General features: G+C 40.2%; 5 protein-coding genes and 1 pseudogene across 8 annotated transcripts; 4 read left to right on the top strand and 2 right to left on the bottom strand.

Annotated features, from left to right (window-relative positions):
* The first annotated feature begins 4,429 nt into the window (after positions 1–4,429).
* LOC143880622 (uncharacterized) lies at positions 4,430–6,737 on the top strand. The gene is made up of 4 exons (XM_077383607.1): positions 4,430–4,620; positions 4,726–4,789; positions 4,877–6,217; positions 6,717–6,737. The coding sequence occupies exons 1-4, from the start codon at positions 4,430–4,432 to the stop codon at positions 6,735–6,737; spliced, it is 1,617 nt and encodes a 538-aa protein (XP_077239722.1).
* Positions 6,738–28,266: 21,529 nt separating this feature from the next.
* On the top strand, positions 28,267–30,085 carry LOC143882076 (putative glutathione S-transferase). The gene is made up of 2 exons (XM_077385480.1): positions 28,267–28,824; positions 29,550–30,085. Exons 1-2 carry the CDS (start codon positions 28,516–28,518, stop codon positions 29,910–29,912), a joined length of 672 nt encoding a protein of 223 aa, XP_077241595.1. The 5' UTR covers positions 28,267–28,515; the 3' UTR covers positions 29,913–30,085.
* A 147-nt stretch (positions 30,086–30,232) lies between these two features.
* LOC143882077 (glutathione transferase GST 23-like) lies at positions 30,233–39,548 on the top strand (annotated as a pseudogene). Its single transcript, XR_013252093.1, has 2 exons — positions 30,233–37,998; positions 39,079–39,548. The product of XR_013252093.1 is annotated as a glutathione transferase GST 23-like (transcript).
* A 5,909-nt stretch (positions 39,549–45,457) lies between these two features.
* On the bottom strand, positions 45,458–48,640 carry LOC143881041 (G2/mitotic-specific cyclin S13-7-like). Of its 2 annotated transcripts, none has more exons than XM_077384033.1 (9): positions 48,312–48,640; positions 47,730–47,835; positions 47,572–47,637; positions 47,413–47,467; positions 46,784–47,107; positions 46,433–46,684; positions 46,128–46,286; positions 45,836–46,014; positions 45,458–45,742 (listed from the first exon to the last, which is right to left on the bottom strand). In XM_077384033.1, exons 1-9 carry the CDS (start codon positions 48,349–48,351, stop codon positions 45,589–45,591), a joined length of 1,335 nt encoding a protein of 444 aa, XP_077240148.1. In that variant the 5' UTR covers positions 48,352–48,640; the 3' UTR covers positions 45,458–45,588. The 2 variants fall into 2 exon arrangements, with proteins under 2 accessions (XP_077240148.1, XP_077240149.1); XM_077384034.1 differs by having other exon boundaries at positions 47,599–47,637; positions 48,312–48,638.
* Positions 48,641–55,010: 6,370 nt separating this feature from the next.
* On the bottom strand, positions 55,011–59,822 carry LOC143882075 (G2/mitotic-specific cyclin S13-7-like). 2 transcript variants are annotated; one of them, XM_077385479.1, is made up of 9 exons: positions 59,554–59,822; positions 57,882–57,987; positions 57,724–57,762; positions 57,542–57,596; positions 56,921–57,256; positions 56,589–56,840; positions 55,962–56,120; positions 55,697–55,875; positions 55,011–55,587 (listed from the first exon to the last, which is right to left on the bottom strand). In XM_077385479.1, exons 1-9 carry the CDS (start codon positions 59,591–59,593, stop codon positions 55,437–55,439), a joined length of 1,317 nt encoding a protein of 438 aa, XP_077241594.1. In that variant the 5' UTR covers positions 59,594–59,822; the 3' UTR covers positions 55,011–55,436. The 2 variants fall into 2 exon arrangements, 1 of the variants encoding a protein (XP_077241594.1); XR_013252092.1 differs by having other exon boundaries at positions 55,449–55,587; positions 55,697–55,793.
* A 3,742-nt stretch (positions 59,823–63,564) lies between these two features.
* LOC143882074 (putative glutathione S-transferase) lies at positions 63,565–65,640 on the top strand. Its single transcript, XM_077385478.1, has 2 exons — positions 63,565–64,061; positions 65,169–65,640. The coding sequence occupies exons 1-2, from the start codon at positions 63,753–63,755 to the stop codon at positions 65,526–65,528; spliced, it is 669 nt and encodes a 222-aa protein (XP_077241593.1). The 5' UTR covers positions 63,565–63,752; the 3' UTR covers positions 65,529–65,640.
* Positions 65,641–70,533: the final 4,893 nt, after the last annotated feature.

Raw genomic sequence — 70,533 nt, 5'->3', positions numbered from 1 at the left:
AGTTGGCGATCCACATCGCCAATTGATGACTAGGTCTAAGATGCGATAGATCCTACTGTTTTCCTTAGGATATACAGCCTAGCTACACATAGATTATAGGAACCACCTGCATTAGCTTAGGGCTAACCTGCATTTAGTTAGGGCATATAGGGTGTCCTAAAATCTGCAATTCATTGGAATTTAAATAATCACACAAGAAGCTTTAAGAGCTAGTCCGGTCTTTTAGATCGAGTCTAGGATAGAGGTCTAGATGTCTTAGGCATCATAGCTTAGAATAGGTGCGAAGAACTACGTTGCCTTGATTCTCGTGGAGGCGGGGATACGTAGGCTTCTTTGGATGAACATCAGATCATCTAAAGACTCGGGCCTAGGTATAGATTAGAGTCTTAGGGTTGTATAGTATCGAGTCATTTTTCTATGTTTTGCAGTGTTTTCTTACTTTATTGCGCAGACCTTATACTTTTTGGTGTGTCGTGCATGTGTTTGTTCATCAGAACTTAGACACCCATTAGGCATGTCACTTATAACCTAGCTATGCTTAGGTGACACATGTTTCTTTTATTTTATCTTGTGTGCCTTTGATTTCATCTCCGAGACATGCATGATTAGATAGACGTCTTCTCGGAGATATTCATTCCCATTCCATATGATTTTCGCCCAAAGCTCTTCAAAATTATTAAGTAAATGGCATAAGAGACCAGGTGTTTGCACTTGGGCGGATGAGGTGCTCTTTAGACCTTCCGAATTCGTAACCAGGCACGAACCTTATTTTATATCTCTGGTTATCCGTTGCAACAGAGCATAGTATGGGATCCAGGGCCCATTTGCCTTTTCCTTGGATGGCGACTCTTCTTTGTTTAAGGTACGCCTCGAATCTGGGCTAGTCCCCAAATCGAGAGGTATCTCACCTTTCATATCGCCACTCATGCTGTGAGAGGCACTTCTTTCGAGAGTTCCTTGGTAGAGCTCTCCATTCACGTGGATGATCCTGAGACTTAGTGTGGGGCCCGTTCCCCGCCTCTCTCTCGGATCGGGGTCCACAGGCTGGCGACTCTGCTGGGGAATTCTTGGAACATTGCCTAACTCTGTTAAAATGCCATTTGTTATTAATTTTGAAGAATTTTGAGCTAAAATCATTATAAATGGGAATTTAATCGCTTAGAATCCAGGGGCACCAGATAGGTGTTTAAAACAAGGGATTCACACATTGCACAGCATACATCATTTTGTTCTTCATTTTCTTTTATTGATTTTCTTATTATTGGCTCCACGGGATAGATATAATGCGTGCCTCATGGGATATCACTATCCAGATGGTGCTGTTGTATCTATTACCAAGCTATGCGCCAGTGCTGCAGTCGTAAACACTCGGTGTACTTGTGTTTACAGCAGCCGGTGAGCAATGAAGCATACTGTATATAACACTCGGTGTACTTGTGTTATATACTTAAAGTATGGATCATATGCATAGTACCTGATTGAGTCCGGAGCTCTACTTTCATTTTACATATATTATGTACATGGATATATATGTTGATTTAGTAAAACCCAATTAGGATCTGCATGTGCTTATATATATATTGCATTCATATAAGGACGAACATGTGTTGCTCACACATGTTGGAGCTTAGATTTAGGAGCCATGTCCTATTTCTTAGATTATTGTAGCTCACCTTATGTGACTACATCGCAGTCCTAATACACTCACATGTCTGTCTTGAGTCAAGCTTCTTGACTCTATGGAATCATATTTAGGGCTGGTGCCCCTGGTTAGGATATATATGTATATATCTATATTTTGATTATCAGATTAGAGCCTACTCATTAGTGAGGCTTCCTTATCTAATCAAATTAGTCATATCAGTCCGTTCTTCGGATCTAGACCCGACCAGTGGCTTTTACTTGCCCTCTCATGGTCGTGGCCTATCTTTTGCTCTAGTCATGGAGATTTTGTCCATATATCTTTTGATTATAAGATTAGGACCTACTTTCTAGTAGAGATTCCTAGCTTGAATCAATCAGTCGTGTATATTCATCTCTCAGATCTAAACCTAGCTAGTGACTTCTACCTGTCACACTCATAGCTATGGTTTATTCCTTGACCTAATGATGATAAGTATTACCTGTTTTCATCCTTTAAATTCAAGCCTCATTTATCCATTCTTTTGTTGTATTACTCAGATTATTGTTCGTCCTGTCTTAGATATGGTTGATAGCCTGTCTGCTGTCTCTATGACCATAGTCTATCATTATTGATCTTCTTGATCGTACATTTTTGTCGTCCACCTTTCAGATTTAGATCCGGTCTATGATCTACTTTTGTCATTTTATGACCGTGGTCTCTTCCCTGAGTTTCTGATCATCTTTGATCATCAATGGAACATTTGATGTCGCCAATTATATCCTTCTTGTGATTATTGGTTAAATCCATCTTTATTCTTTGTTTATTCCAAGTTATTCTCCATTCCCTAATTATCCCATCCTATTCTTTGTGTTTAGGTTAAATCATGGCGAATAATTTGTTGAAAGGCTGGATAAGCGAGACTATTGGGGCTCTTCCGCTAGAATCCTCGGATAGGAGTATGGCTGATCGGTTCATCTGTGCCTTCAGTCATTTGAGTGTTTCCGATATAAATTGGAAGTTTCTCCAAGCAGCCGCTAGATCCTGGGATCCTAATCTGCATGTTTTTCGATTTGGATCATTCGAGCTTTGTCCTATATTCGAAGATTGGTGTGCTTTATTAGAGCTCCCAACAGATGGACTTTGGATACAATCTTCGAACATAGATTCCTCTCATTCCATTTTTTGCAAGCTATTCAAAAATCAAACCGTTGATGCACTTTCATGCTTAACGGATACGTGTGTACAAGTTCAAAACCTCATCACCCTTTTTTCTGAAAACGTCGATCCTACCAACTCTCGTTTTCAGAGTTGTCGACGCAATGCTTTGATTTTTAGTGTCTTTGCGCGATATGTCATTCGGAAAAACCCTCGTGTTGCTCCGTTAACCTTGTTAACTGTGGTAGACCAAATTAACAAAGGGAGGAATCCTATCCCTACCATGTTAGCAGAGACCTTCTTGGGACTAGATCTTATTGCTTCCCAAGAGATCAAGGACAATTTCTATGGATGTGTCAAGTTGTTGTATGTCTGGCTTAGTGAAAAACTTCAAATTCTTCAGCGACAAAGCCAAAATCCATATACCCTGAAGAATTTCCATACCTGGAAACCAATAGCCCATCAACCTAAGTCCATTGATGAATGGCACAATTGGTTGCAACATGTAGAGGAGAATCAGTTTCGCTGGGTAAGTCATTCATGTTTCCATGTTTTTACTAGCACTTACCCGCATTCATTTGTTTACCTCATGGGTACCGAGAAATCTTCCTTTTATGCACCCATGCGAATTCTCCACCAGATTACGGGAATTCCGTGTTCTCCCGGAATCATAGTCCCTCCTCTTTGTGAAGATCTCACTCCTGACCTTATCCGATCCATTGTGGCTGCTTGGGGAAACAAAAATATAGAAAGGAGGTTAGGCTTATCTCGCAAATTCCGACGTGGAGAAATATCGGAAGAGCCCGCAAGTCGGAGGGCTCGGATTGAGGAGCCTTGAAGATCCGTATCATGTTTTGTTATTCTGATTTCTGCATTTCCCATTTTTGTCAGTCTGTTTATCCAGTTGTGATTAGAGATTAATTTTTTTTTCATCCTTTGTAATCACAATTCGAATTTTATTAATGAAAGTGTGTTTTTGTCTCTTTTGTCATTATTTGATCAAAATAGTTTATCTCGATTATCAAAATTTTAATCTAGTGTTTATATTTCCATATCAGGATTCTTGATTGAGCAGCCATTGCTCCTAAGAAAATCCTCGTTTCAAAATCAACCTGGTCCCGTCAGTCCGCTGATTCCAGGCTGAGTCGTTTTTCTTCCTCACCAATTTCTTTTACCTCCCCTGCATTACCTTTCTCCAATCTCCAGGAAATCCCTTCGCCTGTCCAATTTCCTATTGCACAGATGGCTGACTCTGGAAACGCTATAGCTGAGATGAGTGAGATGATGAAGGCTATGCTTCAACAGATGAATAATATGAATGAAGAGATAGCCCGTCTGAAAAATGACAGAGAGTCTACTTCCAGAGAGCATGTAGCTCAGCACCCATCAGTTATACCTCCTCCCCCTCCTGCAATGGCCGGGCCTGCGGTTTTGAACGTCGAAGACGATCTTGATAATGAGCAGTATGAAGAAGAGAATCGTCATCCTAATCTGAATAGAGCCAATGAGGACAGAGCGATGGCGGACAGAATGGATAGGCTGGCCCAAGAGATGGAAAACATAAAATTTCAAGGCCCGAAAAAGTTGAACATGGCCGATTTTATGTTGTATCCGGGAGTCACATTGCCTCCTAGATTCAAAGTTCCGGACATGGATAAATACGATGGGACCGGGTGTCCTCGAAGCCATCTAATGTCAGTTCTTCCGCTTTTACAACAGCATGGTCTATCTCCGGAGCAAGTTGCTCTATTATTTCCTAGATCCCTTGTTGGAACAGCTAAGAAGTGGTTCCTGAGTTTGAAAACAGAGGAGATCCGAACTCTAGAGAGTATTGCAAATAGGTTCGTCGAACAATTCTCTATGGAAGAGGGGATCGATGTAACTAAGAGAGATTTGAAGGCTTTGAAGCAGGGCCATAATGAAACCTTCACTTCCTTCATCCGTAGATGGAGAAGGAAAGCTGCCCAAATGACTCATCGGTTGTCAGATGAGGATCAGATCAAGATTGTGGTGAAAAATCTATCACCACAATATTACCACCATATGGCTATCCAATATTTTCTTGATTTTAACCATCTTATTAAGACTGGGACTCAGATAGAAGATGCATTGGCTAAAGGCCTGAGATCTAGAGTACCATCTGATGGCAGAGAAGGGAAGCGACCTGTGATGGCGCCGAAAGAGGTCCATAATGTCAATTATGTCAGGCCGCCCCCACCCAGAGTAGTTACTGAAGTAAGAAGGCCGACAATGGAGCAGAAGCCTCTTCGTCATTTCGATCCCCTTCCGTATTCTTTGTCCGTAGCTTTGAAGAAGCTATTGAAGGACAAGAAGATCAAGTTGCCTGACATTAAACCTCCTCCCAACCCGTTGCCAAGAACCTGGAGAGAAGATCAATTCTGTGATTACCACCGTAACACTGGCCATATCACTGACAGGTGTTTAGCTTTGAAACACCAAATTCAGAACATGATCGATAGGAAGGAACTGTCAATCGAGTTACCAAATGTAACTAGAAACCCCCTTCCTACGCATGCAATGCCGCCTCCATCCTCGGTCAATGTCATTTGCGCCGAGGAGTCTATCATTGATCCGGCTTCCTTCATATGTACTGTGGAATCCGAAGAACCCTATGTCTGGAAATTTGAAGAAGGAGATCAGTTGGCAGAATCCGAAAGGCCGTATGTTTTATCCTGGAACGACCCTGATGTGGCTGGGCCATCAAACCAGTCATATGTTTTCCAGTGTGAGGATGAAGAGAAAGAATCCGAATCTCTGTACGTCTTAAGGGTGAGTGATGATGAGGAAGAAGAGATACAAACCCCATACATCCTTAAGATAGATGATGAAGATCTGTTACTCCTAAACGATCAATGTGATGAGCTCCGCCACGTCACACGGGGTGGACGAGTCTTTAAGCCAGCTGAACTCAGAGTTGATAATCCCGCTGAAGTTGCGAGAGGGGTTGATAGTCAGAGGCAGAAACAGAGGCTTGAGGAAGAAGAAGATAACTTGTTGAATCAGCTTAAGAAGACACAAGCTAATGTGTCCATTTGGGGTTTACTGATGGCATCGCCGAAGCACAGACAGGGTGTACTTCGTGAATTGAACTCGTCCCAGGTATCAGTTGAGATCACTCCTGACGAGCTAGTCGGTTTGGTGGCCATGACCAAGGCTTCAAAAGCCTTATCTTTCTCAGATGAGGACTTGCCTTCAGAAGGAAAGGATCATACTCGTCCTCTCAAAATTACCCTGCTTTGCAACCAGAAGAAAGTATCAGAAGTACTGGTAGACAATGGGTCAGCTTTGAACGTGTGTCCTTTGAGCACTGCCACTACTCTGGGGTTTGGGCCTGAAGACTTCATTCCGTCTGAGCAGGGTATACTGGCATATGATGGAACCCGAAGGGACGTTATTGGAACCTTGGCTACTGAGATTGTCATTGGAGGAGAAACCTTTGACATTGAATTTCAGGTGTTGGATATCAAGACTTCTTTTTGTCTATTGCTTGGTCGACCTTGGCTGCACAAGGTTGGAGTTATCCCTTCCACACTTCATCAAAAACTGAAATTCATTCGAAACAATCGGGTGATCACAGTTAAAGGAGATCCCGAGCCAGAAGTCGGACAAATATCTCAAGAGCTTGTTACTGAAAATACAAGAGATATCAGTCTGACAGGATTTTCAGTGGAGGTTTCAGTTATCACCATGAAAGAAGCTATGAATGAAGAAATTATGTTTCTTTCTAGCACTAATACTCGGGTAGTCAAGATGATGCGCCGATTTGGGTATCTCCCAGGGGCAGGTTTGGGAAAGAATATGCAGGGTCCGATTGAGCGGCCCGAGTTGAAAGCATCTGATGGGTTGTTTGGGTTGGGATACAAGCCGACTCGCAAGGAGATGCAAGAAATGAGAGCCTACATGTTTAAATGGGCAGAATGTCGCCGCAAAGGCTTAGAGTTTCCAATGGGCCCTTTCAGCAAAGTCATGAATGGTAGATTCCGAAAAGAGGGAGCTGATTGCCCTTATTATGGTTTCTCAGAGCCATGGTATGATGAGAATGGGACCAAGCTGCCGGGTCTTGAGATTTTCTTTGCGGATGAGCTGCCAGCGGAATTTTACAGTAAGCAGATTGTGGAGTCAGTTGTAACAGAGGAATCAGACTCAGACTGGGTTGAGAACTTTGAGCCAGATCTCCTGAATTCTTTGTTTCAGACCGAGGCACCAGTCATTGCTATGATTGGAAGAGATGCACCTTTTCTGAACCCAGAGGACTATATCACCCCAGCCGAGGGACCTCTGGATAACTGGACCTCACAGGTTATACCCCAAGTAATCCCTCAGTACATTCCAGTCCCTTCAAAAGAGTCAGTTATTTCAAAGTATGTGTCAATTTCTGAGTCCGTCCCAGAGTCTGTCATTTCTAACTTTTCTTTTGATGCAGGTACTGTAGAAGTCGGGTCTACCTCTGGAGTAGGTGACAAGTCTGTCCTGGGTAGCGTTGAGTCCGAGTCTGAGGGCATATTCATTGATTCTTTGGCTGTACATGTTTCTAGTTGTGTCGATACTGATGTCGACTTATTTTTTCATTCTGTTTCAAAATCTGTAACGCCTGATGTGGGCAAGTCATCTGATGTAATCATTCATTCTGATGAAATAAAAGATTCTTTTGCTTACATTCCTGTACTTGTCTCTTCTACTGATCCTGCTTCTAAACCTGATCAAGTAACAAATAATGATAATCAAGACTCCCCCTCTAATGAGGTAGCTGACGAAACTCCCCTTGAAATCAAGCATATGATTCAACAAGAGGAGAGTCGCCGCGCTAAACCACTTGAAGAGGAAATTGAAACCGTAAATATAGGTGATGAAACCTTAATTCGGGAAATACGAATTGGCAAAATTTTATCTCCTGAGGAGCGTGAAGAATTAATCACCTTGCTAAAAGAGTTTAAGGAGGTTTTTGCTTGGTCTTACGACGACATGCCAGGATTGAGTGAGGACATTGTCCAACACAAATTACCTCTAATCCCTGGCATCAAGCCTAAGAAGCAAAAACTCCGGAAGCTTAAAACAGAATGGGAGTTGAAAGTTCATGACGAGGTTAAGAAACTACTCGAAGTGAAATTCATTGAAGTAGTCGAGTACCCTGAATGGCTTGCAAATATTGTACCTGTGCCCAAGAAAGATGGAAAAGTCAGGATGTGTGTCGATTTCAGAGATTTGAACAAGGCAAGTCCGAAAGATGATTTTCCGCTTCCGAATATTGATCTCCTGGTTGACAATACCGCTGGACATGCACTCTTATCCTTTATGGATGGATTCTCTGGGTATAACCAGATCAAAATGGCACCTGAGGACATGATGAAGACGGCATTTATTACTCAGTGGGGGACATATTGTTACAGAGTGATGCCATTTGGTCTCAAGAATGCTGGTGCCACCTATCAGAGGGCCGCGACTACTCTTCTTCATGACATGATTCATAAGGAAGTCGAGGTCTATGTAGATGACATGATTGTCAAAGGCAGGACTCGGCCAGAGCATACAATCGCTTTGAGAAAGTTTTTTGAGCGAATCCGAAAGTTTCAGCTTCGCTTGAACCCTAATAAATGTGTATTTGGGGTCACGTCGGGGAAGTTGCTTGGATTCATGGTCAGTGAAAGAGGAATCGAAGTAGACCCTCAGAAGATCAAGGCTATCCAAGAAATGCAACCACCAAAGACAGAAAAGCAGATTCGTGGATTCCTTGGCAAAGTGCAATATTTGAGGAGATTCATATCTCATTTAACTATGACGTGTGAACCCATCTTCAAGTTATTAAAAAAGAATTCTTCCAAGAAATGGAATGAAGAATGTCAGGAAGCATTTGAAAAAGTCAAGCAATGTTTGTCTTTGCCCCCTGTCTTATCCCCGGTCATTCCTGGTCAACCGTTGTTGATGTATTTGTCCATCACGGATACAGCAATGGGTTGTATGCTTGCTCAGCAGGAGGCAGGGTCTAAGAAAGAAAAGCCCATTTACTACATCAGTAAGAAAATGTTGGAGTATGAAATCAAGTACACTGTCTTGGAAAAGACGTGTTTAGCATTGGTCTGGGCGACTCAAAGGCTTAGACATTATCTTCTGTCGAACAAGATATTTTTGCTCTCACGGATGGATCCGTTGAAGTATTTGTTCGAAAAACCCGCTCTTACTGGAAGAACAGCCAGATGGTTGCTATTACTGTCTGAGTTTGACATCACTTATGTCACTCAGAAATCAATTAAGGGGCGGGTCATCGCTGAGCAGCTAGCTGATGCTCCTATTGAAGAGAATGCTTTTCTGAAGGCTGATTTTCCTGATGAAGAGATTATGGACATTGAAGAAGAGATTCCGAGTTCCAAATGGCTTATGTACTTTGACGGAGCTGTCAATAATCATGGTCAAGGAATAGGGGCTGTTTTGGTATCTCCAAAGAAGGAGTACATTCCGTTATCCATCAAGTTGCAATTTGAGTGCACCAATAACATGGCTGAATATGAAGCATGCATCGCAGGACTTGAGGCAGCTTTGGCTTTGCGAATTCAAGACATCGACGTATTCGGAGATTCAATCCTGATCATTTGTCAAATAAATGGGGATTGGAAGACAAAGGAGGCGAGGTTGATCTCATATCATACTTATCTCGAATCTCTGGTCAAAAAGTTCAGGAATGTCACCTTCACTCATCTGTCGAGGACGAGAAATCACTTTGCTGATGCTCTGGCTACTCTGGCATCAATGTTGGACATTTCTGCTACAATGGAGGTTCAACCTTTAGCTGTAAGGTTGCAATGGGCTCCAGCACATGTGAATGCCATTGAAATATCTGCCAGGTGTCCAGATGGAAAGCCATGGTATACAGATATCAGAAATTTCATTTCAGGCAAGGGGCATCCGCCTGAAGCTTCCAGCAAAGAGAGGAAAACTCTTCAGAAGTTCGCTGCCAATTTCGTCATTTGTGGTGAAGAGTTGTACAGAAGGTCATTTGACGGTATTCAGCTTCTGTGTGTTGATGAAGATCAGGCTGCAGAGCTCATAGAACAAACACATGAAGGTGTTTGTGGTCCTCACATGAATGGTAAAATGCTATCAAGGAAAATCCTTAGACTTGGTTTCTATTGGCCCTCAATGGAAACAGATTGTTTCGCATTCGTGAAGAAATGTCATAAATGCCAAGTCTATGCGAATCTTATTCATGTGCCTCCGTCAGAGCTGCATTCTATGACCTCGCCATGGCCATTCTCAGTATGGGGAATTGATATCATCGGAAAAGTCTATCCTAAATCGTCAAGTGGACACGAGTACATCTTGGTGGCCATTGACTATTTCACAAAATGGATAGAAGCTGCTTCATATGCTTCCATAACTTCCAATACCGTTGCAAAGTTCATCCGTGCGAACATCATTTGCAGATATGGAGTACCTCATGAACTGATTTCTGATAATGGATCTCATTTCAAGAAAGAGGTAGTGCACCTGTGCGAAGAATTTAAAATCAAGCATCACAAGTCATCTCCTTACAGACCGCAAACAAACGGGGCTGTAGAGGCAGCAAATAAGAATATCAAGGTCATAATCAGTAAGATGACCGAGACTTATAAAGACTGGTCGAACAAGCTCCCTTTTGCTTTATGGGCTTACAGGACATCGATCAGATCTTCTACAGGTGTAACTCCATACTCTCTGGTGTATGGAATGGAAGCAGTACTCCCTGTTGAAGTGAGAATCCCGTCTCTAAGAGTTATGATGGAAGCGAATCTGCCAGAGTCTGAGTGGGCCAAAGCCAGACATCAGGAATTACAGATGATTGATGAAAAGAGGCTGAGAGCCTTGTATCACATCCAAGGGTATCAGAGAAGAATTGAAAGAGCCTTTAACAAGAAAGTCAAGGTCCGGGACCTGAAACCAGGAGATCTCGTCTTGAAGTCTTACAGGGCACCAGTGTTTGATCCCAGAGGGAAGTTCAGGCCAAATTGGTCTGGTCCTTACATTGTTGATGAAGTCCTGCCTGGAAAAGCCGTGAGACTCCTCAATGAAAATGGAGTAAAATTAACAGAACCTACAAACCTGGACCAACTAAAAAAGTACTATGCTTAGATACACCAGGAGGCCGTCTTTGATCGATCAGAGCTCAAAAGCCAACAACCTCAAAGTCAAAAAACCATTTGCAAACACTTTGGGCCTAAATAAAAAAAAAACACTTTCATTCTTTGATAAACTCAAACCAGGGGCATCTTTTATGACTTGCGTCCTAAAAGATAATAACCTGAACTACGTCATGACCTGATCCCTCTCTACAGGGTACGTAGGTAGCCTGATTAATTCGGGTTCGGTCAAATCCTTCAAACCTTTCAAATCCTTAAAAAAAAAAAAAGAAGGAAAGAAAGAACAAAATAAACAATTTTTGAAACCCAAATGGGCGAACTACGCGGACCTGATTCTCATTTCTTTGGGGATACGTAGGCAGTCTGGAGGGCCAGATTCGGTCAAATACATGAAAACTTACCAAATGTTAACCTGTTTGAACCCAAGCCTACCTAAAAGTCCTTCTGGTGTACTTAGGCCCAAGTTTGTAGAGAAACAGAAAGAAAATAAAAAAATATAATGGAGTCTTAGACCCGCTAGACTGAAAACCCGCAAGGGCGGTCTAGGCAAAAGTTAGGGTCATTTGCCCGCTAAGCTGAAAACCTGAAAGGGCGGCTTAGGCAAAAATTAAGGCATGCGGTCCGCCAAATCGAAAACCTGAAAAGGCAATTTGGTCATGGCAGTGACTTCATAAAGGACAGAACCTCTGAAAGCCAGCAAGACTTTCATTTCTTCGGCAGCACTACTTCAAAAGTCTGAGTAAACACCGACAGAAATTCTTCTGACACTCTCAAGGCTAAGGAGGTTAAGACTAAGCAATCCAAGGGAATGATAACCATGATGGAAATACCGGAAAAAAGAATGAAACACCTTTAAATACGGTTTTCAAAAGATTTTAAGAGTGGTAGACTGTACCATTTTAAAAATACTTATCAGACTAAGAAGCAGATTCAGTCTCTCTTAGAGTTTAAGTCATTGTGCCCGTCGAAGTTCTCATTTGCTGGTTGTCCAAGTCTTTTTCTATGTCGAGTCAAGGTCAAATTCCAGAGTCCTGTGTGGTTAATATTCCTCCCAAGGCTGGGGTGATGAAAAAAATGATGAATTTGTATCCCCTCAAGGGTGATGCGCAGCAGAGTGAAGTTCAGAAGATGATTGATTCTCAAGTCCATATGGCAGGCTTTCAAGCCCATATGAAATGGCAGAGATCGTCAGAATTGAAAGGCAATTGTCGGGCAGATACAGCCTGTTGTAAACCTGAAAACTTTGTAACCTCAAGTATTCAATGAAATGAAAATTTTTGACCATTTCCTGTGTTTTGCTCTCTTACGAATCTGTTATGGAAGTATTTCATACTAGGGGCATCTTTTATGACTTACGTCATAAAAGATATCAAGCGTGATGATAACTAGGATAGCTATTCTCAGCAAATGAAAACCAGAGAAGCTTGAACACAATCTTTGAGTCAGTCTCTTCAATCAAATTGTTTTCTTTTGAAGTCCAGTTTTCAGAAAATCTTATCCCTAGCGGAGTTTAGAATTTGCTCCTGCAATTGTCAAACCTTCAGCAAAATGCTTTTCAATCATTTTAAAAGGGTTAATACCTGAAATTTTTTTCAAGTTCCTTGAGTTTTATCTTCAGCAAAGATCATGCATTTTCAATCATTCTTGGCAAAGAATGATTTATTTACCTTGTGAAATCGATCAAAGTTGGTCATTTCTTCATTCGTTTCAATGAATTTTCCTTTCATTTAAAAAAAATATATATATGTCCGCCAGTGGCTCCGCGATTTGGAGTTTGGTCTTTTCTTTCACCATTTGAAAGATTTTAAAAGTTGTTTTCGCCAATGGCTCCGCGATTTGGAGTTTGGTCTTTTCTTTCACCATTTGAAAGATTTTAAAAGTTGTTTTCGCCAATGGCTCCGCGATTTGGAGTTTGGTCTTTTCTTTCACCATTTGAAAGATTTTAAAAGATGTTTTCGCCAATGGCTCCACGATTTGGAGTTTGGTCATTTCTTTCACCATTTGAAAGATTTTAAAAGTTGTTTCCGCCAAGGGCTCCGCGATTTGGAGTTTGGTTTTTTTTCTTTCACCATTTGAAAGATTTTTAAAAGCTGTTTTCGCCAATGGCTCCGTAATTTGGAGTTTGATCATTTCTTTCACCATTTGAAAGATTTTAAAAGATGTTTTTGCCAATGGCTCCGCGATTTGGAGTTTGGTCATTTCTTTCACCATTTGAAAGATTTTAAAAGATGTTTTTGCCAATGGCTCCGCGATTTGGAGTTTGGTCATTTCTCTCACCATTTGAAAAGTTTTAAAAGTTAAAAAAAAAAAATGTTTTCAAAGTATTCAAGTCCATTTTCACATGGCATTCAAAGTCCGTTTTCACACGGCATCCAAAGTCATTCCAAGTCCGTTTTCACACGGCATTCATGGCATTCAAGTCCATTTTCACATGGCATTCAAAGTCCGTTTCCACGCGGCATTCAAGTCCGTTTCTACACGGCATCCAGATTCATTTTCTCTTCAAATTTCAAGATCATTCATAATCAAATCTGTCATTTAATGTTTTGCAAGAGAGGCTATCTCGTCAATATGTACTGAGTTAAGAGTTGGAGAGAGGCTATCTCACCAGCGTTTGTAGAGTCAGAGTCTGGTGAAAGGCTATTTCACCATGTATCTTGTGAATGACATTTTCAAAAATCAAAAATCAAAAATTTTTAAACTCTTTAATCTTGGGCCAGTCAAAATGTGCTGTCAGTTCAGCTTTGACATTCGCGCGACAAGCACGCTCTGCCAAAGAGGGGCATCTGTAGACACCCCATTTTGACCGTGCCCTAATCCCTTCATGTTTGAGCAAAGCCTCATCAAATAAATGAGATAGAACCCCAAACTTCACCCTAAGCTAGCTTATGGTCCCACTAAGGTCCCTGCAAAATTTCGTCGAAATCCGAGCGCGTTTGCCTAGCAAACGAGTCGAGCAATGTCGTAGGTCAAGTTCGCAGAAGGGGGGTGGATTATCCTGGATGAGACGTGCCCAAGTCAAATAAGACAAGAATTACGGGCGCGCTATATCAAGTTTTTCGCGCGCTTTATCCACTTGGAGTGCGGATATCAACCACCAATTTGTCTTTAAATATCGATTTTTCTCTCATTTTTTTTAAAAAAAAAAAAAAGAAGCTTTCGTCTGCAGAGAGAGAAAGAGCGAGAGAAAAGAGAATTTTAGAGAGAGAGAGTGGATCTGATCTCCTCCGGTCGTCTTCTCCGGCAAATCTCCGACCGGTATCCTTTTTCTTTTGTTCTTTTTCATTGATTTTCTTTACCTTCTCTTGAAACCCTAACTTTCCCCATTTTTTTTCTCTTCTCCGGCAACATCGTCGGAGTTCCGGCTGAGAGATTTACTCGTTCTCTTTCTTATCTTCCATAGGATCTATTGATTTCTTTCGTTTATATCTCAGAGATTCTAATCCTCATTTTAGTTCTCCGGTTAAACTCCGGCTAGTTCTGATCTACTCCGGCTGGTATTTTCCTCATTTTTTACTCATAGTTCATATTCTCATTTTCATTTCTCACCTTTGAATCCTAGCTAAGTTTTTTTTTTTTTAAATTCGAGATCTGTTTTTTTTTTTACCTGTTCATACCCTAAAAACATTAGATCTGATATTCTTTAGCCTTTTGTTTTAGGAATCAAGCCATTATACCACTAGAAATCTTAGATCATTGTTTTTTTTTTTTTCTCCAAGATCCCCTCATCTCCTCATCTTATACCTTAGATCTATTTAGATTTGGTCATTTTGTTACAGATCTTGTCAATTCCTTTTCATTTACTCCATTTAAACTTCGGATTTTACAAAATCTTTCCATTTTTACCAAAACCTGATAGTTTTCAATCGAGAATTAAGTAATTGATTGTCAATCGGAGCGGCCATACAATAATTTTTCTTCAAGTATCAAAGAGGAATAGTAAATCAGAGTTCTGATCTATAAAAGGAAAAAGAGATGTGCTTGTCTATACATCCAATATTGTGTAGAAATTCCATAAAAGATTCAATTCTCGAGGAGGAGAAGAGAGGAGTTGATTCGGGCCGCAGGTCAGAAGGATAATTGAGTCATCTCTACAAGCTATTTTGAATTTTCTTCTATACTTCAGGTATGAGGGATTTTTCTTCATTTTATGATTCAAAGTAAGCCTAAGTTTATACATGAAATAAGATATGGTGTAGTAGTCAGTAGATTGTGATTTTTCTTTGTTGATAGAATTTTTTTGTGCTTAAATTTTATTGACATAACATTTCTTGCCTGAATCAGATAAATTGCATATAGTAATTTTCTCTTTGATTTCTAAGGAAGAATGATGTGATTTTTTAAAAGTGATTTCTATTAGAATATTTACTTTTTGAAGCTCAGTATTATTTAGTAGTCATATGTGTTTGGTCATATATTGAACATTGGAACAGATCTTAGTTTTCACACTACTTTCACCTTTAATCTATAGTTTTTGTATTATATCCTTTATTTTTCTTTTTTTTTTTTTTTTTTTTTTTTTTTTTTTTTCATTGCTTAATGAGTTGTCCAACCATGTTTGGGAGTGCTAGCATCACAGCACGGGAATGCTAATATAAGAACTGCTGAGACCTTTTGTTAAGAATCTGATTTTAAGTGATGTTCATTTCAAATCCCAATAGTGAATCATGATCATGTCAGGAAGACCAGTTAAATTCAAATATTAAGTTTGAAATGTCAATATATTTTTGCATTAGTGAATGAATGAACAATGGTTTTCCCATGATTTGATTCCATGAAGATTAACAAATGTTGATAAAAATGTGTCATTTGAATTGTCAGTCAGTGTCCATGCTATTGGTATAAGAAAAAAAGGGACCTATACCTCTAGCTCTTTCGAGAGGTCATAACAGTGCGATAAAGCCTATATAGTGCAATAGCTTATTTTGGAGCATTATCTTCACAATTGGATAATTTTTCTTTAGAAATCATTACAGGAATAATAATGGCATTAATGAAGAGAGACATAAGGAAGAAATATAATAAGCATACATATAATTGTGCTCATGTCACCTCTTGTTAGAAAAGTTATTTTAGTTTCATAAGGAAAGGAGTTTTATGTTTGGCCAATTCATTTGATACGTTTGGAACTACAAAGTTCAAAAGTTTTACTTGATAAGAATCACCCTTGATACTGATAAATATATAGGATTTGCTTGTCCTTTAGTTGATATGCACAGCATTGCCCCACATTGTGTTAATTTTTATCGTAGAATTTGTAGGTTATGATTAATTGTTCTTGGCTTTGGATAGTCATGCTTGCATATTTGATTCTTATGGAATGTATGGTATAACTTCATTTGCTCAATACAGTATAGTGATATTCATTTTTAGAAATATCTAAGCTGAAATATATTGTTCTCTGTAACAGTTTAATACCATGAGTATATCTCATTGAATCTTAGTCATTATAAATTCAATTTAATTGTGCAAATGATATGATTGTGTCCTTATTTTTTTACCTAGCAGGAAGATTTTTAGGTTTGCTCCCAAAATATTTTTTTTTTGTGTAGAACTAAATATTATTTTTATGTGATTGTTTGCACAGTTGCTGTCTCATATTTTCATCATTTTGAATTGTGATTTTATATCGATTAAAGAAGCACAATGTTATTGTCTCACTTTGCATAGCTACTATCATATAGGTTTGTACACTTGCACTTGTATAAAAAGTCAGTCACAAGCACATAACTGTTTGCTGCCCATTTATTGGTAACATTGATTGTTTCACAAACACATAGTTGATATCCACAAGCATATAACTGTTTGCTGTCCATTATTTTCTATAAATTGATGCACACTGTTTATATCCACAAATACATATCCGCTGCCCCTGTTCAATAATCCATTCTAATGATTGATCAATTTTTTTAAGCATGTATAGCTTTGGTTTTATTAATTTGATACTAAAAGATAATAACCCCCATCTTGGTGTAACGAACTAACCCTGTTTTGTGCACGGTTTAATCAGTTTCACCCCAGTTTTGACACAAAATCTATACAGTTTCCACCCCATTGCTGCCTTGTTTCAACACAGTTTTCCCAATTTCAACACTCAAATCTGTCCACAAATTAACCTAGTTTTATGCACAAATCTGTCCATGTCTAGATCCCAGTTTTATTCATAAATCTGTCCACAAATTAACCTAGTTTTATGCACAAATCTGTCCATGTTTAGATCCCAGTTTTATTCATAAATCTGTCCACAAATTAACCCAGTTTTATGCACAAATCTGTCCATGTCTAGATCCCAGTTTTATTCACAAATCTGTCCACAAATTAACCTAGTTTTTGCAGAAAAATCTGTCCATGAATCAGCTCATGTTTCAATCCCTGTTTTACACAAGTAGGAGTCCTTGTTTCAGCCCCTGTTTTGGTACAATACAACCCATGGTTCAATTTCTTTTTAGCACAGGTTCACCCCCTGTTTTACCCAATGATAGCTCATAGTTTAGCTCCTATTTTGTGTATTATAAGTTCTGATTATTTATATATAGTTCAGCTCATGTTTTGTGTGTTGTAAAAAATTAGTTCATACCTTTAAATTTCAATTCATGGTTCTATGTGTTATAAAATCAGCTTGAGTCACATTGACAGAATAATGATTTTCAGTAATATGAAAGTTTAGTTGAATAGTGCAATATAGTAGTGGGATAAATTGCTTGCTTAAGAAATTGTTTCATGGTACTGTCGACATGTTCTTGGGTGTTGTTTAAATTGAGTTGTATTCTTTATCATTGATGCCAAATGACTGGAAACTTTAGTGTTGAATATAACCATGATACACAGATTTTTTGTATTACTAGCTGTGTTTTTTTTTGTTGTTGCTAATTGGTTATGCCGTGTGGATAATTAAGCTCATTCCATATGCATGCACTGAGAGTCTTACATTTGAAAGAATTGGTTATATATTAGTTGATGAGTCATCTTAATGATTATTTTATAGTTTATTTGTCCTTACATGTAAATGTCTATATTTTGAACTCAAATTTACTTAAGGTTCTCAAATTAAATATTATCAAATCTTTTCTAGCTTTTCTTCTTCGTCCTTTGAGATTGATTTAATTTCATTAGTCGCACCGTCCTATGGTTTCCATTTTACTAGAAATTAGAATTCCATTTTCATATGTTTAATAGGAAGAAGGAGATCAGATGACTACTCTATTCGATATTATCGACATGAGTACTGTCTGATTTCAAGGCGGGATGTGGAAATATTATCATGTGTATTATGATATCAGATGATTACTTTAGCATCATCTGATTTCATCCCCATATTGGGGTGGTGTATGTGGTTGGGAATAGAAGTGTTTGCTATTGTTTACTTTTACTTTATTAGGCTATCCAGCGGCTGGTCTGGACTAATTAATGCTGTTTGCCATTTTATGATTGCTATTTTATTGAAAATTCTTCTTTGCTTAGCACTTGATTTATTTTGGAATTTGCGATTATCTGGTAGCTTTTTCTTCTCTCTTTGATAGACTAACACAGTCTTATAAATTTCTGTTAATTTTCTTTAGATACTAGAATCCTCTCTCATTTTAAGAGACTTGCCTAAGTCTTTTAGATGTTTATCCCTTAAGACTTTAGGTTCCCCTTTTTATTGCAAAGACAATGAAAGGGCTATCTTGAGCCCTTCTTAGGAGACAGACCTTGTCTCATTTATCTTAGTGGTTACTTTTTCTTTTAGGAGACAGGCTTTGTCTCTTTTACTTTATTCGTCATACCCTTTAGGGAGACAAGCTATGTCTCATGCAGAAATGTCCTCCCCTTTTAGGTGACAAGCTATGTCTCGTGTAGAGATGTCCTATCCCTTTGTGAGGAGACAGGCTATGTCTCATGTAAGAAAATTCAATCCCTTTGGAGGCAGATTTTGTCTCATTGGTCATAGTTATCCTCCATCTCTTTTTAGGAGACATGCCTGTCTTATTCAGCCTACTGATTATCATCTATTTGGAGAGCCAGGCTTTGCTTCTTTCATTTTACTCGTCAAATCCTTTTAGGAGACAAGCTATGTCTCATGTAGAAAATGTCAAACCTTTTTGAGACAGGCTTTGTCTCATTGGTTATAATATCCTCCGTGTCTAAGAGACTTACCTAGTCTCATTCTCTTGCTAAACCTCCTCTTTGTGCGTCGTTTGGTTTTGGAAGAACACCTTACTCGGCTTGGCAGCATACCCCTATCCTTATGGGTATTGGGTTGCACATTTGTTGCACCCTAGGGCTAGGTAGCTATCCGGCCCGGCTGGGTGTTTTACCTTTGCCAAATAGGCACAGGGTTTCTTTTCCTTAGTACTTTTGAGTTTCATCTTGATTTGATAGTCTACTAGCATAGGAATCCGTCCTTAGTCTAGAGAGTCAGTCCTCTTGTTCAGGAATCAAATTCTATCATCATAGGGGTTAGGATTCCATCCAACCTCATCATATCATGTCTTTCTATCCGCTCTTGCAAGGTATAGGAAGCTATCCAACCCTTGCAGAGTCGTGTTTTCGTCATTTTTCCCCCGTAAAGCATAGGATGCTGTCCAACCTTTACGGAATTCCAGAAGTCTGCCCTACCCTTATGATGATAGGATTTTATTCTCTGATATCAAAACAACAAAAACATTTCAAAAATACTTGAAAACAACAAAAACATTTCAAAAATAATAAAAAAAAAAACAACAAAAACATTTCAAAAACAATTGAAAATTCAAAAACATCTAAAAATCAAAAATCTCAACAATCTTGAGTCTTTCAGAGTAGTTAGGAAAATTTATTTCCGAACTACGTTGGCTTGATCCTCTTCCACGAGGTACGTAGTGCAGCTTGGGATCCACATCCCAAGTCCAGCCAAACCTTTAAAGATAAGCATGTTAAATCTTTCAAAATTATAAAAATCTTTCAAAATATTGTTTTTTTTTTCGAAAGGATCTTCCTTTAGAGTTAGGAGTTTGTTCTAGTTAGAGAGTTTTTGAGTCGGGAGTTGCTCCCTCGTTCGTTGTTTGTTTGTTGTGTGTTTATTTTGCTTGTGTTAGAGTTAGGAGTGAGTCATAGCTAGGAGTTTTACGCCTCCGTCCGGTTAGTTGGCGATCCACATCGCCAATTGATGACTAGGTCTAAGATGCGATAGATCCTACTGTTTTCCTTAGGATATACAGCCTAGCTACACATAGATTATAGGAACCACCTGCATTAGCTTAGGGCTAACCTGCATTTAGTTAGGGCATATAGGGTGTCCTAAAATCTGCAATTCATTGGAATTTAAATAATCACACAAGAAGCTTTAAGAGCTAGTCCGGTCTTTTAGATCGAGTCTAGGATAGAGGTCTAGATGTCTTAGGCATCATAGCTTAGAATAGGTGCGAAGAACTACGTTGCCTTGATTCTCGTGGAGGCGGGGATACGTAGGCTTCTTTGGATGAACATCAGATCATCTAAAGACTCGGGCCTAGGTATAGATTAGAGTCTTAGGGTTGTATAGTATCGAGTCATTTTTCTATGTTTTGCAGTGTTTTCTTACTTTATTGCGCAGACCTTATACTTTTTGGTGTGTCGTGCATGTGTTTGTTCATCAGAACTTAGACACCCATTAGGCATGTCACTTATAACCTAGCTATGCTTAGGTGACACATGTTTCTTTTATTTTATCTTGTGTGCCTTTGATTTCATCTCCGAGACATGCATGATTAGATAGACGTCTTCTCGGAGATATTCATTCCCATTCCATATGATTTTCGCCCAAAGCTCTTCAAAATTATTAAGTAAATGGCATAAGAGACCAGGTGTTTGCACTTGGGCGGATGAGGTGCTCTTTAGACCTTCCGAATTCGTAACCAGGCACGAACCTTATTTTATATCTCTGGTTATCCGTTGCAACAGAGCATAGTATGGGATCCAGGGCCCATTTGCCTTTTCCTTGGATGGCGACTCTTCTTTGTTTAAGGTACGCCTCGAATCTGGGCTAGTCCCCAAATCGAGAGGTATCTCACCTTTCATATCGCCACTCATGCTGTGAGAGGCACTTCTTTCGAGAGTTCCTTGGTAGAGCTCTCCATTCACGTGGATGATCCTGAGACTTAGTGTGGGGCCCGTTCCCCGCCTCTCTCTCGGATCGGGGTCCACAGGTTGCAATGTTTATCTTGACCTCTCTCTATCTCTCTCTATGTATACAATCATGTTTGGCTACATGTTAGAATCTAGTGGTTCCGGGGTATAAAATGTAGTTCCGAAGTGGTTCCGGGGTAGAAAATGTGGTTCCCTAGTGGTTCCGGGGTATAAAATGTGGTTCTGTAGTGGTTCTGGGGTATAAAATGTGGTTCCGGGGTATAAAATGTGGTTCCGTAGTGGTTCCGGGGTATAAAATGTGGTTCCCTAGTGGTTCCGGGGTATAAAATGTGGTTCCCTAATGGTTTCAGGGTATAAAATGTTGTTCCCTAGTGATTCCGGAGTAGAAAATGTGGTTCCGTAGTAGTTCTGACGTATAAAATGTGGTTCCCTAGTGGTTCCGGGGTATAAAATGTGGTTCCTTAGTGGTTCCGAGGTATAAAATGTGGTTCCGTAGTGGTTCCAGGGTAGAAAATCTGGTTCCCTAGTGGTTCCGGGGTATAAAATGTGGTTCCCTAGTGGTTCCGGGGTAGAAATTGTGGGGTTCCGTGGTATAAAATGTGGTTCCCTAGTTGTTCCGAGGTATAAAATGTGGTTCACTAGTGGTTGTTGTGTATAAAATGTGGTCCCCTGGTGATTCCGGGGTATAAAATGTGGTTCTATAATGGTTCCGGGGTATAAAATGTTGTTCCTTAGTGGTTCCGGAGTAGAAAATGTGGTTCCGTAGTAGTTTCGACGTATAAAATGTGGTTCCCTAGTGGTTCTGGGGTATAAAATGTGGTTCCGTAGTGGTTCCAGCGTAAAAATCTGGTTCCGTAGTGGTTCCGGGGTATAAAATGTGGTTCCCTAGTGGTTCCGAGGTATAAAATGTGATTCCCTAGTGGTTCCGGGGTAGAAAATGCGGTTCCGTAGTGGTTGCGGGTTATAAAATGTGGTTTCCTAGTGGTTTCAGAGTAGAAAATGTGGTTCCCTAGTGGTTCTGAGGTATAAAATGTGGTTCCCTAGTGGTTCCGAGGTATAATATGTGGTTCCCTAGTGGTTCCGGGGTATTAAATGTGGTTCCCTAGTGGTTCTGAGGTATAAAATGTGGTTCCCTAGTGGTTCCAGGGTAGAAAATGTGATTTCATAGTGGTTACGAGGCATAAAATGTGGTTCGGTAGTGGTTCCAGCGTAGAAAATGTGGTTCCTTAGTGGTTCCGGGGTATAAAATGTGGTTCCCTAGTGGTTATCAGGTATAAAATGTGGTTCCGTAGTGGTTCCGGAGTATAGAATGTGGTTCTGTAGTGGTTCTGAGGTATAAAATGTGGTTCCCTAGTGGTTCTGAGGTATTAAATGTGGTTCCGTAGTGGTTCCGGGGTAGAAAATGTGGTTCCCTAGTGGTTCCGGAGTAGAAAATGTGGTTCCCTAGTGGTTCCGAGATATAAAATGTGGTTCTGTAGTGGTTCCGGTGTAGAAAATGTGGTTCCCTAGTTGTTCCGGTGTATTAAATGTGGTTCTCTAGTGGTTCCGGGGTATAAATTGTGGTTCCCTAGTAGTTCCGATGTATAAAATGTGGTTCCCTAGTGCTTCTGAGGTATAAAATGTGGTTCCCTAGTGGGTCCGGAGTATAGAATGTGGTTCCCTAGTGGTTCTGAGGTAGAAAATGTGGTTCCCTAGTGGTTCTAAGGTATTAAATGTGGTTCTGTAATGGTTTCGGAGTATAAAATTTGGTTCCGTAGTGGTTCTGAGGTATAAAATGTGGTTCCTTAGTGGTTCCAGCATATAAAATGTGGTTCCGTAGTGGTTCCGGGGTATAAAATGTGGTTCCCTAGTAGTTCTGAGGTATAAAATGTGGCTCCCTAGTGGTTCCGGGGTATAAAATGTGGTTCCCTAGTGGTTCTGGGGTATAAAATGTGGTTCCCACGCCGGGCCCTACGGGCCGGGTCGACCCGCGGGTCACCCGAATTTTTGCAGTATTTTTTAAGATATTTTTGGGAAATGTTATCCGCACTACCGTATTTTGATGATGACACTCCTCACTTTATTAAAAGTACGGTATGGCCATCACCATAGGATGATCTAAACCGTCCATTAGATGGGCCACAGCCTAAATAGGTTGTGCCCCAAAAAGTATTTCCGTAGGTTGATCCTAACCCTTTGATCAGAATGTTAGAGGGTTGGTCCTCACCCTCTATAGATCGGAGGGTTAGGATCAACCTATGGAAATGATTTTTGGGACACAACCTATTTAGGCTGTGGCTCATCTAATGGACGCTTTGGATAATCCTATTGGGGGGCCATACCATACTTTTAATTAAGTGAGGAGTGCCCTCATCAAAATACAGTAGTGTGGATAACATTTCCCTTTTTTGCTTAGGAATTTGCTAGCCACCTTCGCTGAGGCAACTTCTCGGCTTGTGGCCGAAGTCTAAGTTTTAAATGAAAAATTATGAAAAAATGGAAGCAAAGTAGTAAAATTATGAAAAAATACCAAAAGGATGCACTAACATATGACAATTACCGAACTACAAAGTCCGACTGTCTTCCGTCGGAAGTCCGAACGTTTGTTGGGAAGTCCGACTCGGAAGTCCGAACAAACCTTCGGACTTCCGAATGGAACCAGTATTTTGGTTACGTATACTGGCTTCCATTCGGAAGTCCGAAGTTTTGTTCGGACTTCCGACGGAAGCTAGTAGAATATGGATAATTCCAAAGATTTTTATTTTCAATTGAGTACTAATTCCAAGGATAATAGGGATATACATTGTGATCTTAGTGTCATGCAGATAACCATAAATTGAAGCTTGGTTTTGATGTTTTGGAATCCAAAAAATGCAAAGAAAATAGATTTATCTTGAAAATGGGAAAAACAACAAAATTCAGTTTTAGGCTTAAAATTCATTTTCTTTGCATTTTGTAACACTTCTTTAATAAGTTTATCATGAATAAACCCTCATGAATACCAAACATGTTGTAAATGGCAACCTTCAAAACCCTTCCATGGAGTTTTCCACGTTAAAAAAGTCTTGAGGAAGAAGAAGGTGGTATGTGAGAAGGTAATAAGTGCATAGGGATAGATGCAAAAAGGTAAAGAGAAAAAAGAGGTATGAGGGGTATATTTGTCCTAAAAGCCATCTTCTCTCACCTGACAACACTTTTTTTTATAAATTTCAAGTCACTACCCTTTATTCACAATTTAGACAAAACTTTGCATTTTTTTAATAATTTTTCCTAAAAATAAAGTTTCAGATTTAAAATTATTTTAAATCACAAACTTTAGAAAAAACATAAAAGAGGAAAATGATTGTGCTCTCGAGCGCATATAAGCTTATATGCGCTTGAGGGCACAAACACATGGGTCCACATTTTTTGTGGTGATCCAAACCATTCATTTGCAAGTGTGTACAAAAAATCAGCTCCATCGGATCATCCTAACCCATCCAAAAGTGGAGGGTTTGTACACATCCTATCTATGTAAGGGCCTTTCAAATGCTTTGGATAATCTTAACAATGTGAGCCCACATGATTTTTGTGCCCTCAAGCGCATATAAGCTATATGTGCTCGAGCGCACAATCATTTTCCTCAACATACAAATAAAGTTTTTATGTGGCGGAGCGGGTGGTGTAAGAGTGGTGGAAAGGACTCTGTTGGCACTCATAATTGGATGCAAATAATCGTAAATTTCCGGTTGAGTAAAAAATAAGTACATGTTTAGGCGTTTAGCAACCATGAAAATTTATTCCAAGGAATATTCATGTGCCGCATTGTTTGAGAGGAGTAGAGCTGCAGATGGGGAGGAAGAGACTTGAGTTGGTGGGAGTGGAGAGGAAAACTAGTGAAAAAATTATACCTGTTTAAAATTGGTTTTTTATTTTTCCACCTTTTCTCCCCTCACTCCCATCCTCTCAAGTTTCTCCTTTTTCATGGAATATTTCTCCACGTTTAACAGCAGCTTGGTTATGACATCACTGCATACGCAACATGACAGACTTGGTCAAGCAATTATTTGTAACCTTAAAATGATATTTCCACCCCTTTAGCTGAAAATGACAGCACAGGAGAAAGTAGTGTCATTAGACTCGTTACTTATGAGTGAGAGAGAGAGACTAATTTTTTAGGGCAAAGATAAATTCGCACCCCCCTAAGGATCATTCGCACCCCTTAAAGTTAAAAAAAACCTTTAAAGTCTACCACCTACTCTCCTTTACAAGGGTGCGAATTATCCTACAGGGCTGCGAATTTATCATCGCCCTTTACAAAAAATAACTTCTAATTGTTTATAACTTCTAGTATTATTTAGGGGTATTTTAGTAAAAATAAGCCATGTTCATGTTTCAAACTATTTCAATATTGTCATTCATTGGCGACTTGTACTAGTTAATTCCATTTTACCTTGGTCAGAATCTTGTCCAGGTCGACCTTTTGCCTAAATAGTAAATTAAGAGTTTTTACTCTTTCCTATTCACATCCTAACTTATTTTTAAAATTCAATTGTGTACAACTGAATTTGATCCGACCAACAAGGGATTTGAATGTCATATCATAACTAAGACATGGGGATCCATTGACACCCCTACTCTCATGGCGTACATGGCAATAGAAGGAGAACTCTCAAGCATGGGCGATGCCGGAAATTTTGCACAAGGGGGCAAAAATTATAGTAATTTTTTTTCTCCAAACAAATGAAAGCACTATTATAGTTTCCAAAATACACCCTCAAATGTTTATTGTTATATCCTTTTATATCCCTGAAAGGGGGGCATATTTTTTTACAACGAAGGGAAAAACCCTCGCTTGGGAAGAGAAGAAGATATTTTTTTATAAGGAAGGGATATAAAAATGGTAAAATTAAAATTTTAAACTTATTTTGTAATCGGGATTCTATTGGCCATAATACGCTTTGCTGGTTTGCCCTTCTCTAACTACGATTAATACGTCGGCAAAAAAATCGGTCAAAATAGTCGGCCTTGCTCCATTCTTTAATGCGCCTTTCTCGTTATAGCGTTATTCTTGACCGGCATTGACGGAGTAAATATAGTTACTTGAGACTTCTATGTTATCACGTGTCAACTTCTTGGGGTTTATTTGAGTCAACAAAAAAACCCTCTCTCAAATGAGATTATATATGGTGGCCGCCCCGCATCGTTTGGCTGATCCAAACCATTAATTTTTGGGTCTTACGTAGATGTAGATAGGGTGTATCCCAAAAAAATTTCTCCATACTGTTCATCCGAACCCTCACCTTCTGTTATGTGCAGATTTCTATATTGTACCGTCAATTTTAAACCTCCATAAATTGGAGGGTTAGGATCATCCAATGGAGAAGATATTTTGGGGCACATCTTATATACATTAGGGCCCAACAAATGAACGGTTTGGATCACCCAATTGATGTGCGCCTGGGCTGCACCTTCATACATGACCGGCCATCATATAATCTCCCTCTCTGAAAGATGTCTCTCAAGAGATCCGAGACCTTTCAATTAAATGGAGTGCAAATATTAGATTCTGCTTGTATCCTATTAGTACACTTTGATTTAGGAATCACAGGTAAAAAAATCATCTCCATAGGATGATCCTAACCCTCTAATATGTAGATAAATTACATTTAGAAATATCTATAGATTGAAGAGTTAGGATCATCCAATGGAGATGATTTTATGGGCAAGGGCGCAACAAATCAACGGTTTGGATTGTGAGGAAAATGCCGACTATTTAGGATTCTATTGATGGTATTTAAGAGAATGATTTATTTCAAAATCAATGCAAGAGGAGATGGGCGATTTTTTTTGCCGGTGTATTAATTGTAGTTTTAGAAGGGAAAGCCAGCAAGGCACATTATGGCCAATAGAGTCCCGAATAGCTTCATATTGTCCCCCTTCCCTATTGGCCAATAGAGTCCCGAAAGGCTAGACTTCCTCATTTTTTTTCTCCAAAAATTAAGGGGGCCAATTGTCCCCCTTCCCTTTCATGTGCCATCGCCCCTGCTCTCAAGGAGCTCTTTGACACCATATGACAGAAAAAGACAGTCAGAGGTTGTTTCCATTGTTTATAAAAGACTATCAGAACAAAATTGATGAACATCTCCAAACAGGACAACCAATCCCCAAAAACAACTTACTTCCCCAAAAAACAACTTATTCAAGGATTTCTATCTCCCCATTGAACAGCCTCAATTTAGTGGTCTACCATGAGGTTACATTGTCTCACACGATGGAAAAAAAATATCTCATATGTGAGATTTTTAGCCTTTGTTTGTTTTGAATTTTGTGAATTAACACAACATCTCAAAATCCAAAATGAACAAGGTTTAAGGCATGCAAAATTTAATGCTTCAACTTCTCTTGGTAAAACCTCAAATGCCTGTTTGGTTTGCAAGAAAAGGGTGGAAAGAGATGGAAATGAAACTATTTTCCAAGTTTTCACCTCTTTCTCTTGCTTGATAGTAGAAGGAAAAGAAATCAATCACAGATAAAGTCTTTAAATTTTATTATCATCAAGCTCTCTTTGTCGAAACCACTAATTATAACTTATTAGTGAACCCCATTGGCCATTGTTAACCATCACTTAACTGATGTGCTTCTTCTTTTTTCTCATGACATAGGGTTTCCCCATCCCAATTTTTATGGCAGGACTATTCCCTACGGATGCGCGCAATCACTAGTAAACCAAGCACATCGGGTAAGCCCCGGGGATTCGAACTCACGTCATTGGGAAACATACCCAGGACTTTAAGCCAAAGAGCCACACCCGTACGGGTTCGATGTGCTACTATTTATTTTCCTTCTACAACATGCATCCAAATGAGAGGAATATCTTTATAGGAGAAAGCTTTCTCATCCATGTTTGTTATACGAAACAACGAAGAAGTGTATCCTGAAAAGAAAAGGAAAAGAAAAGAAAGCCTTTCCATGATGAAATTGCAAGAAAACATTACCGGTGATTTTTTTTTCTTTCCACAATTTAGAGGAAAATTAAATGATTATGGTTAATTTAGCAGTATATATGATCATAAATTCCAAGTCCTTGAAAGTAAAAAATGAATAGGATTGGTTCAAGTTATCTTTTTTCGTGCCCAAATAAAGTAGAAAATTTTAGAAATATTTTTCCTATCTTTTTTTTTTCCAGAAAAATCTTTGAATTCAAATAAGATACAAACAAAGCTTAATAAAGAAGGCCTTATTGTGTTGTTGGCCATTGGCGGATGCGGTGGTGTTACAATTGGAAAATAATAGATCGCTTCATGGAACTATTGCGTATGCAATGACGTCAAAGTAGGCTAACTTGATCAATAATCTTTAGCAAAGGACAATGTGGGTCAAAACCCCGCGATGATCCACCAGATCAACGGTCCCAATTACACCACATCCTATGGGGGACCCACTTTCATATTCTCCTCTTATTTGAAAATTCATTTCTCAGATAGAGAAACCAGGCACTGCTCCTCACTATAAATTATAGAGCAGGGCATGGGGTCATAGCATCCTAAAAATTTCATTACAATGGGGGAATTGAAGTTAATTGGAAATTCTATAAGCTTTTTCTCCATTAGAGTTGAATGGGCTTTGAAGTTTAAGGGGATTGAATACGAATTCATTGAAGAAGATCTCACTAATAAGAGTCCATTGCTTTTGAAGTACAATCCTGTGCACAAAAAGATCCCGGTGCTTTTGCACAATGGAAAACCAATTGCTGAGTCACTAGTCATACTTGAATACATTGAGGAAACATGGAAAGTAAATCCTTTACTCCCTGAAGATCCTTATGAGAAGGCTAAGGCGCGCTTCTGGGCGAAATTTATCGATGAGAAGGTAATTGTTTTCTACTTTTTCTGTTTTCGGGGTTTTTAGGCCATGTTTGGCTCCATTAATTTTTTTTTCCCATGGAATATTAGTTTATCAAGTGGTTAGACTTTAGAGAAGGCTAGGGACGGTGGGAAATGATATCAGCACAATCCTGTTTTAATAATTGCACAGACCAAGCTTGTCTTTTCTTTTTTAATTGGCTTGTGAGAGATTTTTGGGAACTGTATAACCTTTTGGGCCTTTGGCAGCTCTCTGCTCTTTTTTATTTGGTTGGTAAGTTGGGATTGAACCACCGACCTCAAGGTCAAAGAGTAAAGTCTTCTTAGTTCTTACCATTGAGCTAGAGGCTCAACCCCAGCTCTTTGCTTTTTAGCCATTTCTTACCCTCTCCTCATTAATAATGAGAAATCAAGTCTCTTCATCTCCTACGCTCCTTTGCCCTCTCCTAGGCAAACTAATATACCATTGGAAAAGCAAGCAATTATGATACAAATTTTCTTTTCCAAACTTGTCCAAATAATCCTGAAATCTACACAGCCTAAATAGAAAAACACCTGCACTTGGTTTTTTCTGAATTTTGGCCATTTTTTTCGGAACTTTTCTCGAATCTTTTACAATTTGCCTTGAAGAACAATTATTCTGGAGCCAACATTTTCTAACTATTGCTAAAGCCATTGATCCCAAGTTAAAATATTTAATCATTTTTCTTTGAATTATCTCTCTTGATGTAGTGTTTCTCTAGTGTACGGTCCATTTTCATTTCACAAGGAGAAGAACAAGAAAAGGCTGTGGAATCGGCATTGGAGACACTGAAAATTCTGGATGAAGAGATCAAAGGGAAGAAATTCTTTGGAGGAGAGAGCATTGGATATTTGGATTTGGTTGCTAGTTGGATTTCTCCTTGGCTCCCTGTCTTTGGCGAATGTTCGGGTGTGAACTTACTCAGTGCAGAGAGGTTTCCATATCTCTATGCATGGAGTGAGGATTTTATTAAGGTGGATGCCATTAAAGAGAAGTTACCACCGCGGGAACAACTAGTTGCTAGATACAGTGCACGCCGCAAAAGCCTGCTTGCCGTAGCAGAGAACAAATGACCAGTTCATTGTTGTTCCTACATCAACATTATAGTATATGATTGTTTTTGTTTTTGTTTTATGGCCACTATCTTTATATTGTAAAACTAAGATTGTGCTGCGTGATGGAATCATAAGCATGTGATTGACCAAAATAAATGCGAGTAAAGATCGGGCATAAATACCCTGTTCCATGGTTTTTGATCTTTTGGCAAAGATATTTTTCGATCCTGAGATGATTCCAAGTGTGGTGTGATTATCCCGGGAACTGATTATCCTTTACTGCATCTCCTAATATCTGGAGCAGTTTTCTACTCTCTACATGCTTCCATCCATTTCAGACATCTGTTCCTCAAATAAGCCCACTTACCTTATTGCTCTTACTTCGGGTCTACACTTATCATTAACCAATTTCCATAACCTTCCAACGTGAAAATATGTGGATAAGGTGTTCCCGAGTCAAAACTTTATTGATCACTAACCGTCGATGAGCCAATCTGGATCACTCTTTCCTAATATCGATGAGCGAACCAGTTTGAGGCCTTTTGGTGAATCTGTTATTCGAATTTGGACCTTCTGAATGAATCTAATGATCATATTTGAATCTTATAAGGGAATTGAATAATCGAATCTAGTCGCATCAACAATCTGGTTGTGGTTGTAGTGGTTGTAGTACCTTTGACCAGCAAATGGGATTCTTGGTGCAGCCCCTAATAATCCCAATTCAGATCTCAATCGCCGAGGCCATGAATCTTTTCAGTGCTATCAACACTAAAATCAATTAAACATCTCATCCATGGATCATCGTCAGACCTTTGCTTCCGTGTCTCTTGATAATATTGACCAACAGTGGTTCTCAAATACTGAGGTCACCAATCGCACGACTGTCCATCTTTAGTCTCTCACCTCTCGTTATGATTATTAGGTTAATCATCACTTCTTTGTCGCTAATGGATCTCCACTACTCGTCACTCACATTGGTACTACTACAATCCCACTTCTCATTCTTCTCTTCCTCTATAATGTTTTTCGAGTACTGGCTACAAAAAACGAATCTAATCTTTGTAGCTCAGTTAACTAGAGATTTGAACTGCTTATTGATGTTTTCCTCTCGTGAATCGTGATTTTGTCATTAAGGATCTCAAATCGAGAAAAGTTCTTCAAACCAGACTGAGTGAAGGAGGGTTCAACCTAGTTAGTCTCCTAAAGTCTTTGTTGGTATTCCTGCTAAAGGAGATTTTTAGCACTACCATCTCGACCATCAACATTAGAGGACTCTTCATGCCTTGTAATAGAAGTGTTCTTAGTAGCTATATTTTAAATATATCTATCTGCTCTCATTGTATGGAAGGAAAAATGTCTCGCCTTCCTTTTACTTTATTTGAATGATGTACTTCGGCACCTGTGGAATCAGTACACTCTGATCTATGGGGACCCTCTCCAATCCCCTCCCAAATTGGTCACCATTTTTATTTCTTTTTGGTTAATGACTAATCTTGTTTTTCTTGGTTCTATCATCCTCTTGCATGTTTTATTCATTTTAAGCGTATAGCTAAAATCACTACTTTGCATCCTTACAAACTAATGAGGGTGGAAAATGTAGTAGTCACTCCTTGTAATTCCTTGACAACATTGATGAACATAAACATAGACAGATGAGAAAAGGTTAGCTATGCTTTGCTATACTAATGTCTCCAAAACCTTCTAGGTTTGATGCCTTCCAAATTGTTGTTTTCCTCGTTAATTTAGCTTTCCACTCCCACTCTTGGCTGAAGGTCTCCCTTTGAGGTGCTCTTTGGAATTCCACTGAATTACTCTTTCTTTGCACTTTCCGTTGCTCCTGTTAACCCAAGCTTGGTTTTCTGCATTAAACACAAGCTTGACTATGAAACCCGGAAATGTATCTTTATTGGTTATACTTATAGTCCCAACCATAAGGGATACAAATTTTTGATCCACTGACTAGCACTGTCTTTTTTTTTAATCTCTAGACATGTCATTTTTTTATGAACACTTGCTGCTCCTATCTACAAATCTTCATTGCTCCTATGTGGTCTTCCTGTAGTCTGTCCACTTTCTCCCACTCAATCCAATATTGTTTCTCCTATTATGCCTCCTACAAAGCCTTCAATCCTGTGTCCCTCTCCTCCTCTGGTTACATCCACTGTGGTTTCGCTTCCATCTCCTCATCTGTGGTCTAGTCGAATTCCCTTCTCACGAGCTCTCTCTATCCATTGGGATTGATATCGGCGCAACCATGTTTTAATACCCGCACGGCTAACATCAACACTACCAGGCTTTGATAATTGCACAAACTCAGCTTGTCTTTTCCTCCATTTTCACCCGTTTCCCGTGTAATTTTGTAGGAATATTTTTGATAACGGTAATAACCTTTTGGTAGCCCTTTTATGCGCTAACAGACAAGGCGGGTTAGTGAAAACATCAAATTAAAGTTGTACCGATATCATTTTCTGAAATCATGAGGGGTATTATTGTAAGTTTTCAAATTTCTGGGAAAATGCAAGGGAACCTTAAGACTTTCAAATGAATGGTACAAATGGGTCCGGGGATCATTTGGGCTATCCAAATTTTTCAAAAAGGATTTACTGATGGGAGGATTTCGCCTTGAATTAGTTCTCTTCGCAATTGGAGTTCGGTTCTAGGGTTTTCGGGATTAAGTCTCGGTTTTGAGAATTCAGAAATTGATTTCGGAGTTTGAGAATTTTGTATCAGGCATCTAGAAGTCGGTTTCGGGAATTTGAAGACCGGTTTTTGAAGATTCTGAATTCAGTTTTTGGGATTCGGATTTCGGAAACTTTATTTGATTTTAGGAGTTTTGGGGCCAGGTCAAAATGGTGAAAGAATAGCAAGTAGTCTTGACGTCATTCTTAAAGGTTCTACTACAATTCAAGGAAAGATGTGAAATAGGAATTTTTAGATGGTGATTGCATGTGAAGTCCAAAGTACAGTGGGTCCCACTGTAGAGATGATCCCCTTCATTTATTGGGCTACAACTAATATGTTTTGCCACGTAGAACATCTCCCCAGGATGATCCTAAACCTCCGATCCGTAGAGGAGATTCGGATTATCGTATGGATATTTCATGAAATCGATCATATTTAACAATCCAATAGCAGCCCACTTTTTAATAGGGGTGATGACTTGTGAGTCCTGACATCACTGAATAAGCAACCGAAACAGATATGGCCAAGCAATTATTTGGAACAATAGAATGATATTTCCACCCCTTTTGATGAAAATGACAACATATGAGAAAGAACCGTAAATTTTATTTTTTTTTATTTTTAAATAAAGAGAAAGCCGCCAATAATCAATATGCTCGTACCCGACAATGCATTAATGACTAGTTTTTACTGTAAGAGCATGTTTGGCAGCCATGAGAAAAAATCCATGGAATATCCACTTACAAAATTTAAGAGAAGCGTAGAGAGGGCTGGTTAGAGAGATTTGAGGGCCGTCACTCGTGATTGAGGAGCATGGTTTCAAATTTTGGTTTCTGAATGCGTTTTGGTCCTCACCAAAAGGTCCAAAACTGAAATTTCGGCAGAAATTTTAATCAAAATCCAACGAAATCTATTAAACTAAGAAATCTGACGAAATCTATTAAACTAATTTTTTATCTCATACAAAATTTCGGCCGAAATTTCGGAAAAATATTAAACAAAGAAGAAAATCAAGATTTTAGGGTAAAATTCCTTTCGGGAAAATATTAAACAATGAAGAAAATCAAGATTTCAGGGTAAAATTCCTTAAATTTAGGACGAAATTTGGGCGAAAACAAAATTTCTACCGAAATTTCGAAAGTTCGGTCGTAATTTGGTGACGTTTCGGGTATTCCCGATTTCGATTTCAAATATATGAAAGTGTCTCTAGTAGGGGTGCAAGTTTGGCCCTGTCAGCCCTGACCCACCCTGAGCCCGAACAGGGTCAGGGCTGGATTTTCCAATCCTGAGGGCGGGTCAGGGTTCATTTTTTTAGACCTTGACTCAGGTCGGGTCGGGTTCCGTGTTAATGCCACGGGTACCCTGATCCGGCCCGACCATAAGTTTTCTATTATAGAATTGAACCATCTGTGCATGTTTCTTTTGCTAATGTTTTCTATTATCTTGGATTGATGTTTCTTTAGATTATTATTATTAATTGTCTCTGTTGCCCGTCATGTTGTTGAATTCATATTGTCTAATTTTGTTCCCTTTCTCTGTTTATTGATCATTTTGTTCTATATGATAAGTGGTTGCTTTATTTTTGGCACTCTTAACAGGTATTTGCACTAGGGTCAATTAGGGCCGACTCGGCCCGGCCCTGCCCAATCAGGTCCAATCAGGGTGGGCCAGGGCCAGCATTGAGCCCTGTAGGGCTGGCAATGGGTTGAGGTTTTTCGGCCCTGACTCAGGGTCAGGGCCGAGATAGTGGGATCCAGGGTTGGGCTAGGGTTTTGAGAAACCCGATCCAACCAGACCCTGTTGCAGCCCTAGTCTCTAGTATGCCGACTAGAGATCATTCTCTAGTCCGCTAACCCAAAATACATGGGTTCCACAATTTTTGTGGTGATCTAAAGCATTCATTTGATAGGCCCCATCATAGTTACGGTGTCCACAAAAAATCAGCTTCATAGGATCAGCTTAACCCTTCGATTTGTGGAGCTAAAATATGGACAAATTTTTAGCGGTTTATAGCCGTCCATTTTTAGCTCCACAAATCATAGGATTGGAATGATTCTAAGGAGCTGATTTTTTGTGGACACCCTCTCTATGTCAAGGCCCATCAAATGAATGATTTTCATCACCCAAATAAGGTGGGACCCATGTGTTTTTGGTCGGCGGACTAGAGAATGATCTCTAGTCGGCAGACTAGAGACACTTTCCTCAATGATTTCTATGGCCACGTTGAACAGCCTCAATTTAGTTGTCCATCGTGAGGGTACATTATCTTTTGTTTTTGTTTTTTTCTTGAAATGGTAAAATTCTATTAGAAAGAAAAGAGCATGACGAAGTCGGTCATGGGATCAAAGAATACAAAGAAGAGAGAAAAACTCTACAATAACAATAGATAGGGGGGGGATCGAAAATCTCTAGTGCCATTCTCAAAACTCTAGCTTAGGCTAGCCAATCCCCCTCTCCGTTCGCAGTTCTCCGGATGTGATGGTAATAAACTGAGTGACCCTCACCACAGTTGAAGATCTCATGAAGATCTCATCCATAAATTGAGAAAATCTCCATAGGTGAGAAGACCTCCCATCTAGCCATCTAATAACATTAAGGGAGTCAAGGGCGAAGGCACATAGCATGAGGGGGGCCATGGGCCCAATGACTTACAAAACCCCTTTTATATTGCATTGATATACATGCATGCTTAGCTAGTTTAGTGGCCACGGCCCCCCAATGACCAATGCAGCCAAGCGTAAATTTGTCTGCCCCCCCCACCCTCCAAGTCTAAATTCCTATAAATTAGTCCGGCCTCCCCCAAGTGTAAATTCCTGGCTCCGCCCCTGAAGGGAGTCTCCCTCCACAATAAGACGATCCAGATCTCTACCCTCCATTAATCTAATACCTTGGAGGATCGCTCTGACTTCAGCCACATTTGAATCCTTCACACTTGGTGACACTATTTTCATCTCTAAGAACCCCTCTAATACCCGCCGACCCCTGGTTGCCCAAGCTAGAGCCATCAAAGTTTAAGATTATCCAACAAGGGCCTGTGTTTGTGGCTACATTATCAGTAAGATTGAAGTCCTATTCATTTTGACTTTTATGAATTAATTTTGGGTCCAAAACAAATTATTTCAATGAAAAGTGTATTTAGTTTTGGACTCAAAATCCAAAACGAACGGGTCTTAAAGGATGCAAGTGTTAAGGCAGGCAAAAATTAACGCTTCAACTTCTCTTGGTAAAACCTTTGCCCTGCTTGAAAACCCTAGCTTAGGCTAGCCAATCCCCCTCTCCGTTCGCAGTTCTCCTGACGTGATGGTAATAAACTGAGTGACCCTCACCACGGTTGAAGATCTCATGAAGATTTCATCCATAAATTGAGAAAATCTCCATAGGTGAGAAGACCTCCCATCTAGCCATCTAATAACATTAAGGGAGTCAGGGGCGAAGGCACATAGCATGAGGGGGGCCATGGGCCCCAATGACTTACAAAACCTCTTTTATATTGCATTGATATACATGCATGCTTAGCTAGTTTAGTGGCCACGGCCCCCCAATGACCAATGCAGCCAAGTGTAAATTAGTCTGCCCTCCATTAATCTAATACCTTGGAGGATCGCTCTGACTTCAGCCACATTTGAATCCTTCACACTTGGTGACACTATTTTCATCTCTAAGAACCCCTCTAATACCCGCCGGCCCCTGGTTGCCCAAGCTAGAGCCATCAAAGTTTAACATTATCCAACAAGGACCTGTGTTGTGATTACATTATCGGTAAGATTGAAGTCCTATTCATTTTGAATTTTATGAATTAATTTTGGGTCCAAAACAAATTATTTCAATCAAAAGTGTATTTAGTTTTGGACTCAAAATCCAAAACGAACGGGTCTTAAATGATGCAAGTGTTAAGGCAGGAAAAAATTAACGCTTCAACTTCTCTTGGTAAAACCTTTGCCCTGCTTGTATTGCAAGAAAAACATTTTTGACGGAATTTTTTTTTCTTTCCTCAATTTAGTGGAAAATAATATGATCATGGTTAATTTAGAGGGATATCATTATAAATATAATTGAAGGTCCCTCCAAGTGAAAAATTGAATTGGGTTGGTTCAAGCTATCTTTCCTCACATGACATGTAAATAAAGTAGGAAATTTTGGATATATTTTCCTCCACTAATTTGTGAAGGTTTAAAGACATCCATTTTACCTTCACAAATCGTAGGGTTGGGATGATCCTATGGATCTGATTTTTTTGTAGACACCCTATCTATGTGAGGGCCTTTAAAATGGATGGCTTGGATCACCCAAACAATGTGGGCCCCCACTGTTTTTTAAGCTAGTGTGTAGAGAACTCTCTACACATATGTGTAGGAACCGTTTTCTCATCTTGGAAGAGATATTTTTCCTTCCCAAACTTATCGATAAAATTCCAATAATCCAAAGAGGGCTAAGGGGGGCTTATTGTGTGGTCTGCGTATGCAGTGACGTCAAAAGAAAAAATGAATAGAGAGGACCTCACTTGCATTATTGCACATGCAATGACGTCAAGCACTCTGACTTGAACAATAAGTTGGTGTAACCGTGTAACATTGCCCTCTAATTTAAGATGGTAAATTATATGTTCACCCCCTTTTCTTCCCTACCCACCCTCTTTTAGTGTAAAAAGAGCATTCATAAATATACTAGTTGGGGGTGGACCATGGAAGAAAAGGAAGCGATATATCACATCCCCTTTGTAAAACACTCTTTACTACACATAGGGGTGGCAATGGTTCGGTTTCGGTTCGGTTTGACCCCCAAACCGAAATTTGAATCGGTTTGGTTTTACCAAACCAAAACCGAACCAAAACTGAATTTTCGGTTCGGTTTCGGTTCGGTTCCGCCAATTTTGCCACCCTTTACTCATAACAATTGCAAATATTCGGTTTCGGTTCGATTTGATACCCAAACCGAACCAAACCGAAATTTGAATCGGTTTGGTTTAACCAAACCGAAACCGAATTTTCGGTTCGGTTTCGGCTCGGTTCCGGTTCGGTTCGGCCAATTTTGCCACCCCTAACTACACAAAAGCCTCACTATAAATTGTAGTAGCAAGGCATGGGGCTTATAGCATCTTAAAAATTTCATTACAATGGGGGAATTGAAGTTATTTGGAACTTCTACAAGCCTTTTCTCCATTAGAGTTGAGTGGGCTTTGAAGTTTAAGGGGATTGAATACGAATACATTGAAGAAGATCTCACCAACAAGAGTCCATTGCTTTTGAAGTACAATCCTGTGCACAAAAAGATCCCGGTGCTTTTGCACAATGGAAAACCGATTGCTGAGTCACTGGTCATACTTGAATACATTTAGGAAATATGGAAAGTAAATCCTTTACTGCCTGAAGATCCTTATGAGAAGGCTAAGGCGCGCTTCTGGGCGAAATTTATAGATGAGAAGGTAATTGTTTTCTACCTTTTCTGGTTTCTGTGTTTTTTAGTCCATGTTTGGTTCTATTAAAAGATTTTTCCATGGAATATTAGTTTATCAAGTGGTTAGAGAAGGCTAGGGAGGATGGGAGAGGGAGAGAATGGATAGGGTATATGAGTGAGTAGAGGGTGAAAAAAGGCTGAAAATACAAGGAAAAGAAATACAATAATTCCTCAAAAGGGATTTGCTAGCGTCCATCGCAGAAGGCATTTCGCGGATGGTCTGTTGCATCTGACGCAGCCACCTTGTGAATGAAGACAAAATCTGCTGAAAAGTGACCCTCTGTGGCTGCTGTCACATGCAACAGACAATCCGCGACATGCCTTCTGCAACCCTACAATTTATTTTGGGAAATGATATCAGCACAATCCTGTTTTAATAATTGCACAGACCAAGCTTGTCTTTTCTTTTTTAATTGGGTTGTGAGAGCCTTTTGGGAACTGTATAACCTTTTGACAGCTCTCTGCTCTTTTTTTTTTGGTAAGTTGGGATTGAACCACCGACCTCAAGGTCAAAGAGTAAAGCCTTAACACCCCAGCTCTTTGCTTCTTAGCCACTTCTTACCCTCTCCTCATTAATAATGAGATATCAAGTCTCTTCATCTCCTACCCTCCTTTGCCCTCTCCTTGATAAACTAATATACCATTGGAAAAACAATTCATGGTTGCCAAAAATTGGCCTAGAGTGAAACTTTTTGTGCATTTTTTTGTGTGCCAACAGAGAAATTGGAACCCATATCCGAGTGGGTTGTAACAAAATTTCCAAAAAAATATATAGCTATTTATTGGAAAAGCAAGCAATTATGATACAAATTTTATTTTCCAAACTTTTCAAAGTAATCCTGAAATCCAAACAGGGCTGAAAAACACTTTAACATTTTGTTTTTTTTCTGAATTTTGGCCCTTTTTTCTGGAACTTTTCTTGAATCTTTTAGTATTTGCCTTGCAGAACAATTATTCTGGAGTCAAGATTTTCTAACTATTGATAAAGCCATTGATCCCAACTTAAAATATTTAATCATTTTTCTTTGAATTATCTCTCTTGATGTAGTGTTTCTCTAGTGTACGGTCCATTTTCATTTCACAAGGAGAAGAACAAGAAAAGGCTGTGGAGTCGGCATTGGAGACACTGAAATTTCTGGATGAAGAGATCAAAGGGAAGAAATTCTTTGGAGGAGAGAGCATTGGATATTTGGATTTGGTTGCTAGTTGGATTTCTCATTGGCTCCCTGTCTTTGGCGAATGTTCGGGTGTGAACTTACTCAGTGCAGAGAGGTTTCCATCTCTCTATGCATGGAGTGAGAATTTTATTAAGGTGGATGCCATTAAGGAGAAGTTACCACCTCGAGAACAACTAGTTGCTAGATTAAGTGCACGCCGCAAAAGCCAGCTTGCCGCAGCAGAGAACAAATGAGCAGTTCCTTGTTGTCCCTACATTATCATTGCAGTATATGCTTGTTTCTGTTTTATGGTCACTAGAGGTATGTCCTAATCAAATAAATGAGTGTTGAAATTTCTTCTCTTTATATTGTAAAACTAATATTGTGTTGTGTGATCGAATCATAAGCATGTAATTGACGAAAATAAACGCAAGTAGAGATCGAGCATAAATACCTCCGCCCATGGCTTTTGATCGCTTGGCAATGATATTTCTTGATCCTGAGATGATTCGAGTATGGTGCGATTATCCCATGAACTGATTCCCCTTTCCACCCATCTATTGATATTCCTGAAAACCCACTTTAGTTGAGTCACCCCTTTCTACCCTTTCATACCTGACTAGAAAAACTATGGGTCAAACCACCCTTCCCTCCCCTAGCTGGATATCCCTTACTGCATCTCCTAATATCTAGAGCAGTTTTCTACTCTCTACATGCTTCCATATGTGTATTTCAATGGGGAGAAATAACAATCTTATGTGTAAGAGAAGGGACCAATCTTCCATTTCAAAAAAAAAGAGAAGGGACCAATCCTACATTTATAATAAAGGAAGGAAACGCTAGGGTCCATCCATTTTAGACATCTGTTTCTCAAATAAGCCCACTTACCTTATTGTGCTTACTTCGGGTCCACACATATCATTAACCAATTACCATACCCTTCCAATGTGAACATATGTGGATAAGGTGTTCCCGAGTCAAAACTTTACTGATCACTAACCGTTTATGAGCTGATCTGGAGCTGATCTGGATTACTCTTTACTATAATCAAACATTCTCTTGAATCTGGTTTTTACAATAGGACCGTTTGACCGGGCAGACCAAGCAACTGATTGACAATCCATCGAACTGATTGACAAATTGCCAAAACATGTGCTATGCAAGTCCACCAAAAAAATCTTACATATATTTTATGTCCAATTGGAAGGTCTTTATTGGCTCATGTCATGTTTGTGTTGGGACCCGGGTAGAACTCGCCCTAAAAAGCTAGCCATTAAGGGGAGGGTGTCCAACTCCTTACAAGCCCTCCACATCAGGTTCTCCGGTGTAAGATCTTTGCTTTCTCAACAATTCCCCCCTCCATATGGAAGCAACATAGGAGCTAAGAGATCTTCATCCCAAATGATTTTCTCTGTCCTCAAAGGTAAATCAGAGTTACCACGCCCCGGCTCTGATACCACTTTGTGGGACCCTGGTAGAACTTACCCTTAAAAGCTAGCCATTAAGGGTAGGGTTGCCCAGATCCTTACAAGACCTCCACAACAGGTTCTCCTATATGGGATCTTTGCTTACACATGGAACTCCAACGGTTTGGCCACCATAAATAAATATTCTATGGAATATTTGTGGGTCCAACTAAGAGAGAGATGCGTAGAAGATGGATGAACTTGAGAGGGTGTGAGTTGAAGGATCGTAGATGCGATTTGTTGAAGAATGAATGGAAGGGGACTTTGCTTAGCTGCGTTCCGGGGTGTTTACTGGGAGATTGTTTTTCCTTTATCATTATTGTATTAATATAAACGTTTCCATGATCCAAATCATGCCAGCCTTCTGCATATGGTGCGTGCGACGGTTACTCCCTTTCCAATCAGGTGAGGCCATGCGGCCACCACCCAACATGAGTGAGGGGAGCGTAAAAAGCCACTAGAAACCAATTCTAAATTCATATTTTCTTTTCACTAATTCTTTTTTGTGTGGTTGGTAACTGGGATCATACCTGCGACCTCATGGTTGAGATACAATGCCTCAACTATTGAACTACAGGTCCAACCGCTCAAGGTTGGTCAGCCATTGAGGGCCTGTATTGGACTATTCGGCTTCAAGTAGGCCAAAGAGATGGCCATATTTTATTAAATTAGTAGTACCATATTGTTATTTTTTATTTTTATTTTCTTTTAGTTCATCATTTTACTACGAAAATCTAATTCCACTTTCCATGTGGAAATGAGATTCTTAGTTCCTTTTTCTTCTTTTGAGATTGGATGTACTCCTTAACCCCTTCGCGGCAGTGCTTTTGTGCTTTTTCCGGATAAAAAATGAATAACAAAACAGAGAATATTGTTTGGCAAACCCAAGCATGTTCTGCTTGCTAATCCAATTCCCTATTTCCAAGCAGAAAGCCAAGTGGAGTCGCTCCAAAGGATTCTTTTCTGCCTGTTTCACCCAGTCTAAAAGGCAGATAATGAGAAGCCTTGAAGAGTACTCCTAAGGTAACTTTGTTTTACATATTTACCTATTAGCTTACAACCCCCATTAAGATCGTCTAGTGGGGAAGATTTTCTATGGGTTAGAGTGAGGCCAAATTAATGAATGACTTTGGATTATTGAAAAGTTGGTCCCTCTTGTGCTCTTGTATATTTTCTTTTAAAGAAAATAGTGCCTGACATCATATACTTCCAATAAAAACATAGGGAAATGAAAACAGCACAACCATGTTTTATTATTTACGCGGTTCTAGCTTGTCTTTTCTTTGTTAAGTGGCTTGTGAGAGCTGTGTGGGAACTGTAATAACCTTTTGACAGGCCTTTAAATACTAAAAGACAACATAGGTTAGCGCAAATATCAAAACACTGTTGTATACCAGTTCCCAAAACATAATGTGAAATTCCTGTGGGCAACTTATTGATAAAAGTGAACCATCCAAGTGAAGTTGGTGGTCGGATTTGGACTTGAATCCTCCGATAAAATCTGGTATTTAGATTTATATCCTCTGTATGAATCTGGTGATCGGAATTGAAGCCTCTGATAAACTCTAGCATTTAGATTTAAACCCTCTGAATGAATCTGGTGTTTGGATTTGAATCCTTTGATGAAAAAAGATAGTCTTGGACTCTTAAGTTGAATCTGGCATTCGATTTGAACCCTCGCGAAGAATGTGAAACAATCGAGAAAGCAGTTCTCGCTTTTCCTGCAGATAGAATGTGTTCCTTCTGAAATCCACCTGATTCTGTGTATTGCATCCTTCTCAGTAAGCGCTCTAGCAGCTACGTCCAGTGGCCCAAACACACGGACATATTACACAAAGAAAGAGAGGCAAGCGCTAAGTTCCAAATAAGATTACCCCTCCAATTAGTCACCCGGTGAGTATCTAAGTAATTAAGTCATAGTTAGAAAGAGTTAGTTAAATAAAAAAAATCTGTCAGTCAGTAAATTAGGAAACCCTTCCTCTCGATATGCCCGACATCAAAGATACATGGGGACGAGTAATAGATGAGGAGTCTAGGAAATAGCGAAGGAAAAGCGTGATGAGAATTCTAGGCGATCAGCAGTTGAGCATTCGCCTCTTCTCTCCTCCTTTAAGAAAAGACCATGCACACTTATTTTGTGATCTCACCATTCTTCTGCTCCGAATCCCACGCCTATCTCAAAGCCCCCTAAACCTAAAACCACTTGGCAGAAAAAAAAAAAAACCAAAAATAGAGAGAAAGAGAGGTTCTCTTTTTGGGAGGGTACTCTGAGTAGTGGGTACCTCATATGTCCTCGACCCGCCTACTCGGGTCTTGTATGGATATGCAGGAAGGGGTGTTAGTGAGAATTGAAGTGAGGTGAGCGTTGGTGAGTCGAACGAACGGAGTAGCTTTAGGCTACGCCCTTGTCTTTGTCGATGTCATCTGATGAGATATAGTATGCAAGAGTCCCTCAACCAACTATCAGTTCAGATTAGCAATCGACTGGATCCTTTCACCAAGGGTTGAGTTAATCTGGTGATCAAATTTGAACACTCTGATGAAATCTGATTGGCATGATTTGAGGAATCCTTTCAGTGAATCTAGTATTCGAATTTGAACTCTCTGAATGAATCTAGTGATCATACTTGAATCCTATAATAGAATCAAATTGTGATCACATCTTTGTTGCTAATGCCACTCTAGTCATCACTCATATTGGTACTATGACAATTCCCACTTCTCATTCTTCTTTTCCTCACTATAATGCGTTATGATTACCAGCTATAAAAAAAATTATCTTTGTAGCTCAGTTAAATAGAGATTTGAAGTGCATGATTTTGTCATTAAAGATCTCAAAGCAAGAAAAGTTCTTCACACTGGCCGGAGTGGTGGTGGTGGTGGTGGGGGTGGGGGGGTTCCGCAGGGGCGGCACTCTACCCAATTTGTCTGCTCTAAAGTCTTTGATGGTATCGGTGCTAATGGAGATGTTTAGCACCATCATCTTGGCCATCCACACATAGCAACATTGATGAACAGAAACATCAGATGAGATAGGGTTAGATATGCTTCACCATACTAATAATGTCTCCAATAACTTCTAGGTTGATGCCTTCCTAACTGTTGTTTACCTCATTAATTAGCTTCCCAGTCCCACTCTTGGTGGAAGGGTCTCCCTTTGAGGTGCTCTTTGGAATTCCACTGAATTACTCTTCGCACTATCGGTTTCTTGCTTTTGTTACCCCAACCTGGTTCCCTCTACATCTAACACAAGCTTGACTATCAAACCCGGCAATGTATCCTCATTGGCTATAGTCCCAACCATAAGGGATACAAGTGTTTGATCCACTGGCTAGCCGTCTTTTTATCTCTCGACAGGTCATTTTTTATGAACATTTGCGTCCCTCTAAAGATCATCCCTCTACTCCAGCTACTTCTCATCTTCAGTGTTCCTATGTGGTCTCCCTGTAGTTCGTCCACTTTCTCCCACTCCATCCATTACCATTTCTCCTATTACACCTCCTACCAAGCCTTCACCCCAGTGTGTCCCTCTAAAGATCATCCCTCTACTCCAGCTACTTCTTATCTTCAGTGTTCCTATGTGGTCTCCCCTGTAGTTCGTCCACTTTCTCCCACTCCATCCATTACCATTTCTCCTATTACATCTCCTACAAAGCCTTCACCCCAGTGTCCTCCTAAGGTTACCTCCAATGTGGTTTCGCTTCCATCCTCATCTATGGTCTTCCCCACTCATCCTACCCACATCCTATGATTTCTCGCCTTAAGGATAAGATTCATAAAACCTATAAAGCCCTCGAGTCACAAGGCATCAGGTGATGGTGGATGAATCCACACGCCTTAAGGATGGGATTCATAAACCTAAAGCCCTTGCATCACAAGGCATGAGGTGATGGTTGATGAATTCAATGCCCTACTCTATAACCGGACCTTGTTCCAACCCCTCTAGGTATTATTTGTTGTAAGTTGGTTTACAAAACCAAACAACGAGTGGATGGTTCGGTGGAATGTTACAAAGATAGGATCATTTCAAAAGGCTTTCATCAACAACTTGGACTTGACTTTGATGAGACTTGAAGTCATGTGGCTCCTATCATTCAGATGGTTCTTCTTTCTCTCGATTTTGTTTTTCACTAATTGCTACATCACAGTTGGACGTTCACAATGCCTTTTTCCCTATAAATACAATACTCCTCCCCCCCCCCCCCCCCCCCCCCCCTTACCAATTGGTTAAGGACAACAGCAAAAAACCTTCTTTACAGAAATCACTCTCTAGGTGAAAATTCCTCTTCACTATCTAGTTTACAAGTTATAACCGTTAGGTTCTGTTCTCACCCCAAAACCTAAACATCAACCATGATGATTTCTAAAACCTTCAAGACTATCTTTTTCTCCTCCCAATACGAAACAAGTCTTTACTTCCCAAAACCTTTCCTAGTTAGATTACCGTTTAAGAGAAACCCACCTACTAAACCCTGAAACAAGATATGTAAACCCATCACAATGCTTGAAGTTCATAATGTCACTCAAATATTTCTCCGAGTTCTTACAAGTTTATCTATCTCTGCTTCAGGTCTAGGCTCGGCAATGATTATTAGATTATTGATTAATATCTTGTTTATTAGAGTTTCAAATTAATGAGCTAGTGACTTAATGATTTCTAAAAGTGGTCCGCATCACATGGGAAATTCCCCCCAGTTTTTGAAAGTGCAAAACTGGAAGGAAAAAAAAATCACTCGTTCAAATGAAATTCATGTTCAATTAAAAACTATAAATGAAACTGCTAAGTATTGATAATCCAACCAAATTGAATCAATTCATCCCATTACTTTAATATACTCATGAGAAAAGATTTCATCCCAACAAATAAATTTCAAAAAATAACCTATGTAACAGGCTCTATGCAACCATATCAGGCCATCCCCCAAGCCGCTGTCGTCAGGTGGAAACCGCCAACTCCTCTAGAAGATTACTTGCCGGAGGAAGCAAAGCAACAGTGTCGTGTTCAGGAGTCGAATATTTTTTGTAGACACCTTTCAGTTTACTCTCCGCCGCCATCGAGTGAAACATCACCAAATGCTTTGCGCAATCCCTGTTTTTCAGAACAAAAAAAATTGGCAATTATAAGCACAATTCCTCATACTTCAAAGTATAATTTATTAAACACAAAAACTGCACAACATACAAAAGCTGTGGCTCAGAGAACCCAGTATGGTGTTTGAGAGTTTCGCTCCAAAGGGGACTCTTTTTTAGAGTGCAGCGCGCAGTATAAACTGAAGAAGCCGCTATCATCGACGGGCAGTACATTATCATGGAATATTGCATTAACGCCAACTCAGCAAAAAAGAAACACATATGTTCCATCTGTGTTTGAAGAACAGAGAATAAAAGATGAGCAGGTGAAACCATGGAGTTTGGGTAATGGAATTTAGTATTATCATACAGAAAAATATAGAAGAGAACTCAATTTAACTTGCCTCTTTATCAGAGGCAGCGGCTTTAAAAAACCGAACGAGAAAAACATATGGTGTGGGTACTGTTATGCTCCATTCAAGCTTGTTCAATATCTTTTTCTCCATTCTCAATATCTGTTCTCTGTTGTATACCTTGTCTGATACGCAAATAAATTCGTTGATCTGCAATTATCAATCAACCCCAATCACCCAATTACTCTATAATCAATGTATCAGAAAATTAGACTTGAAATGGATATGGGAAGCTTGCAAATATTTCAGAAAATTATCTCTTAAATGAATATTATTAGAAAGGCTGGCAAATATACCTCAGGTGCCCAAATCTCCTCATATTTACTGGCTATGAGCATGCCAGCTATGCCCACCAACTGTAATTCCCTCCTCAGGACATTTGGTTCCATCGAAAGGTACCGATCAACGATATGTTGTGTAAGATAAAGGGTCTCAGGCATAAGTTCAAATTTGTTGTGAACTTCAATCAACCAATCCATTAGTATGGATCTCATCCTATCATTGATCTGGGTCTGTGAATCCATATAGTCGTGAATCCGACTCGAGGTCTGCCATAACTTGTACCAATCAGTTAAGAGCAAACGCACAGACAAGATATAGAGGCCGGGGGGGGGGGGGGGGGAGTGGAAATTGAAGAAAATATATACCTCTGCAAGTCTATAAAATTTATACATGTCTTCGACATATTCTACAACTGCCAACTGATTCTCAGAGTCCGCCCCATCAATGTCGTTGGCCTTAGTTAACCCACAAGCGGCTTGGCTTCTAGCGGTGAGGATTTTAGTCAGGGTTGTCTCTACTTTCTTCCTTGTAGATTTCTCTTGTGGTTTTTTCTGACTTGTAGTTTCCTCTTGTGTATCGGGACTGATCTCGATTACTGTTTCTGGTTTCGGTTTAATGGTCACCTTCTGTTTAGAGACTTTCACACCACCTTTTCCTATCACTCCATCAACAACAATGGCAGCTGATTTCTGCACAATAAAACCCAATACAAGATACGAGATAAATTAGTAAGCCTGTTTATTTTTTTATTGGATTCTATTGATCATATATATCTATTCAGGCTCTGTTTCATTAGACCTAAAATGGGTGTAAAACCATTTTACGCCTCATCCATTTTACATCGAAAGAAACGGAAGCCTTGGCATAAAATGGGAGTAAAACACATTTTATGCCCATTTTTAAGTCGAAAATGGGCATAAAAGTTGTTTTGCACCCCATTTTACGTTGAAAGAAATGGAGCATCAAGACAAATTGTGAGAGAAAAGGAGATTACCTTATCAGCTGCAGCAGCGGCCTGTGCATTGGCAAGGAGTTGAGCCCCAAAACTTCTGCAATTAAGAGATAAAGAACTCAAGCTAATGAAAAAAGAATTCAAGCACAGAAATCAGACCTATTATAACTAAGAAGCTTTTTGCTTGTGAGAATTGAAGACCTGAAATGGAGGAAATCTTTAACAGACCTTGTTACCGGGCGGTGACACAATTGAGGCTGTGGCTTCCTAAACAATAAAAGAGAGCAAAACAGTAAGGCTATGAAAAACATGAAAGATTGGATTGTAAATCTCAGTTTATAATCACAAAAGGGGATTACCCTTCAATGCCTCGGACATTGACCAGATTCCCAATATCACCCAAAGCTCTCCTATTGTTTCCATTGCCTGTAACAGGCTTCTGCTTACCCAAAGCATCTGCTCCACCTGCAAGTTTCAAGAGAAAAAAAGTTCTCATCTAATCACCCAAAAAAAAAGGTGAAGCGAAACAGAAGAAGACCCATTGAAGAATTGTTCTGAAAAAAAAAAAAAAAAACCATCTTAATAAGAGCAAAAACACAGAAGCAAAATCAAAGAAGACAGAAACCCAAAAAACGTTAAATAGAAGAAGAGCCATTGAAGAAATGTTGTGAAAAGAAAAACCATCTTAATAAGAAGAAAAAAAACGGAATCAAAATCAAATAAGAAAAATCATCTTGATTTTCACCATCTTTTAGGGTTTTTAGGGTTATGTTCTCTTGATTTTCGCCATCTTTTAGGGTTTTTTGGTGGTAAGGAGATTCTCCAATGAGAATAGAACAAAACCCCAAAACACGATTCAAAGAAAAAGGCAGAAATTATACTTTAGGTAGAAGATCAAAGAAAAAGAGGGTTTATTAAGAGGAAGCATTAGTAAAAAATACCTTTGGGCTGTTGATGAGGTACAATAGGCCTTGATGCCATCTCTCCTTCTTGATTCCAAAATACAACTGATCCAATGGTGGAGATCACAGACGACAGAAAGCAACGGAGCCCACCGTTCTTCGTCCCCTCCTCTTCTCTATTAGAATTCGCCACCGCAAGCAAAGATCAGACCCTAATAATTACAAACAAGAGACTAGAGTCTCTGCTTCTCTGTTTTCCCCTTCTTCTTTCTCCTTTACCTCTCTACTCTTCTTCTTCTTCTTCTTCTTCTGGTCTGGTGAAATAGAATGGGAACTTTTCCCTTTTTAATTCCAAACGAGAGGACGTCTCCCCAACGGTCGATTTCCTTTTGTTTATGTCCGTTCGATTCTTTAATAAACATCGAACCGCTAAAAAGCATTTTGTTTAGACTTGTAGCCGTTGGAGTATTTTGAATGTCAGCGGTCAGTAAACGAAACGTATTTTGGTGGGGAGATATCAAATTCTCGTGTTTGAAATATCGATTTCGTATATTATCGGATGAGATTTTATATGGTGTAAGCCTTAATCGTCACGTATTTTTTCAAAAAGTACTGTACGGACCATATCATAGGATGATCCAAACCGTCCATGTGAAGGAACACAACATAAATAGGTTGTGCCCCAAAAATCATTTCCATAGGATGATCCTAGCCCTCTGATCAACAGAGGCTTGCCAAATATTTGGTTCTTGTATATATCGGAGAGTTGGGATCATCCTTTAGAAATGAATTTTTGGGGCCCATCACATGGACGGTTTGGATCATCCTATAGTGTGGTCCGTACATCATTATTGAGAGGCGATTGGTAGAGACGGACTTAAATGGGTCTTATCTCATCAGATCCCTACATGTGGACGGTGGAGATGTACACAGTTGGAGAAAAGGTTTTTTGGGTCAGTTTTTCTCTATCTCGAGAGAAATTGGGAGAAACAAAGGCCTTGAAAAATCCTCTCTCTTCAATCAGGTAACGAAAGATGAGAAGAAGAGGGAACTGATAAATTCGCCCTCTTTTCTTCCCTAGGACAGCCCCCCTCTTGTGTATTTATTAGGGTTGCAACTTGGGTCGGGTTTTACCCGTCCTGCATCGACCCAACCCAAAAATAGCATGGGTCGGGTTTAGAAATCATGGGTTATGGGTAGGGTCGGGTTTTAGTTTACAAAACCCGGCTCAATCTTGGGTACGGTCGGGTTTAAAGAAAAAAAAACACCCGAAACCCGACCCAACTTATGTAGGTGTACTATGATATTTTTAATTATCTCTTAATTAACATAGCAAATTATTTTTCAATATATTGATATAACTGTTTTCATTGAGGTGATCATGTTTTTGTGAGGTGGAAATATAGTTTCCTTCTTAAATTTATACAAGATCAAGATCAAGAACATGATCATGAAGAGGAGAAAGACAGGGATAGAAAGAAGAGCAATTTATAAACCCATCCAGAAAGGGTGAGAAAAGTGATTGGAGAAAAGAAAAGGAGAACAAAGAGAGAAAAATGAGTTTAGGAATAGAAAATTGACCTAATATGAAGCATCACACTCCAAAAGGCATTACATTTAAGAGAGAGAGAGAGAGAAGAACTTCAAATTTTATTTAATCAATTGCATAGCATTCAAGAAATGTGCCATGAGGCTTCATATATATAAGAAAATAAGAGAACTAGAAAGTTCTAAAATCCTAAACAAAAACCTAAGACTTTGGACTAAAATCCCCTCTAATGACTTAATGACTTAAAATGTTCTCTATTTAAAACACTCATAACTCAAAGAACACAAGTAATTTTGATGGGAAAAGATCATGATACCCTCATATAACTTAAAGGACTTAAAAACACCTAAAAGACACATAAAAATTAATATATGGGCCTACGGATGGTCCCCATCATACCCTCTTCTTGAAAAGATTAGGCCCCATCGAATATAATTATTGGAATGACTGATGGGAGTTTGTCGACTTTGAGCCTCGTACAATCTTCAAATGGTTTTCCCTTCCATGGAAAATTAAGTCTTTCCAACGCATAAGAAGTTTTGGCTATTGTGTTGTCGATTTGAAGTAATGTGATCTCAAAGCCCGCATTTAAAGTACTCCTTGTACCGTGAAAACTTAGGCAGAAAAAATCCTGATTCTTCTGTTTCTTTGGGTCTGTAGACGCTCGCTCGTGAGCTCTTTCAATTAAGCAGTAAAAATTCAAGAGGGATCCAGCTATTACGATTGACAATTTTATTGTCGTGATCTTAAGCTCCTACTGACTATGTCGAGTCACTTACCTCTTCCAGGCGTGTTGGATATCATTTGTTGCCCTTTTAATCATCAGATAGTATATGCGAGCTGACTTTTGACGAAACCAGGTCTGAAGGATGACTACCGCTTTCTGAATCATTAAGTTATGTAAGCAAGCCACGTATTGTTGGAATTGTTGTTGGATGACGAGTGTGCTCCTCTCGTCTGCTGCTTGACGTCTAACACTTTTCGCGCTATCAATCCTCGAACACAAGCCTGGATATGGATGGCTAAAGTAACTCGTCTCTTGTACACTTGCTTATCCAAGTACGTTCGTTAAGTTTTCAGGATTTTTAGGCAAACAGATAATTATATTGTACGAGCTTTGGCTTTCTTCTCTCGAATTATTCTAGCTCGTATTATTTGGCATTCCTGAAATGTCTTCGAAGCAAACTTTTCCAAAAATAGATCCCTCGTATCACACCAACAGGTAATAACTGATTTTTCCATTATGCATCGTTTCTTCTTCCATGTTAGCCACCACTCCAAGGCATGCCCGACCATAGTTATTTTAGTAATGTAAATCATTTGATCATGGCCAAGATTCTGCTGCCATAAATACGTCTCTAGTGCTTCTACCCAATCAAGGCATTTTCATTTATTGACTCCATAGAATCTTGGTATGTCTCTAATCCTCATATCCATAAATTGGGATCTTCTTGTCATATTCATGCTATCCCAAGTAGCCATTCGAACCTAGGATCTGATACCAAACTGATATGAACCCAAGTAGGGGTGCAACTCGGGTCGGGTTGAGGCCAACCCTAACCCAACCCGAGATAGCATTCCCTCAACCCTAACCCGACCCATCCCGAGCGTCGGGTTGAGGATGGTCAACCCTAACCCAACCTGCCTCCAAATCGGGTCGGGTTGGGTTCGGGTTCATATAGGGCCAAACAGAAAAATACATGAAAAAAACATAATCCTAAGAAAATCTTGATAAAATTAGAGGATGGAGGTCGGGTTTGGTCTGGGTCGGGTTGCCAATGCCGCAACCCTAACCCAACCCGAAATTAAATCGGGTTGGTTTTTCCCAGCCCTAACCCAACCCAACCCAACCCAAGAAAATGCGAACCCAACCCGAGCCAAAATCAGGTTGAACCCATCGGGTTCGGGTTAAACCCGACCCAAGTTGCACCCCTAAACCCAAGGCTTTGATACCAAACTGATGTGATCCTAGGCTCTATCGAGAATTTTACCAAATACTTGAAGGGCACTAGATGAACTTACTTAAGGCATTTAATTAAGGGAGACTCAAATTGGACTTTTATAGAAGACTTAAGGGGTTGAAAAATGAATAAGCCAAGAGGAAGAGAGAGAAAGGAAATAAGGAATCAAGATCAATAAAAGAGAATCAAGACCAAGAGAAGAGATAGAGATCAAGATCATGAAGAGGAGGAAGATAGAGATAGAAAGAAGAGTGGTTTATAAACCCAACCGGAAAGGGTGAGAAACGTGATGGGATAAAATAGAAGGGGAAGATAACGACAGAGAGAAAGATGAGTTTAGGGATAGAAAACTGACCTAATATTAAGCATTACACTTCAAAAGGCATTACATCCACAAGAGAGAGAGAGAGAGAAATTTAAATCTTTATTCAATCCATTGCATAGCATTCAAGAAATGTCCTTGAGGCTATATATATATAAGAAAATAAAGAGAACTAAAAAGTTTTAAGACCTTAAGTAAAATACCCTCTAATGACTTAATGACATAAAATTTTCGCAACTAAAAGAACGTAAGTAATTTTGATGTGAAAAGACAGTGATAGCCCTCATATAATTTGAAGGACTTAAAATACTTAAATGACATATAAAAATTAATATATGGGCCCAAGGATGGTCCGCATCAAAATATAAAACTGATGTACTTACAATAGGAGTGAAATTTCAATAGGTGTCTCGTGTACTTTTTTTGGTACAATTTTCTTCCTTCAATTGAAGGAATGTGGGGGGCAATGTTTGCACCCATTTTTGAAATTCTTGAGCAGTAATCCACCAATAGATAAATTATGGTGGTTATTTTCAAATATGGTGACATGTAGTGGCGACATGTACAAAATGGAAGTTACAAGTCGTAGTGAAATGTGCAAGTAGTGGAAATTGCAAGTGGAAATGACAAAGTAATGGTGACATGCTCATAGTGGAAATTGCAAGTGGAAATGTTACAAGTAGTGGTGACATGCTCAAAGAGGGAGTGCATGCTAGGAAAAACTGCAGATGAAAGCTAAAATAGGAACGACTATATCAAAAGAAGAGGTCCTAGACCCAACATCAAACATGACATAGCATTTAACTTTTATCATTTACTTTTCTTGTACTATCATTTACTTCTCTGTAGTTGTAGCTTGTCCACTTGAATTAAAGACCCAAGGGAATGGATTCATCTTCCTAGGTGATCATTTCTCTTTAATTCTCTATCTCTAGCACTTGTGTCTGTTTGTGTTATTTTATTAAAAGGTTAATCGGATATCTATCGATCCTGAGAGTCATTTGCATTCAATGTGCATCGATAGCATCATTTGTGTTCTGCACGCATCGGCATTTACTGCGAGTCATTCACATTATGCATGTGTCGACTTGTCGTTCACATTCTGCGTGTGTCGACATTCCAACTTGGCATAACATCGTATTAGAAAATCCTTTATGTCTGAGAAAAGGCATTAGAGCCCAAAGAAGAAGTGGCGTTCCCCTCTTCTTCTAAATTGCCTGAAATCCAATCCCATGGAACAGAAAATTCGATCGTCTACCCTTCCAATTGAATTTCGAATTGTTCGTTAGAACCGGCACGCCCATGCATTCATCATAGACAGACGCGCGCACACCCCACCAGCACCAACCGACCTTGCTGATGGGTGGCCAAAATGGGTGAGCGGCCAAAACGGGTAGAATATAATCATTTGGAGAGGGAGGCCAAAACAGCCTTGCTGATGGGTGGCCAAAATGGGTGAGCGGCCAAAACAGGTAGAATATAATCATTTGGAGAGGGAGGCCAAAACGGCCAAAGGAATAAGGAATCAAGATCAATAAAAGGGAATCAAGATCAAGAAAAGCAAGCAATAACAAGAAAATAGATCAAGATCATGAAGAGGAGAAAGATAGATATAGAAAGAAGAGCAGTTTATAAACCCAACCGGGAAGGGGAAAAGTAATAAGTAATGGGAGAAAACTAACCTAATATGAAGCATCACACTTCAAAAAGCATTACCATGGTTTCCTAACTGTCAGTTGTCAGTTCTCCAAGATTCTCCAATGAAGAAGTACACGTGGAATTGTTCAGCCATCTAAAGTTTAAACCTTTCATTTAGTGGTCTTCATTGTAGGTCATGCTCCAAACATCTTCTCGATTGGGTGATAGGTGTAAAATGGATGGCTTAAAAAGTTTTTTCTTTAAAAAAAAAAATGGATCGGAGAGATTTTAGTTTATGATTGATCCAACAGATGAATGATTTGAGTTACCAAACCGGTGGATCATCAAAATATGTTTATCATTCAAACTTACCTAGAAAGTTGCAATGGGCATTAAGTGAGACCACCCTTAAATCTTAATTTTTTTGAATGGCAACCTTAAATCTTAGGGATTTGCTAGGGACCATCGCAGAAAGGCATTTCATGGCTGGCTGTTGCATGTGAGTGCAGCCACCTCAGATGAATTAAATGAATAAGATAAAATGTGCTGAAAACGAGTCTGCGTGGTTGCTCTCACGTGCAACAGCCAGCCGCAAAATGCCTTCCTGTGATGGGCCACGAGTCTGCGTGGTTGCTCTCACGTGCAACAGCCAGCCGCAAAATGCCTTCCTGTGATGGGCCCTACCAAATTCCTATACATAATGCCTTCCTGTGATGGGCCCTACCAAATTCCTATATATAATGAAGCAATGTATTTTCAAACCATGTTTTGAACTATTAAATCAACAAAGCACTATATAAGTTATAACAGGGGGTTCTCACTGATTCTAAAGATAGCTTAAGTTATAAGGAATTGTTAAAGTATAAAAGATAAATAACGCCTTTCTTCAATAGCTTAACCTTTTGGAAAAGTTGGTAAGTTAACATGGCATCAGAGCCAAAGGTCTCTATAGAGTTCAAATCTCCAGGATAGCACAAATCCACATGCGAGGGTTGGCCCACACGTGCGGGGGAGTGTTAGTATAAAAGATAAATAACGCCTTTCTTCAAACAACTTAAGCTTTTGGAGAAGTAGGTACACGAATTATGGACACATCCAAACTGAGAAAAAAAAAACAAGAAGAAAAAGGGTAGATTCTGTCTTTTCCCAAAGCCAGAGTTAAAACTCTGAATGAAACATAGAGAGTAACTGAACTGAAGCAGAGAGAGAGAGAGATTTTGCTATAGTTTAAACTTTAAACAACATTACTGCAAAGTTTAAACAAGCAATTTTTTTTTAAAGAGGATAGTTTTATTGATGAGGATAACCCAAATACAAAGGTGGGGGACAAGATGTCTCCTAAAAGCATCTCTCCTACAAGCATGAGAATTGATAATCCACAAAGCACCCTTTATTCCAATTTAGTCACATGAAACAGCAGAGTATTTGATAATCCACCCAAAGCAGGAGAGTGGTCTCATTAGCACCGAATGACCACCAAGGATTTCCCACCAACCAAGAATATCACTCGTTCAAATGAAATGCAGAGTTCAATTAAAAACAATAAAATGAAACAACAGAGTATTGATAATCCACCCAAATTGATAATCCACCAACCAAAAATCATCACGTTACTCCATACTCCCCCCGAGGAAAGAGTAAGAATTTTCCATCCCAACAAATAAATTTCAAAAAATAACCAATGTTTAGGTGCTCTACGCAACAGTCAACTCCTCTAAAAGATTTCTTGCCGGAGGAAGCAAAGCAACAGTGCCACGTTCAGGACTCGAATATTTTCTGTAGACAGCTTTCAGTTTACTCTCCGCTGCCATCGAGTGAAACATCACCAAGTGCTTTGTGCAATCCCTGTTTTAACCCAAATAAATTGGCATATATTATTATAAGCAAATCCTGATATGCTTCTATTTCAAATTATAGTATAATTAATTAAACACAAAAAAAGTGTTCAACATACAGAAGTTGTGGCTCAGAGAATCCAGTGTGGCATTTGAGAGTTTCGCTCCAAAGGGGACTCTTTTTTAGAGTGCAGCACGCAGCATAAACCGAAGAAGCTGCTATCATCGACGGGCAGTACATTACCATGGAATATTGAATCAATGCCAACTCGGCAAAAAAGAAACACATATGCTCCATCTGAATTTGAATAACAGAGGAAATAGAGATGAGTATTATCTATCATGAAGGAAAATATAGAGAAGAGAACTCTTTAGTTAACTTACCTCTTTGTCAGAGGCAGCAGCTTTCAAAAACCGAACGAGGAATACATATGGCGTGGGTACTGTTATGCTCCATTCAAGCTTGTTCAACATCCTTTTCTCCATTACCAATATCTGTTCTCTGCTGTAAACCCTGTCTGATATGCAAATAAAGTCGTTTATCTGCAATTTGATCAACCCCAAATACCCAGTTACTCTATAATCAAAGTATCAGAAAATTAGATCTGAACTGAATATGAGAATCTTGCAAATATTTCAGAAAATTATATCTAAAATAAGGCATCTCGATTAATCAATGTAGAAAAAATTAGGTTCGAAATGAATATGGAAAGCTTGCAAATATTTCATAAATATATCTTAAATGAATATTAGAAGGCATACCCAAATATTACTATGTAATCAAAATATATCAGAAAATTAGATTTAAGATGCATATGAGAATCTTGCATACCCAATATTAGATTTGAAATGAATATGGAAAGCTTGCAAATACTTCATAAATATATCTTAAATGAATATTAGAAGGCATACCCAAAATATATCAGAAAATTAGATTTAAGATGAATATGGGAATCTTGCATATATTTCAGAAAATTATATAAATTGAATATTAGAAGGTAGTGGGAATACCTCAGGTGCCCAAATCTCCTCATACTTACTGGCTATGAGCATGCCAGCTATGCCCACCAACTGTAACTCCTTCCTAAGAACTGCTGGTTCCATCGAAAGGTACCGATCAATGATATGTTGTGTAAGATAAAGGGTCTCAGGTGAAAGTTCAAATTTGTCGTGAACTTCAATCAACCAATCCATTAGTATGGATCTCATCCTATCATTGATCTGGGTCTGTGAATCCATATAGTCGTGAATTCGACTCGAGGTCTGCCAAAACTTAAATCAATAAGTTAAGAGGAAAGCAGACATGATAAGTAATGGGGTATAAAGTTGAAGAACATATCCACCTCTGCAATTCTATAAAATTTATAGATGTCTTCAACATATTCCACTACCGCCAACTGATTCTCACAGTCTGCTCCATCAATGTTGTTCACTTTAGTTAACCCACAGGTGGCTTGGCTTCGAGCAGTGAGGATCTTAGTCAGGGTTGTCTCTACTTTCTTCCTTGAGGATGTTTCTTGCTGAGGTTTATTCTTACTTGTAGACTTCTTAGTTTCCTCTTGTGTATCGGGGCTGATCTCGATTACTGTTTCTGGTTTCGGTTTAATAGTAACCTTCTGTTTAGCGACTTTCACACCACCTTTTCCTATCACTCCAGCAACAACAACTGCAGCTGATTTCTACATAAGAAAACCCAATGCAAGATAAGAGATATATTAGTATGCCTGTGTATTTTTTTAATATTGGATTCTATTGATCATATCTATATTCAGGCTCTGTTTCTTTGGACCTAAAATGGGACTAAAACAAATTTTAAGCCCACCCATTTTTACATCGAAATAAACAGAGCCATGATGTGTAATAAAATAGGTGCAAAATGGCCCCAAAAAAATGTTTTACACTCATTCTACGTTGAAATAAAGGAATGGAGCAATAACGAAAGTAATGAGAGAAAAGGAGATCACCTTATCAGCAGCAGCAGCGGCCTGCGCATTGGCAAGGAGCTGAGCCCCAAAACTCCTGAAATCAAGAGATAAGAATTGAAGCTAATGAAACAAAAAACTCAACAGAAATATGAGAAATTATAAGAAAGCAGATTTTGCTTCTGAGAATTGATGATATGAAATTGAAGAAATCCTTGACTGACCTTGTTACTGGACGGTGACACAATTGAGGCTGTGGCTTCCTAAACAACACAAGAGAGCAAAACAGTAAGGCTATGAAGAGACATGAAAGAGAGGATTGCAAATCTCAGTTTAAAATCACTGTTAACCAGATTCAGTCTAAAAGGGGATTTAGATTTACCCTTCAGCGCCTCGGACATTAACCAGATTCCCAATATCACCTAAAGCTCTTCTATTGTTTACCTTGCCTGTAACATGCTTCTGCTTACCCAAAACATCTGCACCACCTACAAATTTCAAGAGAAAAACCAGTTTCCATTAAACTAATCACCAAAATTTAGATGACTATTTAGAGTATTTAAGGGAAGTGTTGGGGGTTTCAAGAGACCATCAGTTATCTGCCAAGCTTTCAAAATGCAGGTACGGTTGTATGGAAGTTGAAACGACCTTTAGCTTTCATAAGCCAAGGTCTCAAAGGCAAGGCCATCTTCCTCTCCACTTATGAAAAGGAGCTTTTAGCTCTTGTATTACCAGTCAAGAAATGGTGGCCTTATCTAATTGGGCAACCCTTAAAAAATAAGACTAATCATCAAATTCTTAAATTCTTGCTTGAACAACGAAACACCTGTTGGGGTTCCACGCATAAGCAAATAGTCCCACATCGGATAAGTGAAATGGATGGAGATGGGTCGAGATTGTCCATGTTGCTTCTGCGTGGAGGAGGAGATTGTTGGAGGAGGAGATTGTTGGGGTTCCCCGCATAAGCAAATAGTCCCACATCGGATAAGCAACCCTTAAAAAATAAGACTAATCATCAAATTCTTAAATTCTTGCTTGAACAACGAAACACCTGTTGGGGTTCCACGCATAAGCAAATAGTCCCACATCGGATAAGTGAAATGGATGGAGATGGGTCGAGATTGTCCATGTTGCTTCTGCGTGGAGGAGGAGATTGTTGGAGGAGGAGATTGTTGGGGTTCCCCGCATAAGCAAATAGTCCCACATCGGATAAGTGAAATGGATGGGGATGGGTCGGGTTGTAAGGGAATGGTCACCCTCCCTCTAACGGCTAGCTTTTAGGGGTGAGTTCTACGCAGTAACAACTCCTGCCCAAAAACACTGGATTTCCAAATTACTTGGATACGACTTCACAGATGAATACAAAAGTGGCCGCAAGAACCAATCTCCTAATGCACTTACGAGGAGGGGTGGCGAAGAACCTCTCTTATTCTTCATCTATAGACTAGTTGCAACTTGGGTTGAAGAAATTCGGACTGAGTACAACCGAGAACCTGAGTTACAAGGGTTAATGTACCGATTTATGAAGGGAGAGCTGGATCCCACAAGGTTTACCAGCCATGATGGGGCTCCTATTCTACAAGGGTTGAATCTGTTTGGGATCCCAAACTCCCATCAGATTTCAAGTGTTGCATCATCTTCATAGCAGCCCAACCGCGGGACGCTCAGGATACCATAAAACCTTTCAACGAATTCAATCAGGTGTGGACTGAAATCTGTTGAAAATGCCTTCTGGGATGGTCCCTTGCAAATCCCTCTAAAAAATATCAAAAAAAAAGATATTTAAAAAAAACCCAAAAAAATCAAGTGCCCCCATGTTTAATTCCATCTGGGTCCCTTTCTTCTCTATATTTTCTCTTGCTTTCTCCATCTTTTTTAATTAGGGTTTTTTCTTGGTAGGGAGGAGAGGTAGATCTGGAGTATAGTATTCGCCCATGAAAACAGAACAAAATCCCAAAACAAGATTCAAAGAAGAAGGATGGCATAATACTTTTAGGTAGAAAAGAAAATCAAAGAAAGAGAGGGTTTGTAAGAAGAAGCAATAGTAATAATACCTTTGGGTTGTTGATGAGGTACAATAGGCCTTGATGCCATCTCTCCTTCTTGACTCCAAAAAACAACTGAACCAATGGTGTAGATCACAGACGATAGAAATCAACAGACGAGGCCGTTCTGCGTCTCTACTTCTCTATTAGAATTCGCCACTTCAAGCAAAGATCAAACCCTAAAAATTACACACAAGAGAGCCTCTTCTTTTCTCTGTTTTCCCCTTTCTTCTTTCTCCTTTCTACCTCTCCTCTTTTCTTCTTCTTCTTCTTCTTTTTGGTCTGGGGAAATAGAATGGGAACTTTTCCCTTTTTAATTCCAAACGAGGGGCGTCTCTCCAACGGTCGATTTTCTTTTGTTTATGTCCGTTCGATTCTTTAATAAACATCCAACGGCTAAAAAGGATTTTTAAATAGTTCTAGCCGTTGGCGTATTTTGCTTTGGAGAAATCAAATTCTCGTTGTTTGAAATATCGAGATTTTATAGGCTGTAAGCCCTTTTTAGTCCCTTATTATTCAAAAAGTACTGTACGGACCACATAATAGATGATCGAAACCGTCCATATGATGGGCCATAACGTAAATAGATTGTGCCCAAAAAAACATTTCCATAGGATGATCCTAGCCCTCCGATCTATAGAGTATTCCATTCTATGCAGTTCATCTATAGATCGGAGGGTTGAAATTCTCCTATGGAAATGATTCTTTGGGCACAACCTATTTACATTGTGGCCCATCATATAGACGGTTTGGATCATCCTATAGTATGTTTTCTTTCTCTGTCTCACGAGAAATTGGAAAAAACAAAGGCCTTGAAATCTTTTCCCTTAAAAAGAGGGTCACTTTTGGGGCCCTACAGTGTAGTTGTAATGTGTGGATATGATTAGAACCGTTGATCTGATTGGGGGCCACCCAGTGCAATGAATTCCCTTTTAATCTTTCAAAGTTTTTTTATATTTCGGAGCCATGACTCTCCTAGGGTTCTGGCAACTAAGATCCCTTTTTTACACTAGAAGGGGTGTGGCCCAAGGACGAAAACGGGGTGAATATATAACTTCCCATTTGGACTATATAAACTATCATTTGTTATTCTTGTAGATAGGTCATGCTTCAAAAATCTTCTCCATAGGATGATCTTAACACTATGAATTTTGGAATTTCTTTTCGGGAGATGATTTTCTCACTCCCCTTTGTAGGATTTTGCGCTAACGTGATTGACATTAAAATGTATTAAAGTCCCCCACAATTCACATTAAAAGGGGGCGCATAATCCTAGAGGGGTGAAAAAATCATCTCCCCTTTTATATATACCATCATCTTAAGGCTATTGATATTTGCACTACAGTGTTTTGATAATTGCACTGAACTCAGCTTGTCTTTCCTTATTTAATAGGCTTCTAAGTAGTGCCGATATCAATGTTTAAATAATAAAAGACGAGTTTGTGCAATTATTAAAACATGGTAGTGCCAATATCAATGGCCTTTTCTAAACTTCTTGAACCGGCAATTGTATTGAAAGGTTAGGATGATCCAAATAGGAATGCCCCATTTTACCTATTTTGCCTGTATAATTCTTGTATCATATAAAATGTGGAGGTTGTTTCACCTCAAAGTGCGTAATTAAGGGAGAAAGGCTTAATTCTGGGACATATGAGGGTTGAAGGATTGAAAGGAAAGCTGTTTTTGGGAGGTAAGCTCGCCTTACTTAACCATCTCACGTCCTCTATTCCTATATGTACTATCCTCAAAACAATTGAATGCAAATTTGTGAATTTTTGGTTGGGTGCCACTGATCAAGGTAGAAAGCCCCACTGGTGGCTTGGAATAGCTTATGTAAAACCAAGGATTAAGGAGGCCTTGGAACTAAGTCCCTACGTTATTTTTGTAGTGCTTTTAGAATTGAAAAAAAGAAAAGAAAGGGAATATGAAACTTCTTGTTGTATGTAACATTTCGTTGTAGGTTATTATCTACTTAGCGATTTCTCTCTTTTTTTGCCATATTGATTGGATGATCCTATTTATTTTATCTATGAAGCGCATTTTAAGATTTTGTAATGAAAAGCTAAGGTCCCTTCGCATTATCTGCGTTTTAGAGCGAAGGGCAAAATTGCTGGAACATAACTGTTTGGAGCGACTCTGCTTCGCTTCAAGAATTCAGCAGTTTTAGCCATATGGAAATCAGGATTTGGAGAAACGGGTCAGATTTGGCAAATCTGTTCTTCATTTTTATTCCTCGCGGAAAAAAAAAAAAAAAAAAAGGAAGGGAAAGGTGCTGCCGAGAATGATTAAAGAACACTATTTAAGTTGTTGATTTATGAGTTATTAGGACTCTTTGGATGCCGCCTTATTTGCAAATAAGACCAATCTTAGTTTAATCTTATTTGCGAATAGGAGATTAAAGCATCTTTGAAACCCATTTACTATATTATTCCTAAAGATCTTTTTACAATTATTCACAAATAATCAGCCAAACACAGAATCAGGACCATGTGGGTCGTCTCTTTGTAAGCAAAAAACATTAGTCTTTGTAACCTTGACCATTCAAATTTGTGCTTTTCTTTGAATACTAATCTGTCAGAGGAAGAGAAATCACCATTTCTGCCTATTCATTTTGAATTTTATGAATTAATTTTGGGAAGTGATATTTACGCCCCTTTTGATCACCAGGCACACCCGGTGTGAGTGTATCAATAACAAAAGGAGGCCTGATGTACTTGATGTCAGAAAAATTCAAGGGCTTTGATAGCAACGTTGACTGTCAGTGGGTGTCCCTGGTGATCAAAATGGGCGTAAATATCATTTCCCATAATTTTGGGTCCAAAACAAATTATTTCAATCAAAAGTGTATTTAGTTTTGGACTCAAAATCCAAAACGAACGGGTCTCAAAAGATGCAAGTGTAAGGGTGTCAATTTTAGCTCGGGCTCGAAGGCTCGCTCGAGCTCGGCTCGAATCCTTAACGAGCCGAGCCGAGCCGAGCCGGCTTGCCAGGCTCGTTAAGCTTAACGAGCCGAGCCCGAATTAGGCCAGGCTCGGCTCGGCTCGTTAAGAAAACCCATATAAAAGAAATAAAGAACAGTCATATAAAAGAAATAAAGAACAGTAGGAAACAGCTAGCATAATCATGACTTTTTTTTGTAATTGTCATAACTTCGTTGGTTGAATTTTTTTGGTAATTGTTGTTTGTAATTTTTCATTTAAAACTATATACACTCAGCTATTTTACTTTTTTCCGTAATGATTACTTCTTTTTTTTTTCTTCTTTTACCAGTAACCTTTGTCATTGCAATCTCGCACCAAAGGATGGTCAAAGGTTGTGATAATCCAATTCATCTGATTTGTTCTTTTGCTAGCAACCTTTTTTTTTTTTTCTTTTGCTACCAACCTTTTTCACTGTGATAATCCAAACCGATAATCCATTGTGATAATCCAAACCGTGATAATCCAAACCGCCCATTTGATACGTCACACGTCACGTATATTTCAGAGTAACCCAAGCTCGATAAGGCTCGCGAGCCTAGCCGAGCCTGACCGAGCCGAGCCGATTCGAGCCCGAGCCTAGCCTTTGAGCTTAACGAGCCGAGCCGGCTCGGCTCGTTTACACCCCTATGCAAGTGTTAAGGCAGGCAAAAATTAACGCTTCAACTTCTCTTGGTAAAACCTTTGCCCTGCTTGTATTGCAAGAAAAACATTTTTGACGGATTTTTTTTTTCCCTCTACTTAAAAATTGATTAGAGTTGGTTCAATCTTCTTCTTCTTCTTCTTCTTCGTATGTGTGTAAATAAAGTAGGAAATCTTAGAAATATTTTTCCTCTCCAAACTTATCGATAAAATTCCAACAATCCAAAGAGGGCTAAGGAGGGCTTATTGTGTGGTCCGCGTACGCAGTGACGTCATAAGCAAAAAATGAATAGAGAGGATTTCACTTGCATTATTGCGCATGCAATGACGTCAAGCACTCTGACTTGAACAATAAGTTGCTGTAACATTGCCCTCTAATTTAAGATGGGAAATTATATGTTCACCCCCTTTTCTTCCCTAGCCACCCCTGTAAAAAGAGCATTCATAAATATACTAGTTGGGGGTGGACGATGGAAGAAAAGGGAGTGATATCACATCCCCTTTGTAAAACACTCTTTACTGCACAAAAGCCTCATATAAATTATAGAGCAGGGCATGGGGTCATAGCATCCTAAAAATTTCATTACAATGGGGGAATTGAAGTTATTTGGAAATTCTATAAGCTTTTTCTCCATTAGAGTTGAATGGGCTTTGAAGTTTAAGGGGATTGAATACGAATTCATTGAAGAAGATCTCACCAACAAGAGTCCATTGCTTTTGAAGTACAATCCTGTGCACAAAAAGATCCCGGTGCTTTTGCACAATGGAAAACCAATTGCTGAGTCACTAGTCATACTTGAATACATTGAGGAAACATGGAAAGTAAATCCTTTACTGCCTGAAGATCCTTATGAGAAGGCTAAGGCGCGCTTCTGGGCGAAATTTATAGATGAGAAGGTAATTGTTTTCTACCTTTTCTGGTTTCTGGGTTTTTAGTACATGTTTGGCTCTATTAAAAGATTTTTCCATGGTATTTTATTAGTTTATCAAGTGGTTAGAGAACTAGGGAGGATGGGAGAGGGAGAGAATGGATAGGGTATGAGTGAGGGTGAGAAGAGGCTGAAAAAACAAGGAAAAGAAATACTATAATCCCTCAAAAGGGATTTGCTAGCGTCCATCGCAGAAGGCATTTCGCGGATGGTCTGTTGCATCTGACGCAGCCACCTTGTGAATGAAGACAAAATCTGCTGAAAAGTGACCCTCTGTGGCTGCTGTCACATGCAACAGACAATCCGCGACATGCCTTCTGCAATGGACGCTAGCATATCCCTACAATTTATTTTGTGAAATGATATCAGCACAATCCTGTTTTAATAATTGCACAGACCAAGCTTGTCTTTTCTTTTTTAATTGGGTTGTGAGAGCTTTTTGGGAACTGTATAACCTTTTGACAGCTCTCTGCTCTTTTTTTTTGTTGGTAAGTTGCGATTGAACCACCGACCTCAATGTCAAAGAGTAAAGCCTTACCATTGAGCTAGAGGCTCAACCCCAGCTCTTTGCTTTTTAGCCACTTCTTACCCTCTCCTCATTAATAATGAGATATCAAGTCTCTTCATCTCCTACCCTCCTTTGCCCTCTCCTAGATAAACTAATATACCATTGGAAAAACAATTCATGGTTGCCAAAAATTGGCCTCGAGTGAAACTTTTTGTGCATTTTTTTGTGTGCCAACAGACAAATTGGAACCCATATCCGAGTGGGTTGTAACAAATTTTCCAAAAAAATATATAGCTATTTATTGGAAAAGCAAGCAATTATGATACAAATTTTCTTTTCCAAACTTTTCAAAATAATCCTCAAATCCAAACGGCCTAAATAGAAAAACACCTGCACTTGGTTTTTTCTGAATTTTGGCCATTTTTTTCGGAACTTTTCTCGAATCTTTTACAATTTGCCTTGAATAACAATTATTCTGGAGCCAAGATTTTCTAACTATTGATAAAGCCATTGATCCCAAGTTAAAATATTTAATCATTTTTCTTTGAATTATCTCTCTTGATGTAGTGTTTATCTAGTGTACTGTCCGTTTTCTTTTCACAAGGAGAAGAACAAGAAAAGGCTGTGGAACCGGCATTGGAGACACTGAAAATTCTGGATGAAGAGATCAAAGGGAAGAAATTCTTTGGAGGAGAGAGCATGGGATATTTGGATTTGGTTGCTAGTTGGATTTCTCATTGGCTCCCTGTCTTTGGCGAATGTTCGGGTGTGAACTTACTCAGTGCAGAGAGGTTTCCATCGCTCTATGCATGGAGTGAGAATTTTAATAAGGTGGATGCCATTAAAGAGAAGTTACCACCTCGAGAACAACTAGTTGCTATAAGTGCACGCCGCAAAAGCCAGCTTGCCGCAGCAGAGAACAAATGAGCAGTTCCTTGTTGTCGCTACATTATCATTGCAGTATATGCTTGTTTCTGTTTTATGGTCACTAGAAGTATGTCCTAATCAAATAAATGAGTGTTGAAATTTCTTCTCTTTATATTGTAAGACTAATATTGTGTTGTGTGATCGAATCATAAGCATGTAATTGACGAAAATAAAAGCAAGTAGAGATCGAGCATAAATACCTCCGCCCATGGCTTTTGATCGCTTGGCAATGATATTTCTTGATCCTGAGATGATTCGAGTATGGTGCGATTATCCCAGGAACTGATTCCCCTTTCCGCCCATCTATTGATATTCCTGAAAACCCACTTCAGTTGAGTCACCCCTTTCTACCCTTTCATACCTGACTAGAAAAACTCCATATGGAAGCAACATAGGAGCTAAGATTTTCTCTGTCCTCAAAGGTAAATCAGAGTTACCACGCTCCGGATACCACTTTGTGGGACCCTGGTAGAATTTACCCTTAAAAGCTAGCCATTAAGGGGAGGGGTGCCCAGATCCTTACAAGACCTCCACATTAGGTTCTCCTATATGGGATCTTTGCTTACACATGGAACTCCAACGGTTTGGCCACCATAAATAAATACTCTATGGAATATTTGTGGGTCCAACTAAGAGAGAGATGCGTAGAAGATGGATGGACTTGAGAGGGTGTGAGTTGAAGGATCGTAGATGCGATTTGTTGAAGAATGAATGGAAGGGGACTTCGCTTAGCTGCGTTCCGGGGTATTTCCAGGGAGATTGTTTTTCCTTTATCATTATTGTATTAATATAAACGTTTCCATGATCCAAATCATGCCAGCCTTCTGCATATGGTGCGTGCGACGGTTACTCCCTTTCCAATCAGGTGAGGCCATGCGGCCACCACCCAACATGAGTGAGGGGAGCATAAAAAGCCACTAAAAACCAATTCTAAATCTATTTCAAAAAAAAAAAAACCAATTCTAAATACGTATCTTACCTGCGACCTCATGGTTGAGATACAATGCCTCAACTATTGAACTACAGGTCCAACCACTCAAGGTTGGTCAGCCATTGAGGGCCTGTATTGGACTATTCGGCTTAAAATAGGCCAAAGAGATGGCCATATTTTATTAAATTAGTAGTACCATATTGTTTGGTAGCGTTTTGGGTATTATGGATTTCGGTTTCGGTGTTGCTAAATTTAAAACCATTGTGGCCTCTACTTTTTACATTTCTCCGCTCATATTTTTTCTTGAAAATTATGGGCATCTATCCATAAGCTATTAGACAATTAAGGACGCAAATAGAAAGGGTGAGACCATTCCGGATCTGTTAATACTAAAATAATATCCAACTCTGCTACCCTGGTTTCCACACTGTCAGTTCTCCAAGGTTCCCCAACGCAGAAGTAGACATGGAATTGTTCAACCATCTAAACCTTATCATTTACTGGTCTTCACAGTAGCCGTGAGTCATGCTCCAAACCTCTTCCCATTGGGTGATCCTAACCATTCATATTGTAGGGTGTAAAATGGATAGTTTAGAAAGTGGGGTAAAAAAAAGAGATTTTTGGTTTATGATCCATCCATCCAATTTAGGCCCCAACAAATGAATGATTTGGATCACCAAAAGAACATGTTTACAATTCAAAGTTACTTAGAAAGTTGCAAACGGCAGTAAAAGTAGAGAGACCAACCTTAAATCCTAATTTTTTTTAATGGCAACTTTAAATCTTAATTTCAGACAAAAGCTGCTAAGAAGACACACAGTAAGTGTTCACATCCAAGTAATGGGTCAATGGTCACTGGTGCAGATGATGGTTGATGGGGTCCGGATTCAGCACTGATAGGTCCGAACTCAGCACTGATGGGTCCGAACTCAGCACTGATAAGGTCCGAACTCAGCAACCAATTGGCTGTTGACGCGTGGCCCTCACAGGGACCGCTGCGAAGCCAACACCTGTCCCTGCTAGGTGTGACACCTGGACCAATCAGGGACTTCCACCTACCCTTCCTAGGTATGAGACCTGGTCCATACAGAGGCCACCACCTGTCCTGGACAGGTGGCTCAGAACTACCACCTGTCCTAGACAGGTGGCTCAGAATCACTATAAATAGCCTTCACTTGTGCTAAGGTGAGGGATCTGAAAATCAAAACCCTAAGCTTTTGCTCTGACATTGCTCTGCACTCCTGCTCATACTGACTTGAGTGTCGAAGCGCCCGTCCGGAGCACCACTCCGGGTTGGTCCTCTGACCCTTTATCTTCTTATCTGTGCCCTTGTGCAGCGCAAGACTCCATTAGCCTTTCAGCTGTGGCCTGCCAGATCAGCCCTTCCGGCCCTACCATAACCTGTTACCAATTTTAGACCTAACAGATTTGGCGCCATCCGTGGGACCCCGCAACAAAAAGTTGTTCGGAACTTCACTTAAGCAATGGTAGGAAAAAACGGAAGGCATGTGCCAACCTCCCGGACGACCCGGGCTACAGCCCCCCGCGAAGGAAGAAGCGAGCGATTGGCCTCGCAGATAGAGGTCGGGGCGCCAGGGGAGCCCAGTCCGACTCGCTTGGACCGTTCAGACCCTACCCCGACCCCGAGGGAGATGCGGGCCCTTTTCCAAGAAATGACTGCTGTGATTGCGCAGTTCAGGAATCCGGCCACCGCACTCCAGCAGCACCCAGCCGAGGCCTCTCAGCCCGCCCAGAGGAGGGGAAGCTCCCGCAGAGAGCACACTCCTTCGCCCCGGGAGCAGACTCGTCACTCTACAAGACGAGATCACCTCTCCCGGGACAAGCATGTGCGCCCCGAGCCTCGCCTACATCACCGGTCACGATCTCCCTCCGTACAAAGGCATGGCAGCAAGAGAGACGCCACGCACGGAGAGGGATCGCGGCACCGGCGAAGGAGTCCGGCCAGTCAGTCCGGATCGGCTATGAGCCCGCCAGCAAGGAGAGAGAGGCCCGTCCACCGGGCTGAGGAAAGAGAGGACCCGGTGTTGCAAAGGATCCAGCAGATCGACCACCGGATTGAAGAGCTCGCCAGAGAGCAGGGCCGGCCTGCCTCCCGGATCTTCACAAGCGCTCAACCATTTTCGGACAGAGTGCTCAGCGCAGAGGCCCCTGCGGGCTGGAAGATGCCGCAGATTCCGCAGTATGACGGGACCACCGACCCCGTGGACCACTTGGAGACTTTCAGGACCACAATGCTCCTCCACGGGGCGTCGGATGGATTCCTTTGCCGGGCATTCCCCACCACGTTGACCAGAGCAGCGCGGGACTGGTACTCGCGGCTTAAGCCCAGGTCCGTGGACAATTTTGATGATTTTGGGGATGACCTGGTCCGCCATTTCATGAGCAGCAGAAGACCCAGGAAGACGACGGCTTCGCTGATGGCCCTTAGGCAGGGAGATGATGAGGCCTTGAAAGTGTTCGTTGGTCGCTTTAATAGGGAAGCTCTCCAGGTTCCCAACCTGGATCCCTCCGCGGCCACGAATGCCCTTCTGGCCGGCGCCCGATCAACTGACTTCAGGCGAGCAGTGGCCCGGCGCAACCCGCAGTCCCTCGCGGACCTGATGGCCGGGGCGGAGGAGTACATCTCGGTGGAGGAAACTCTCGCCGCCCTGGACTTTGCTAGCAAGAGAAGGCCCGAGGAGAAGAACCCTACCAAGCAGCGTAGGGATGATAAGTCTCAGAAGAAGGAGAGAAGCCCTTCCCGCAGGAAGAGAAGCCCTTCTCGAAAGGGGAGAAGCCCCCAACCGAGAGAGCATTACACGCGGCTGACCGCGTCCAGAGCACAGATCCTGGCAGCCATTCGGGAAGAGGACTTCATCCGGTGGCCGGAGAGGCAGAACTCGTCGACAAAAAGAAACATGTCCCAGTACTGCAGGTTCCACAAGGACCACGGCCATGACACCAATGCGTGCATTCATTTGAAGGAGGAGATCGAGCAGTTGATCAGCAGAGGGTACCTTTGAAGGTACTTGAAAAATGATGACAACAAAAAAGAGCGCAAGGACAAGCCGAGGCCCAGAGGCAGAAGCCCCCGGGGCGCTCAACCTCTAGGCGACCGCATTCAAGCTCCGGCCCCGGCTAGCCCCCCTCCTCAGGTACCTCAACCTCAACCTCATGGTGTTGTTGGTACCATTTCAGGAGGGCCGACCGCAGGAGGAACCTCTTCATCAGCCCGCAGGACTTATGCCCGGCAGGTCAACGCCGTCCATACCTGCAGCAAGAAGGCCAGGCTAGAGAACGAGATATCCTTTTCAGATGCAGATCTCGACGGCCTGATCCTCCCGCATGATGATGCCCTGGTCATCACCATGCTGGTGGCGAACTGGGAAATGAAGAAGATCTTGGTCGACAACGGGAGCTCCGCAGACATCCTTTATTATCACGCCTTCGAGCGGATGCTGATCGGAACCGACCGTCTGAAGCCGGCCAACTCTGATCTGTTCGGGTTCTCCGGAGAAGTTGTCAAAGTCGAAGGGCAGATCGAGCTTCCAGTTCTTATCGGGGAGCCGCCCTGCCAGTCCGTCGCCATGGTGAACTTCTTGGTGGTAAGGGCCAAGTCGGCCTACAATGCTATCCTGGGTCGCCCCGGCCAGAATCTCCTCCGAGCCGTTCCCTCCGCCTATCATCAGAAGATGAAGTTCAGTACACCAGAGGGCGTAGGGGAGGTCAGAGGGGACCAGCCCCAGTCGAGGCAGTGCTATGCAGCGGCACTGAAAGGGAAGAATGCGTCCGAGTCTCTGCCGATCGAGCTGTTTGATCTAAGGGACGAAGCCCAGATCACAGTAAACGAGCCGGCCGAGGACATTATATATATCCCGTTGTATAGCGATGATGACCAGAGGGTTGTTCAGATCGGCTCTGCCCTGCCAGAGGCCGCGCAGCAGGATCTTGCTCAGTTCCTCAGAGCCAATGCAGATGTCTTTGCCTGGGCTCCTTCGGACATGCCCGGCATCGACCCTACAATCAGCACCCATGTGCTCGGGGTTGATCAGACCTGCAAGCCCGTGAAACAGA

This window comes from Tasmannia lanceolata, unplaced genomic scaffold (genome assembly GCF_043159265.1).
Source record: "Tasmannia lanceolata isolate RefF3 unplaced genomic scaffold, GAP_Taslan_0.1 ptg000007l, whole genome shotgun sequence".
In the NCBI taxonomy this organism is placed as follows: domain Eukaryota; kingdom Viridiplantae; phylum Streptophyta; class Magnoliopsida; order Canellales; family Winteraceae; genus Tasmannia; species Tasmannia lanceolata.
This window is presented reverse-complemented; position numbering and strand designations above follow the sequence as displayed.

Coding starts and splice junctions, on each gene's coding strand:
- LOC143882076 (XM_077385480.1), top strand. CDS start 28,516: ATGGGGGAATTGAAGTTAATTGGAAATTCTATAAGCTTTTTCTCCATT. Junction 28,825..29,549: donor CGAAATTTATCGATGAGAAG/GTAATTGTTTTC, acceptor CTCTTGATGTAG/TGTTTCTCTAGTGTACGGTC.
- LOC143880622 (XM_077383607.1), top strand. CDS start 4,430: ATGGATAAATACGATGGGACCGGGTGTCCTCGAAGCCATCTAATGTCA. Junction 4,621..4,725: donor CTAGAGAGTATTGCAAATAG/GTTCGTCGAACA, acceptor CTTCATCCGTAG/ATGGAGAAGGAAAGCTGCCC. Junction 4,790..4,876: donor AGGATCAGATCAAGATTGTG/GTGAAAAATCTA, acceptor ACTGGGACTCAG/ATAGAAGATGCATTGGCTAA.
- LOC143881041 (XM_077384033.1), bottom strand. CDS start 48,351: ATGGCATCAAGGCCTATTGTACCTCATCAACAGCCCAAAG. Junction 47,468..47,571: donor AAAGATTTCCTCCATTTCAG/GTCTTCAATTCT, acceptor TCTTAATTGCAG/AAGTTTTGGGGCTCAACTCC. Junction 46,685..46,783: donor AATTTTATAGACTTGCAGAG/GTATATATTTTC, acceptor AAGTTATGGCAG/ACCTCGAGTCGGATTCACGA.
- LOC143882075 (XM_077385479.1), bottom strand. CDS start 59,593: ATGGCATCAAGGCCTATTGTACCTCATCAACAACCCAAAG. Junction 57,988..59,553: donor ACCTCATCAACAACCCAAAG/GTATTATTACTA, acceptor TGAAATTTGTAG/GTGGTGCAGATGTTTTGGGT. Junction 57,597..57,723: donor TGTCACCGTCCAGTAACAAG/GTCAGTCAAGGA, acceptor TCTTGATTTCAG/GAGTTTTGGGGCTCAGCTCC.
- LOC143882074 (XM_077385478.1), top strand. CDS start 63,753: ATGGGGGAATTGAAGTTATTTGGAAATTCTATAAGCTTTTTCTCCATT. Junction 64,062..65,168: donor CGAAATTTATAGATGAGAAG/GTAATTGTTTTC, acceptor CTCTTGATGTAG/TGTTTATCTAGTGTACTGTC.